Source organism: Puccinia triticina, chromosome 2A (assembly GCF_026914185.1).
Source record: "Puccinia triticina chromosome 2A, complete sequence".
NCBI lineage: Eukaryota > Fungi > Basidiomycota > Pucciniomycetes > Pucciniales > Pucciniaceae > Puccinia > Puccinia triticina.
Window position 1 is genome coordinate 6,992,003 of NC_070559.1, and position 70,545 is coordinate 7,062,547.

At 45.7% G+C, this 70,545-nt stretch overlaps 11 protein-coding genes across 11 annotated transcripts; 6 read left to right on the plus strand and 5 right to left on the minus strand.

Moving 5' to 3' along the window:
* Positions 1 to 6,096: 6,096 nt before the first annotated feature.
* Positions 6,097 to 8,179, plus strand: PtA15_2A742 (uncharacterized protein; the record flags this gene model as incomplete). The annotated part of the gene is made up of 3 exons (XM_053166794.1): positions 6,097 to 6,960; positions 7,044 to 7,435; positions 7,519 to 8,179. 3 exons carry the CDS (start codon positions 6,097 to 6,099, stop codon positions 8,177 to 8,179), a joined length of 1,917 nt encoding a protein of 638 aa, XP_053017980.1.
* Positions 8,180 to 11,782: 3,603 nt separating this feature from the next.
* Positions 11,783 to 13,541, minus strand: PtA15_2A743 (uncharacterized protein; the record flags this gene model as incomplete). Its single annotated transcript, XM_053166795.1, has 9 exons — positions 11,783 to 11,860; positions 11,999 to 12,188; positions 12,275 to 12,351; positions 12,425 to 12,516; positions 12,635 to 12,704; positions 12,785 to 12,870; positions 12,984 to 13,054; positions 13,124 to 13,138; positions 13,234 to 13,541. 9 exons carry the CDS (start codon positions 13,539 to 13,541, stop codon positions 11,783 to 11,785), a joined length of 987 nt encoding a protein of 328 aa, XP_053017981.1.
* Positions 13,542 to 16,460: 2,919 nt separating this feature from the next.
* On the plus strand, positions 16,461 to 17,130 carry PtA15_2A744 (uncharacterized protein; the record flags this gene model as incomplete). The annotated part of the gene is made up of 4 exons (XM_053166796.1): positions 16,461 to 16,475; positions 16,555 to 16,614; positions 16,703 to 16,735; positions 17,065 to 17,130. 4 exons carry the CDS (start codon positions 16,461 to 16,463, stop codon positions 17,128 to 17,130), a joined length of 174 nt encoding a protein of 57 aa, XP_053017982.1.
* An 8,448-nt stretch (positions 17,131 to 25,578) lies between these two features.
* On the plus strand, positions 25,579 to 26,090 carry PtA15_2A745 (uncharacterized protein; the record flags this gene model as incomplete). Its single annotated transcript, XM_053166797.1, has 2 exons — positions 25,579 to 25,686; positions 25,752 to 26,090. The coding sequence occupies 2 exons, from the start codon at positions 25,579 to 25,581 to the stop codon at positions 26,088 to 26,090; spliced, it is 447 nt and encodes a 148-aa protein (XP_053017983.1).
* Positions 26,091 to 26,793: 703 nt separating this feature from the next.
* PtA15_2A746 (uncharacterized protein) lies at positions 26,794 to 27,830 on the minus strand (the record flags this gene model as incomplete). Its single annotated transcript, XM_053166798.1, has 4 exons — positions 26,794 to 27,167; positions 27,230 to 27,419; positions 27,537 to 27,652; positions 27,734 to 27,830. 4 exons carry the CDS (start codon positions 27,828 to 27,830, stop codon positions 26,794 to 26,796), a joined length of 777 nt encoding a protein of 258 aa, XP_053017984.1.
* A 10,155-nt stretch (positions 27,831 to 37,985) lies between these two features.
* On the minus strand, positions 37,986 to 40,237 carry PtA15_2A747 (uncharacterized protein; the record flags this gene model as incomplete). Its single annotated transcript, XM_053166799.1, has 2 exons — positions 37,986 to 38,085; positions 40,167 to 40,237. The coding sequence occupies 2 exons, from the start codon at positions 40,235 to 40,237 to the stop codon at positions 37,986 to 37,988; spliced, it is 171 nt and encodes a 56-aa protein (XP_053017985.1).
* A 5,809-nt stretch (positions 40,238 to 46,046) lies between these two features.
* PtA15_2A748 (uncharacterized protein) lies at positions 46,047 to 47,610 on the plus strand (the record flags this gene model as incomplete). Its single annotated transcript, XM_053166800.1, has 3 exons — positions 46,047 to 46,271; positions 46,360 to 46,962; positions 47,167 to 47,610. The coding sequence occupies 3 exons, from the start codon at positions 46,047 to 46,049 to the stop codon at positions 47,608 to 47,610; spliced, it is 1,272 nt and encodes a 423-aa protein (XP_053017986.1).
* An 849-nt stretch (positions 47,611 to 48,459) lies between these two features.
* On the minus strand, positions 48,460 to 49,733 carry PtA15_2A749 (uncharacterized protein; the record flags this gene model as incomplete). Its single annotated transcript, XM_053166801.1, has 3 exons — positions 48,460 to 49,098; positions 49,147 to 49,515; positions 49,596 to 49,733. The coding sequence occupies 3 exons, from the start codon at positions 49,731 to 49,733 to the stop codon at positions 48,460 to 48,462; spliced, it is 1,146 nt and encodes a 381-aa protein (XP_053017987.1).
* A 2,060-nt stretch (positions 49,734 to 51,793) lies between these two features.
* PtA15_2A750 (uncharacterized protein) lies at positions 51,794 to 54,751 on the plus strand (the record flags this gene model as incomplete). Its single annotated transcript, XM_053166803.1, has 6 exons — positions 51,794 to 51,796; positions 52,937 to 53,132; positions 53,223 to 54,133; positions 54,195 to 54,330; positions 54,434 to 54,598; positions 54,687 to 54,751. The coding sequence occupies 6 exons, from the start codon at positions 51,794 to 51,796 to the stop codon at positions 54,749 to 54,751; spliced, it is 1,476 nt and encodes a 491-aa protein (XP_053017988.1).
* Positions 54,752 to 60,946: 6,195 nt separating this feature from the next.
* PtA15_2A751 (uncharacterized protein) lies at positions 60,947 to 62,297 on the minus strand (the record flags this gene model as incomplete). The annotated part of the gene is made up of 6 exons (XM_053166804.1): positions 60,947 to 61,025; positions 61,117 to 61,159; positions 61,260 to 61,612; positions 61,702 to 61,736; positions 61,812 to 62,181; positions 62,272 to 62,297. The coding sequence occupies 6 exons, from the start codon at positions 62,295 to 62,297 to the stop codon at positions 60,947 to 60,949; spliced, it is 906 nt and encodes a 301-aa protein (XP_053017989.1).
* A 6,294-nt stretch (positions 62,298 to 68,591) lies between these two features.
* On the plus strand, positions 68,592 to 69,825 carry PtA15_2A752 (uncharacterized protein; the record flags this gene model as incomplete). The annotated part of the gene is made up of 6 exons (XM_053166805.1): positions 68,592 to 68,747; positions 68,842 to 68,977; positions 69,059 to 69,171; positions 69,367 to 69,430; positions 69,502 to 69,587; positions 69,691 to 69,825. 6 exons carry the CDS (start codon positions 68,592 to 68,594, stop codon positions 69,823 to 69,825), a joined length of 690 nt encoding a protein of 229 aa, XP_053017990.1.
* Positions 69,826 to 70,545: the final 720 nt, after the last annotated feature.

The window sequence follows — 70,545 nt, forward strand, 5'->3', positions numbered from 1 at the left end:
GAGTCGCCGCTTACGTGGGCCGAGGCACCAGAGTCGAGGAGAACCCCATCAGAGACGTCAGGGATGTTGACTTGACGTAAACGGTTGCCTTCAGGGCGAGGGGGCGGGCGATATTTTGAGTTCTTCTCATTGTAGTCGGCGTCTGGCGGACTGATTTTTCCAGTGGCAACGTCTTTCCAGAAGTGACAGCAGTCGGCGTACCAATGGCCGTCTTCGCCGCAGTAAATACAATGACTGCCGTGCTTTTTCACAAGAGATTCCAACTGCCCTTTTCCTTTGAAGTGAGTCGCTTTTTCAAGGGAGAGGGTTGTCGGTTGGCGGGCTGGCTGTGCTACTGCTCTTCGTTGAGGGGCCACATAGCGCGGTTGGTGTTGAAGCGCCTGGATACGGTCCAGATCCATGGCCATCGGGTCGGGAACACTAGGCAGCAAAGTTGGCATCGGACCGCCCGTCTTGTTACGCAGCTTGTTGGAGGCGAACTGCAATATCGTCATCACATCATCGAAGGGCGGGGCCTCCTTCTCATTGAGCTGTTGGCTGATAGTGAATTCGAAGGTCATCGGTTCAACGCCGATCGGTGGTTTGAAGTGGGATTGAAGGAAGATTCCGAGAGCTTCATCCCAGGTGATTTTGAGTTCACTGAGTTTGGAATTGAGTTTTGCCCAGACCGACAACGTCGCATCCGAAGCAGGCAAGGGATCGTTGACCAGTTGGACAAGCTGGTTCAGGAGTTCGATCTTGCGGCTTTGGTCAGATCGAGAACATTTGGTTCGAAGCAACTCAAAGATTTCTTTTGGGGACGACATCTTCGAGGCATCAATAATGTCGCCAAGGGTGTCGACAATAGTGTTGCGCATCAGACTTGCGACTGTCGACGCTTCCTCCACAGATAAGAGGGCGAAGTTGTCCAGCTTGGTAGTAAAAGGCTCTTGGCGGACAAGGATGTGACAGAGAGTTCGATCAATTGCGGCTTCCCACGATGGGAAGTTCGTTCCTTCATAGGCCAGAACGGGTTTGCGAGGATTGAGTTGATGATGAACCTGCATTGGCTTGTTCAAGAAATTGTCCATGATCATTTCTTGACGAGTTCGAGAGCGGGTGACGACCGGAACTTGGGCTGGTTGAGCTTGCGCTTGGTTGAGGCGCAGGCTGGCGATTTCTTCACGAAGCTCTTGGAAGAGCTGTTTCGCCTGGGCCGGGGTGATGTCTTGGTCCATGTCGTCGCTGGATGAAGGGGATGAGGGGAAATTAAAAGAGTTGGACAGGGGGTTTTGTGATGTGGAGGGTTGGTTGAGGAGGGTTGATCTTCGTTTTTCAATCTCAGATTCACGATTCTTCTTCTTCAATTCTTCGGTAACTTCTTTGTAACATTCCTTCTTCTTATCAATCCAATTCATCCAGGATCCGAACTTAGGAGCGGGGAGACGAACAGCGCAGCGAGCAGGCTTTTAACCTGTAAGATGCCTCAGGCAAATGGGAACTGGGCGGAACAGTCCCGTCGCGGTCAGTCTCGGCACTGACGAATCCGGCTCCAAATCTCGGTATGGTAATTGCATAGATAGATGTACTAACCTGGGCGGAACAGTCCTGTCGCGGTCAGTCTCGGCACTGACGAATCCGGCTCCAAATCTTGGTGAGGAAAAGAGACTGGAGCCGGGCGCGGGTCCGACCAGGTTATGTAGTCTAAACCTAACCGGTTGATGATGACTAAGCACCGGTTAGGTTTAGCTCTAAGTACATGATTATGCTACAATGTTGTTTATGTAATCTTGGCACCGTTGACTCCGCCAGAGGTACTCTAACAATTTTTTTTGTTGCTGCCAGCGACGTGGACGGCCATTGGTTAAGAACACATGAACGCGCCGGTGCAAAACCTGTTGAGCATGTGTATTCTGTACTTGGCCGCGGAAGTGGCCGCAGGCCGGACAAAACAAAGTGGGAATTGGGATAAACATGGTTCAATCTCCAAGGCCCACTCCTACGTCGGTCCAGAAGACCTAAGAGCATCTCCAGCAGAGCGGGGATTAGACCCGCTACCTATAGCCGGCCGGGACCACCTTTCACACACCTGTCTCAGCTGTTCAACAGCAGCTCCACAGCAGACTGGCGATCACGCCGGGGGTGGATAGCTAGATTGCCATGCTGGACGACACGACTGCGATGGAATTCGATATCTCCAGCATGGATTTGGTTGATTTACTCAACTTCATGGACAACAACGATGATCACATTGCCTACCAAACGTTTGACCGGATTATTTCAAGCAACTGTGATGAATCTCGAAGGGGAGGAGGATCTACCGTTGGCCAAAAAACTATCAATCGTGAACACCTTCAAGGTGAACTCCAGCTACGCAAGGACTACTTTTCCGAAAACTCGTCATATCCAGAGAAGCTGTTTCGTCGACGATTCCGAATGCACAAAAGTTTGTTTGTCCGAATTCTCAACGCGGTCGAGGCACACAATAACTATTTTGTCCAGAAGCGGAACGCCGCTGGGAAGCTTGGGCTGTCCCCATATCAAAAGATATCCTGCGCTCTGAGGATGCTCGCTTATGGCTGTAGTGCTGACTCTCTTGACGAGTATTTTAGAATGGGTGAGTTATTCTTTTCAAGTATGAATTGGAATGCATTTTTTTGACAAACCACAATTCAATAGGTGAATCAACAACCCTCAAAAGTCTCAAGTGATTCTGTCGAGCAGTGGTGAATGTCTTTTCGGAAGAATATCTACGGAGTCCAAACCACGAGGACCTTTTGCGCCTACTCCATGTTGCAAAGAAGCAAGGGTTTCCGGGAATGTTAGGCTTTCTAGACTGTATGCATTGGACGTGGAAAAACTGTCCAACAGCGCATGCGGGTCAATATAGCGGAAAAGAAAAAGAACCTACGATCATACTTGAAGCTGTCGCCTCCTACGATACGTGGATCTGGCATGCTTTTTTTGGCTTGCCTGGAACCTTAAACGATGTGAATGTTCTCGATCGATTGCCTCTATTCCAAAATCTTGAAGACGGAGTGGCACCGGAGGTCAATTTTAAAATTGGATCAAACAACTACTTGATGGGATACTATTTATCGGACGGAATATACCCCAAATGGGCGACTTTGATGCAAACGATTAGCTTCCCAAGGGGGAAGAAGGAAATTTTTTTTGCTAAACATCAAGAAGCTTATCGAAAAGATGTGGAACGGGCGTTTGGGATTTTGCAGGCTTGCTGGGGGATTGTCAAGCAACCTGGCCGACTTTGGAAGCACGAGGATCTCGCCTATATCATGAAGACATGCATAATTCTTCACAATATGATTGTCGAAGACGAACGAGATACTCCGGATGAAGATGATCAGGAGTATGAACAGCCAGAAAATGCCACCGAGGTGACTTTGACCGAAACCAGCGAATCAGACTTTTGTTGCTTCCTCGAGCGATATCAAGCGATACGAAACCAATCAAGACACAATCAGCTGAAGGACGACCTCATTGAGCTTCAATGGACTTTACATGAGAAGCGAGTCAGATTAAGAAGGGCGCTTGGAGATCTTCCGGTTGATTTAAGCTCCGACAGTTCTGATGACAACAATGAAGATTGAACTCGGCCTCTTTGAAAATTTTTCATTGATATTTACTTATTTACTTACTTCTGTTTCCAATATCTCTCACATGTGGCTCAATCAATCTCCGAGTGGCAATGAATCTCTTTGTTTTGTTTTTTGTTATCTTTGTTATATTTTCATTTATTCCCTCACTCACTCACAATCTCAATTTTCAGATTTCACAGTTAAATTTTCAGAGCACAAAAAAGTGAGTGAAAAGTGAGATGAATAAGCAAAAGCGAGTGAAATATGAGATAAATAAGCTTCACAATAGACAAAAGATCACGCGAGATTTTGATGAGCTTAAGAGTCGGAGGGAATCAAGCCAAGACGTTTGGCAACCTCTTCTTTTTTAGCGGTGTAGAAAGAACGAGAAATAGGATCCAAGTTCGAGAGATCTTTTGACATAACTACATGATCAGCAACAGTTTGCATGGCGGCCATCTTTTCACGAGAAATCTTGATGAGCTCTTTTTGTGCTTTGAGGGCCTCGCTTTCTTCATATTTTCTTTTTTTGGCCGCCTTTCGTCCTTCAGGTCGCAAAGATCCAATTGACTCAAATTCGTGTTCATTTCCTTTGTCATCTCCCTCGCCTCCTTTGACACTTGTGGGCTCAGAGGCTGCAATTGAACTGGGAGGTCGTTTTTCTTTCTTCAATCGCACCGTGATTTCGTCCATGGTGTCTTGCCACTTTGGTGAATGATGAAGAATGAGCCAGCAGTGATCGAGGGTGAACGCAAAGCCCATCTCGGCTTTGAACATCTCTTTCGCGTCGACGGCCTAATAATCAATCATAAAAAAATGTTAGAAACAATCAAATCAGTGAGGCAACCAAAAAAACACACAATTTCATCGCGGGTCTTGCCACTTCCGAGTCGGTGTTCGGCTTGTAAAAAGCATCCGCAATACTTGTTAACTTGATGGAGGATGATACCCCATCTACTTTCAAGGGCCCCTTGGAGTCGGGTTGGAAAAGGTTTGAAGTTCTTGTCGTTCTCATGTTCCTCAACATATTCTTTCATCATGTCGAGGAAGCATTGATGGATCCGTTCCCAAAAAGCCGAGAGTTTCTGACCCGTTCCAATATCGGCATCCTTGCTTGTGTTGAGCCAAGAGATGCATAAATGTTTATCTTCTTCAACTCTCCAATTTGGATTCTTTGTTTGTTTTTCTTTCTCTTTGTTTGTGTTGTTGTTTTTGTTTTTTTCAGATTCGCCAGTAGTGGTAGCAGTCGTAGCGGTAGCAGTTGTAGCAGCAGTAGAGGTAGCAGTCGTAGCGGTAGCGGTAGCAGTCGTAGCGGTAGCGGTAGCAGTCCCAGCAGCGGATTTTTTCGGCCTTGATGTTCTCTTTTTTGCAGGTCCGTTCCTTCCTTTGGTGGGTTGAAGCGGTTGAATTTCTGGAGAGGGTGTTCTCGGTGGCGGACTACGAGCAAGATCTTCCAGCATTGGGTCGATCATGTTTTTGGCGCGGTGGTGATGAGTGGCGAGTAGGTGATGGCGGAGTGGCGAGTAGGTGATGTGTGGTGTGTAGCAGCCTCTGTCGCGGGTGGCGATGGGATGGGGAAAGTAGCCGGCCGCGGTCTGGGATGGGATGGACTTGGATCAATCAAAGGTCGTTTAGGGGGTCTGCTGGACCCCGGAAATGTTGAGCGACCTGCCAAACGAGTCCAAAACTCGCGCGGTCCAAGCTCTGCTGGAGATGCTCTAAAGCCGCCTGGTGCAAAGAGCCCCCCTCCGGAATATTTATGTAAATACACACAACAGATACGTTGTAAAAACAGTTTTTCCCGGACTAAATGTGTTGCAGCCTGAAAAAGCTCTCGGGCCAGAAAAGTTCCCTGTTTGATGGGAGTGCCTTCCACCTTCGGAAGCTGGGGAGTTTCCAGTTCGACCCAGTGTACATATTTTCCGGTGGATGAGCGTCAGGGGTACTGCGGACGAGCGTTGAAAATGATACAAGATCCGAGTGGAGATCCGAGCCTGGTTCTTGGCTGGCAGTGGAGTTTGGCGAGCCCAAGTCTGCTTAGGACTTGCATCATCGGCAGATGGTTATGTATGTAGTTGAAATCTGAGATGGGTGGGGTGGGTGGGACTGGGTTTGTGACTGGGCGTGGGTGGATGGTGGGCAGTTTCACAGAAGGCGGCTGCAGTTGTACAGCCTGGCTGACAGCACTCGAACTGCGAATGAACTGGCGGGCGCTGAGTCCTGACAGTGACGCTGATTTTTTAGTGTTTTCTGTCTGGGCTGGACTCTTTCTGACTATACAACCAAGGCCCATCAGACTTGCGCTGACTGCACCCTCGCCTGATACATACTCTCGCTTGACGAACAGCCCTCCCTTGACCAGTCCACCCCCACCCGGCTCGACCAGCAGCCCAGCAAACATACATACACACACAGTACAACTACCCCTCCAAGCCTGAGGCTGCCGCAGAGTACGCTCCCCTTGTCAATAAGCAAAAAAAAAAATAGAAGCAAACCCCAGCAGCATCCCTCCGCAACGATGAGCCGCCATCACTCCGAACGCCAGCAGCCTCCCGCCGAGCCTGCCCTGGCACTCCCAAGCACCGACCCCAGCACAGCAAACGCCCCCGTCCCACCCTCCTTCGACCCCGCCCTCGCCAGCCCGCCCCCGCCCCCAGCATCCGCCGGCGATCCGGACAGTGCCAAGGCCGCCAAGAACGCTCCCGCCCCGGACCCCTCCAGCCCGCCCGTCGACCCCTTGAGTCCGCCGCCGCCCACGCCCACCGACCCGAACAACACCCCCAAGCCGCCTGCGGCCGACCCCCCGCCAAGCCCCCCGCCCGCCTCCACAGCGCTGCCCTCGCCCGAGCACAGCAAGCATCCCAGCGATCCGCCGACCAACCCGCACGACGGAGCGCTCCCAGCCGACGCCCCGCTGCCAGGCTCGCCGCCCAGCTCCAGCCCGTCCTCGGCCGGATCCCCAGCCCCTGAGAGCCCGTCCCCGCCACCCGCCACCCCGGGCCAGCCCAGCTCGAGCAGCCCCTCCGCTCCGCCCCCATCCACCCCCACCACCACCACTACCACCACCACCACCAACAAACATCCAAGCCAAGCCAGCCCGGCCCAGAGCGACCTGCCCGTGAGCCAGCCCGTCGCCGGTGCCGTCAACGCTACCGCGATCGACCAGAGCGTCGCCGCCAAATCGCCAGACTCCGCCGCCTCCCGCGCCGCCCATCCCCAGCAAAACTCCCGCTCCGATGACAGCACCGGCACACACGTCGGCACCATCATGGGCATCCTTCTCGCAGCCGTCGTCGGCGCACTCATCCTCGTCGGCGTCCTCGGGATGATCAAACGCAAGAGGAGAGCACGACAGAACCAAGCCGACTTCCACCAAGACATCGTCAGTCGTCCCTGCTTCCCACCACGCTGGCTCCCCTTTTCCTGTACTGACGCTGCTTGTACTGCCATGATGGGACGGTCCAGTTTCAGGAGAAGAATTCCTTCGAGCCTGACATGGACCGGAAGAGTCTAGGCTCGGCTTCGCTGGGGATCCCGATGAGTCCGGACGGGAACCGGAGCTTCAACCCGCGCTCCGACGGCATCTTTGCCCCCCGTCCGCCCTCGATAATCGAGCGCCACCAGGCCTCGCCGGCCATCCCCGGGCCCATGCCGAGCTACCAGCCCGGCCAGATGCTCAACTATTCCGCCTATCCCCCCCAGCAACAGCAGCAACAGTCTTTCAATCTCCATCGCCCTAAGCCGCCCACCTACCATTGCGGCTTCCCCGAAAAGTCTGGGCTCGCTTATGCTAATAACCCGCCCATCGAACGCTCTCTCAGCCCGCGAACGATCCCTCACGATCAGAACAATGTCACGTATGTCCCATTGCACACATATACACCCGCATATAACAGTCAATCCTGATTCTTCCTCATTTGATCGATCACCACCAAAGCAGCATTGAGATGTCTCACCAGGATCCATCCCAACCCAACCGATACGAGTACCACGGAACGGGCCAACACATCCCGATGCAAAACATGCTAGGGTATGGGAGCGGCGCGGGGTCAGGGTACGCAGGCACGGGGGGGCCGGTGAGCCCGACGCCGAACTACCAACAGCAGGTAGACCAGCTCGATTTCCTGGGGCAGCCGTCGCCGGCCCTGACGATGGTGGGGCCGCTGACGACGGACTGGGGCCAGGGCGGCGAGGCGGGGGAGAAGAAGACGGACGCGGCTGGTGGGGCGGCGGAGGTGGCGATGGACTCGGAGCGTTCGGGCACGCCGATGATCCCGAACCTCCAACAGAGCTATCTGGACTGCGACAGCCGGGTCTCCGAGCGTTCGTCGCCCAACGACGACCATCCCCCTCACCCGGCCCCCGCGCCAGCCGACGCCCCCGGCTTCGCTCATCCCGCGCCCATCTCGCTCGCCGACGACTGGAAACTGGCCTGCCCTAACCCCGCCAGCCCCTTGGGCGAGATCTTCGCCCATCACGACCCCTACCTCGCCCCCGCCCCCGTCGACCTCCACCAGCTTCCTGCTCAGCTCCACCAGCCTGCGGACATCGACGCCGACCGCCAGGCCTCTCATTCGCCTCTCAAAGTCATCAACCCTTGAAGATTGAACTCTTTTTGTTCGTTCTGTTCTGTGCGGATCTCTCCTAGATCGGATGAGCCCTCCCCACCTTTCTCTCTCTCTCTTTCCCTGGTACAACCCCCTATTTGCTTGGCTTACACCTTCTTCCTCTCATATATATATCTCCATCAATTTCTCTCAAATCGTCTGCCTCGCTTTCAGAACACCCCCACACCCCCACAAACACAGATATACATATTACACGTTCATTCAACTTCTCTCTTACCCCATATATATATATATATACACTCATATTTACTACTATTTATGCCGATGTCTCTTGCTTTGCGAGCCACTCGGCTCCACATTACTTTACACCCACCCAACCCAAAAAAAAAGTGTTTGAATGACTTTGAATTGCTTCACCTTGTTTTGCCCCATGGTTTCCCTTGACTATATACACGCTATACACGAACATGCAAAGCCTCCCAGATATAAATATATATATATATATATTTATTTATGCGGATCCGTGTGGACTTGTCTTTGCTTTCTTCCTTTGGTCTTAGTCTCTCTCTCTCTCTCTTTCTCTTGTATATTGTACATATTAAGCCAAAAGTATTCTTGGGCAATACTTCTTTCTTGTTCATCGCGAACATTCTCTACATATTCTTCTTCCTTTCATATTTACTCCAAACTCAATTTACTTTCCTTTTTCTTTTCCCCTGGCTTCTTTTGTGTGGTGATTTTTTTCTAATGAGAACAACAAGATGAAAAGAAACAGAGCAGAAGATCATGTTGGTGTATGACACATGTGTGTACCATTGGTTGCGGGGATAGCTTGTCAAACTGCTGAGAAACGTGGTGCTTTGATGTGAATACCCCACCATCTTGAATTATGACCAATTCAATTGATGGTAATGAAGATGGTCTTGTTCTTGATTACTTTCCTTCTCTGCAGTTAGGGTGTTCATAGTTGACTTGCATCAAATCATAACACCATAAAATCAAAAACTTCAAAAGTAAAACAAAATTTCTAAAATGGTATTTACATAAACATTAAATCATCACTTGAAAGTTTTATGATTTATGATTTCATGTATTAAAAATCTTATGATTTCAACTTTGGATGCCTCAAGTGTGAGAGGGCTCAAGTCTGGTCTCCTGTCTAGAAAATGTTGCAAATGCCACTCCAGTAGTAAACACTAACTTGGCTAAGTCCCTCCCCTGGGGAGCAAAGCAACCTCTCAAGGAGGGACTTATGACTTTGTCATACTTCTGCTATGAGCTGTAGCACAGACTCCGCAGCATGGGCTCTCATATGTACATAGCTTACGCGTAGATCGGGACCATGATAGAACTGAATATTCTCTTTAAAATGGTGCTGGTTTCATGGATTCAATGTCAATAACCAACTGGCCATAAATTTTTAAAATATGAATTTTTTGAAGAAGAAACCTGAGGGGATAAACATGCTTGTAGATCCATTATATTCACAATGACAGCTGAATCTTCAAGAAAAACATCTGAATATATTTACAGGAATTTGCTGCTTCAAGCATGCATTTCCCACCACCCTCTGATTTGCAGCTGATGGGCAAGATTGGAATATCCCTAGCCTAACTAAGCCTCTCGAACGGAGGAGGGGGGACCCCCACGTCCTGAAGGGACTCTCTGTAGGAGAGGCTTATGACTTATGTCATACTTTTTGCCTGAGAGTTTGGGGCTTTTGTGGCTTTTTATGCCCTTTTTTCCTTTCGACCTCCACACAGCAAAAACTGACAAGCCTCTGCTGAAGCCCTGAAGGGTCAATATAGCTGACCATCTTGGCTTCATATCCATGTCCTCATAATGAGGATTGGATGCATGAGCTGGATTGGCCAAGGCATATTGACCAGAGCTCGGAGAGCTTGGATCCTGTGGAATTGAATTGAATGAGCATACTGTTTTCCAATGCCAGTTCAATCCACACATGTCATACAGCCCAGAATACCCCAAAAACCAAAAGTTTGACGGAACATGGAAAGAGAAGGGTTGGGCCTTCAGGGATGGGGGTAGCAGCAAAAGATGGGGAGGATCCAGACAAATCTTTTGGTCCAAAAGGCATGTGTAGGGCTGTTTGGGAAGACAGTCAAAATTCGGATGGCACAAAACACCCACCAAAAGGCCTCAAACCCTCAGGCCAAAAAGTGGACATTAGTCCCACGTCCCTCCTTTGGAGGTCGCGCTTCGCGCGAGGGCGCTTCGCGCCAGCCCAGGCTGTACCAGGGCCCTCCGAAGTGGGGGACTTGTGTTAAGTTAGGGAATATCCTGTCACTCACAGAAAATCTTGCAGATGGATTTTCTGTGCCATCATAAAAAAAGTTCATTTTCATTATTCCATTATTGTTCAAAAAGTTTGATAAAATCAGTTCAACATGTTAGTGGGGTCATGATACATGTACAATGTGCACCATCATCTGCCCTGCAATCTGTAGGAAGCTAATTTCTCACAACGTCAACAGCTAATTTTTAATATTTTTTTTAGAATTAAATGGCATTTGAGAACTCAAACTGCTACCGCAAAGATTTCGGATATAACTCATAAGCCTCTCCTACGGAGAGTGTCCCGCAGGGATGTGGGGTCCCTTCAGGACCCTCCGTTCGAGAGGCTTAGTTAAGCTAGTCTATTTCTCTCCTCTGACTAGACCATAACACCTTCTTTCCTGATAGATTGGGGATTTTGTGGCTTTTCATGCCCTTTGTTCCTTCCACCACTCACAGGACGTACAACAAAAACTAGCCAACCTGCGCTGAATCCCTGAAGGGTCAAGATAGTGGAACATCTTGGCTTCATGTCCCTGTCCTCATAATGAGGATTGGATGCAGGAGCTGGAGTGGCCAAGGCATCTGAACCAGAGCTTGGAGAGCCTGGTTCTTGTGTCATTGAATCAAACAACCATGCTGTTTTCCGCGGTCAGTTCAATACACACAGGTCACACAGTTCAAGGAACCCTGAAAATCCATAACTTTGAAGGGTCAGGGGACAAGGATGATTGGACTTTGAGGAACATGTGTAGCTGCAAAAGATAAGGAAGAGTGAGACAAATCTCACGGTCCAAAGGGCATGGGCAGGGCCCTTCCGGAACAGGGTCAAAATTAGAAAGGCCCAAAATCTCCAGCAAAAACTTTTGGAAGATCAGAATCTCTCAGTTCAGTTTGGGGACATTAGTCCCAAGTCCCTCTTTTGTTTTCACTCGGTACAGGCACAAATTCATAGTTCACAGTACCACATCTATCATAGGCTATAAAATTCGCAAAAAGCGTTTTCACATGAGTTTCTTATTAGGTATCAACATACAAATCAACCACATGACCTCTTGGGATGTTATCAAAAGAGAGTAGGAAGGTTGGGATTCAAAAAAAAAAAAACGAGTTCTATATCAATCCCGCTTGTTGATGTGGACAATTGTACAAATGAGATAGGAAGAAAGAAAAGAGAAAACTGATTTTGCAAGGCGTGTGTATTTATCTATGTAAAGGAGAGTGCTGAGTCTAGTTATCCAAGTGTTCACGTAGAATGTCCATTATTAGCCGCCAGCCTTCTCTTGAGATTGTCGCATTTGATCAACGTCTCAGAGCCGTGTTAACATGGAAGTTGTGTGATCACCAGTCCGGATCATTGGCCACGTAATTGACGATTTTCAACACGCTTTCAGCTTTCTTTCTACCAACCTCTAAAACCTGAGTTTATGCGATTCAAGCGTGGCCGAGGTTGAGCCCGGACAATGAAAGATCCACGAAAAAATGACAGGCAGATCAGATTTTGTTTGTTCATGATTTACTGGATTACATTGAAGGGCGAAACGTCTTAAATCTTACCTCCGCATGATTGGCCGTCTCTTCTTTCCATTGAAGCCCCACAGAAGGAGCTACATCTTTCGAAGTCAGATCTTGCGAAACTGCTTCTGAAGCACTGCGTTGTGCGGTCAGAACGACGGAATTGGTAACTAGGGACAAAGTAAGAACTCGCAATCCCGCATGTCGAGCTGCAATCACTTCCGGTACCGTGCTATATCATGTTCATGTACTCAAGCGGGTGGGTTTCCCGTTAGGTAATGGTCTTTATCTCGGAAATTAAGGGATGAAATGACTGACGACATTCCGACCACGTCTGCGCCCATACTGCGTATAAATAAACCCTCTGCCTTGGTTTCATATGTTGGTCCTGTCACCTATCCAAGAAAAACAAAAAGACGTATGTTCAGTCCAAGTATTTATTTCTCAATTTTAACCCGTCGTCTTTACCCAAGCATATACCCCTTCTTGAACGTCTTGTGCTTTCAGGCCAATGTGAGGAATTGATCGAAAGACTGATTTTCTCATTTCAAAATCATAGGCTTATGTAGAGTGTGAGATGAATTGCAATCAATCACAGTCATCAGTGTATATATCCTTGTGGAGACAAGGAAATCAAGTCCGAAGTGAAAGAGTGAGTTCACGAAATAAGCAGCGTACCATTAGACAATGGTGTGAAGCGAGGACCGACGATGTCGGAATTTGGACCAATCAAGGGATTAAAACATGCCTAAAAAAATAACCCGAAGCTGTTCGTTGGCCTGGTCTCTCCTGATACATTCAACTCCACCTGGCAAATTGGAACCGTACCAGAGAAGGCAGCGAGACATGGTCGTTAAGTGCGATTACAGTTCCCACTGGAATGCTCGGGTTAACAGCTCCTGCGGCATTGGTTACTGTGTCACGAGTGAAAAGAAAAGATGCCGAGGTGCGATAGAAAATATATGGATTAATTTCTCTGAATCATGTTGCTAAATATACTTCACCATGAAGATTTTAGCCTACGAACTTATAACTGCTTGGCAGCCTAACAGTTTAAACAGCCGGACCGCAAAAACCACGTCTTTTATCTGGTAACCTCTGGATGAATATTCTCGACCTATTAACATCCTGATAATTGGTTTCCTGAGATATGGAACCATCGCTTACTCGTAAAAGTGGAGCCTTGTGTTGAAAAGGAAAGCGGACTAGTTAGCAGGATGTCATATTTTGGGTGAGCTGGACGTGTTCGAAAAAGATAAAAAAGATGAATTGATCACCTTCCAGATTGACAAACAACACGAGTCTGACCCAGTTTACCGAACACCAAGCCTTTAGCTTCGTGTCCTTGTACGACAGAGATCGTCCGAAGTCGGGGCCATTGATCGATCTGATCATAGCTGATCAATTCCGCTTCTTGAAGCTTCGTGGCAAGTTCACCCAGACCCGAGCCACATACAATTCCGACCTTTGGACACTCATCTGGGGTCTTGAGTAGTGCTCTGATTGAATTGTAAGCAGGTCTGAGTCGATCATCAATGGCATCGAACCCGGATAACAGAGCTTCGAAATCGGGCTTGGATATCATGGATTCGATTACGCCGATTGGTTGGAAGATACGATATGTAATAGAAGAAGCAAACGAGGAATCCTGTATTTAAATTTTTCGGTTCTGCGGATGCAACTCGAGTTAATAGAAACTCAGCAAGATCCGAAGAGTGAATGTAGTGATGTAGGAACCACGTACCTGCTCCTCCTGACGGGGTGATACTTATAGTTTATCTCAGCCTGGTTCGAGTTCTTTGTTGGAGGGAGGGGGCATCGTTGGCAAGCGTTCGTTGTTGCTGGGAACAATCAGTCGGAGTCCGCTGACGTCATCGCTTGATCGCCTGCCTTGGATGGATTGCCTTCAAAGGCCAGCAGGGCTCATGTCAGACACCTGGTCTGCCTCGATTGAAACTGTAACTGCTTCAAACAACCTTCACCTCCTCTTGCGAAGCCTTTCTTTTTCGACCATTCCTCGCTTGGCACAGTGCAACACACTCAACCCCCCTGCCTCACCTGGGTGGAGGACTTGAGCGGGCAATTCACATTCTGAGTACATCCGCCGTGGTCTCCTCCAAAGACCGAATTTGGTTATTTCGTTTGTCCAACGAAAGTATTGAACAATTGTGGGCGGGGGGCAGTATGCTTGATCGGGCATGGCTCTCACTCTTGGAAGTTGGGCCAAGAATTGGAAGCTACGATCGGCAGGGCAGTTCAAGTATGAATGTTTATCTTCCAGCCCGCACCAAGAAGTGCAAACAGTCTATCCATCTTTCCTAATTAGCAGTCTGAACAAAGCTTCAAGGGTTGTTTCTGTCATTGGAGGACTTCCCATCGCAATCTGGGAGCAATCTGAGAGCCTCCCAGAGTCTCAAAGCCTAAATTTCCCTGCGAAATTTGGCTCCGATCTGGGTCTGGAAGGGGTTCCCAGATTGACGGGAAGTCCTCCATTTTAATATTCCTAAATTACGGCGAGCGCGGAGTCATCCCGCACCACTTGTTATAGTGTTCAAAGTTGACTTGCATAAAATCATAACACCATAAAATCATAAAATCTAAGCTGAAAAAAATATGTACCACCCAAACACTCAAATTAGAGCACCATTTCTAAATGGTACATATAAAATCATCATTTGAAAATTTTATGATTTCAACTTTGAACACCTTAATTGGTAGCACCACAAATGGAAAAAACTTGACCAACAGCATGATTGAGAGCCAACAAACGCTGGGAGACATCTCTCCGAAAGATAGCTGCCAACATTGCACTGGCTCCATTGCGGTCATGTGGAGCCACCATGCCCACACAAAGATCCAAAGATTCTATGCACTGCAAAAACACCTGCCTTGAACTCATGACTGTCTGGGTAAGATTAATGACAACAGGCGGCAACCGGCCATTGTTTTGTTTGACTGCTTTCTTCTATCACACAGCACACTGGATGTTTGACTGCTTTCTTCTATCACGCAGCACACTGGATGTTTGACTGCTTTCTTCTATCACGCAGCACACTGGATGCGCATTCAACCGCACCATTAATGCAGACCCAGCGGCTGAACCATTCCATGATCTTGAAGAGTGCCAAGTCTGTTGAACTTGAAAATATATTGTGACTCCAATCCGAGGTGGAGAATTCCAAACCCAGAGATCAATCTTTGGGTGAATAATACCCTCAAGGAGGCAGTGAACAACAACAATTGACGTGGCGTGACCACTATTGGAGGAATGCCTCGATGAAGCATCCCAATTGAGAGCTAAGAAGCGCCGCCGTCAGCACTGCACCACAACATGCGGAATTAACCCAGTAGGAAGAAAGGATTGTTTTCGGATTTCAAGATGCCATGAAGGGCTGAAGCTTCCAAGACACAAGTACACTGTCACAGCGGGAAGAGCTGGACATTCCTATCTGATTCTGAGGCGTATCCGGGGCCCGGCCGAGGCAACGCGCCCCCATCTATGCGCTATGGTACGTTGCGGGGGCAAGGCCGCGAGAAACGGGACAACTTGCTTGAAAGCGTTGCCGGGTCGCACCCCAGAAGTGGGCCCGTTGTGGCTCACTGGGCTGCCGACACAGATTACACATGACATGGACGCCGGGCCAAGCCAGAATCAGACAGATTGATTCTGGCTTTGCGGGCTTCATGGTCGGCCCAACGCACAGTGCCCAGCCGGGCTTGCGACACCATATTACAGCTTCGGTATTGCCCGAGTTGCCCGGGTGGATGTGTGATTCCGGGATAATTTGGACTGATCAGCTTGTGTTTGGCGCATGGACATTCATCTCCGGTTCAGTTGGACACCATCCAGTTGTACAGTCATTGTACTCACAAAGCATGATACAGTCATTGTACTCACAAAGCATGAGTTTGAAAAGACATTTTGTACACCTCCACCGTCACCCGGGGCAACAAGTTAACAAATTCAAGTCAACACCCTTATTTCCGGATGTGTCGACTATTGGTTGGCATTGAGAGTTGCGTCCTGGGTACCGCCTCCGGGTGCACTCCAATGGACTACATGTGCACATACTACTTGTGGCGAGTCTTGAGCGTTCAGCACTGCGGCCAGAAAATGTCTTCATGGAGGTATCAGGTTGCATGTACATATGTCTAGGACGGTACGCGCACGAAATCACCCTTTCTCTTCAGCGCGCCTGGCCTGGGAGTTTGTTGGGCATAAATAGAAGAGAACTGGCGGCCACCACGAGTCTCCATCCCCCACAGTACCAAGCTTCCAAAGAATCCTATCTATTCAAGCCGCGGAAGCTATTGAAACCACATAGCTATTTCAACCTCAATATCTTTATATTGAACCATGTTCATTCAAACCTCTTCAAGACTCCTGCTGGTGTTAGGAGTTGCTTTATGCATCTATGAGAGCTTGGCGGCAACTGGCAGCTTGAGCTCAAAAGGGACTGTTTGTCACAATTGGTGGAAATCATTACCGGCTGGTTCGCGTCAAATGACAGTCAAGTTGGTAAGTACCCAAACAGGAGATTTATTCATCTGATGCGAAAATGGAGGGGGTCTTGACGATTTCACCCTGCCTTTGCCAGATGAAACGGGGTGACAATCCCGCAGGTAAAATTAAAAGTCGCAAATTTACGAAGCAGGGGGTAAGCATCCTTCGGGCTAGATAAAAAATCACCAAACGTTTCAAACCTTGGAAAAGCTACTAATCCTTGATCAATTTCCAACTTGTAGGCCAGGATCATAGGTCCGTCCTTGACAGGCGGCGTGAGTTTTCCATCTTCTGATTTAGTTTCATAACCTCGGAATTTCCAAGGAGATCCAAATCAGTATTGCTTAGCTAGCAGCCCCTTCGTTATAGGCTTGCGGGAAACCATACAACGAGAACAAAAATGGGGGCATGTTTGTGGGCTGGACAGAATTCAAAGGAGTCAGTGGCTGCAGGGTATGCAACTGGTTGGGTTACCGGGTGGGTCACTTATAAGAATCTGTTGAGTAGATTAAGTCTTTATCTGCAGAGGAACTAACATTTTTTCTCTGTCCTTAGAGCTTACACCAAAAACTGTGGAGCTGACATGTCGGTCTTTTATTGATAGGTTTTCTTGCACGTAAACCCAATCCACGCAGCTGATATAGAGTCTGGTCTCGCCCAAAATCCGTAGTTTTGCCAACAAGGGTAATGTCCGTGTCACAGGCACAGTTGTAGAAGCTTGTACTTTTGCCAAAGGTGGCCGCAAGCTCAGCACCGAAGAAGGTTGCTCCACAATGTATGTCACACGACCTGTAAGTGAATTTTGATATTTCCTCACCATTTCCATCCTTTCTACCCTTCATTCTGATTTATCCTGACAATCTTCATCCACCTTAACCTCATTAAAATAGATGTTTCTTGCGCTTGGCGGTAATTTAAATCAACCCACCGTCACCATTGATAACTGGGATTTGTGAGTGATTGTTTCCGCGAGACTTTTTCACCTTTTATTGCGTTTCTGCAGAACAGAAGTGCTGATTGAGCGGGGTTACGTAGCGTCAACAAACCTCACTGACACCAGGAAAAAAAATAGTCACTTGATGGCAAGTGACATGATGCAGCTTTGGTTTCTGCTCCAGAGCTACTCCAGCGCTGCTCCAAGTCTGCTCCACCAGCACTTGTAGAGCTTGCAGGACTGCACCAGAGCACTCAATGTGGCACAGTCAGCTGATCCTAATTTTTTCCCAGGAACAGCTGAGCAGTAGGCATTGACTGAGCCTGGACCAAAGCTGAGCATTGGCTGAGCCTGGGCCACAGATGAGCATTGGATATTCCAGGCCTGAAACAAATCCAAGTGTCAGCTGGACCAAGAATATTCCAAATCTGAGCATCAGCTTAGCCAACAATGGTCCAAAGCTGAGCATCATCTTGGAAAAGGCTTGTGCAGAGCTTAGGATCAGCGGGGACAATACTGTTCCAAAGATTAACACCAGCTGGGCCAAAACTTTTCAAAAGCTGCGCATCAGCTGAGCCAATGCTGGTACAAAGCTGAGCATTGGCTGAGCCAAGGCTGTTCTAAAGCTGAGTATCAGATGTTTTGAGACTATTCAAAAGATTAATATCACCTGAGCCAAGGCTTTTCCACAGCTGAGCATCAGCTGAGCCAAGGCTGGTCCACAGCTGAGCATCAGCTGAGCCAAGGCTGGTCCACAGCTGAGCATCAGCTGAGCATCAGCTGAGCCAAGGCTGGTCCACAGCTGAGCATCAGCTGAGCATCAGCTGAGCCAAGGCTGGTCCACAGCTGAGCATAAGGTGAGCCAAGGCTGGTCCACAGATGAGCATAAGCTGTTACAGGAGTGGTCAGACTCAGAATCTGAGCATTGGCTGGGCCGAGATTTAGCCAAAGCTGAAAATCAGCTGAGCCAATACTGGTCCAAAGCTGAGCATTGGCTGGGCCAATGATAGTCCTAATCTGAGTCTAAGCTGAGCCATGACTGGAATAAAGCTGAAAATAATCTGGGCCAGGACTGGTTCTGATCTGGGCAACAAAGCTGAGCATGAGCTGGGCACCAAAGCTGAGCATAAGCTGGGAGCTAAAGCTGAGTATCAGCTGACCAGAAATGGGGATCAGTGGTGCCCATCAAAAACTGAGGATCTCCTGTGGAAATTCTTAAACTGGTTAGATGGTGGGTAGATGGTGGGTAGATGGTGGGTAGATGGTGGGTAGCCTGCTGGAGCTGGCATGATGTCACTTGTCATCAAGTGACTATTTTTTTTTTCCTGGTGTGAGGGGCAATCTTCTCTCAGATATCAGAAACCCACCAATTTTCAAATCAGTAACTATCAAATCAGTTGGACAATAAAAACAACAAGAAAAAGGGCAGATTCTACTGTCTTTGCCCTCTTCAACTTGATTCTATATGTTATCTATCAGATCTTTATATCAAAGGACATAGTGTTTTTGTATCAATTTCCTATGCATTTATTCATTGCAGTCAAACATGAACTTCCAATAGGAGCATTATGTTGAACAAGTTTGTACCTCAAGTCCCAAGCAATCCAATCGCAAGACTCATGAGTTGATCTTGAAATTCAAGAATAAATTCCATTCTGTTTAAGGAAGTATCCAAGTAAGGATTGGCGCTGCTCCACAGTAGAAAGTCAAAGAAAACTTATTCTTCATGACCTTACGAGTTGTGACCAGCTTCCAGTCCTAGCACCCATCACAACATCATAGAAAAACTTTACAGTGAGGTGAAAATCTGCTTGCGCATGAACTCCAACCTGAAAACACGGACATGCTCAATCCAAACTTATGTAGCTAAAAATAAATAAAATGAAAATCAGGGAATTGGGGTTCTCAAAGTTGCGACATAGCGGCATATGTGTGGAGGCTCTGGAGCGACAAACTGGCCAGAATATCCAAAATTATGGTGAAATTGCACCAAATAGGACAGCTCACTTGTCAAACTAGCCATTGTGGCGCCAGCTGGCTGGGCATATCCAGCCATTTACGATTAGCGCAACCCATTGCCAAAATAGACAGAACAACTGAAACCGACAAACCTGGCATGGAGATGCCAATATAGCCAAATTCTGCCTTGTTCCGCGTTTGATCACACATTGCCTGTATCAGCCACGATAGAAGGATGAAATCTGCAAAGGAAAACCACGTCACTATAGAAAACACATGATAGAATGGAAGAAGCGTCATTTATAGTGACAATTACCTAGGAAACTTGTGTATAGTTCTTTTTTAAATTGTGTCACGCAATGTTGTTTTTTTAAATTGTGTAACACAATGGAAAAAAATTATCCAAGTTTATTAAAGACACAGTTTTTCTACAATTGAAAAAAAAAAGATCAAGGGTTCCCCCTATCAATACATCAAATCACAAAAAAAAATCATGGGTTTCCCCAAGATACAAAAATGAAAAAGAAAAATACTGCAATTTAGCCTATCAACAAACATACAAAAAAATGCACAAAAATTTAACCACACTCAACCTAGCCTTCCAACAGCGGCAAAGCCGTGCCCCCAGGCTCAACACCCAGCCCGCATCAAGCGCACAGGTCAAAAGTGATGGACGTGAAGGCCCCCGGCCCGCAGCAAAGGCTGCAGACCCGTGGGGGGCCCACTCTTTGCCCCTCAGACTGTGCATGTGCAACAGCGGAGGGGTTGAGGACAATGGAAAGCTGGAAGTGCAGCATCTCCAATTGCCTGGGGATTAATTGCAACAACAGGCCCCCCTCTTTATAAGCTCTTAAACTCGGCAGGCCAGGACACTCGCTCACGTCTACGCAGACGCCACACCGCGGCCCTCATTAACGTAATCAATTCCAAGGCGACCGTGCCAGCCACTACAATTGGATGCGAGACCGTTGTGTACCCTTGCACCAAAAGCCACGCCGTGGTCCAGTTGCTATGTCCAGCGTTGACCAGCAACCCTCACCCAACCATATTTTGAACTTGACCTTCTCACCCTTTACCAATTGCGACCATGAAAGGATCCCAAACTTGCCCCGCACGCCGATGATGTGAGAGGCTGAGTTGAAGCTTGGAGAAAGTCAGTCAACCAGTCCTGATCACCATGTACAAAAAGTGGCTGTTCAATTGCCGGGTGGACGGGCTCGTGGCCCATGACCTCAGCTTTGCCATCGACGAGCTCGTTAGCTTCCTGGTCCACACTCTGCTTGCCCTTCAACTTCATCGCGACTTTCTGCAAAGCGCGTTTGAGGATGGGCAGTAGGAAAGGTGTTGTTGCCCACCTCAATACCATCCCCCACTCCCTTGTCGGCCGCTCCAACAGACAGATCCTTGGCTTCTTTAAACAGAAATGGGCCTGAGCATCCACACATACGTCTCCTTCTCCCTCTTCGCCCCCTCCAAAAAAAACTGGAGACTCAAGAGAAGCAATGGGTGAGCAAGCAGCCTCCGATGCACATATTTCAAACGGACCACAATCTCTTTCCATGGCTCCGTTCAGCTCCCAATACTACCTGAATTATCTGGTCGGATCACTGATCAGCAGGTCCAACGAGTCCTTGGACTGGCCTTTCCAAGGAGCTCTCGCACATGGCCGTCCGACAAGTTGTCAAACAGGCTTTTCCGAGCAGTCAGAAGGCGGGTCTATTTGATTGGGCAAGCAAGTCCTCATGTCGGATCGACATGTCCAAAAACTGCTCGGAGAAGCCGGTCAGTGGAGTTGTCGGACCTGCCCGTCCAAGCTTTTAATCGTTGCAGTGAAACAGACCTAGCCCACCACTCCTCCACGCATGAGACGATTGTCCTGGACGCCGAGCCTCCCCACGTCGTCCTCAGGCTCGCGCCCACCCTCCCGGCGTCGTCCTCAGGCTCGCGCCCACCCTCTTTGAATTCTTTGCCCCCAAGGCTTTGCTCGCTTCCTCACGGTCTTTGCGGCGCCGTGGCCACTAAACTCAGCCCGTTGAGCGTTGACGATCTCTCAGCTCTGTCTCCCTCCAAAGAGTATATATTTTTTTGGAAAGCCACCATCTCCCCATGGATTCCTCTACTTGCCCTCATTTCAAAACTCTGAAAGATTATCTCTGTTTTTGTCTATCCACTAATAAACACATATATATTAATCAACAACCTGTCATTTTAACTTAATACATCTCAACTCCCTTCTTAATTCCAAACATGCTTTCCAATTTCTTCTTGTTAGCTTGTTGATTGTTTCAATCCTGGTGCCTCCCCCCAAAGCTGATTAATGGAATGGAAGGTAGTAGCAGTATGTAGAAGAAAGTCAGAGTTGATGATAGATTACATGATAGTTATTCATATTCATATCAAGTGCATCCATTCTCATTGTGATTTGGAGCACATCTCACATCTCATTACACAAACTTATTTTTAGACAACTGAATTCACATCAAGGCACATCAAATAATCATATTAGGATATTACAGGTAAACAAAACAGCTACATGTGACCTCATTTTCCACATATATTGGAGTTACCACTCTCAAATGATAAGATATAAATGGGTAGGCTGGTTTCAAGTGAGACTTAAGTGGAGGTAATATTTTGCAATAAGTTAATCACAATATGAAAGTTGATGTTAAAAATACTGGAGCTGGATATTTACAAATTCAGGGCTGCAGAGAGAACCCTCAATCTTCAATAAAAAGCTTTGATATGAGATGCCCTGTTTGGATGAACCCATGTGCACTATAAAGGGGCAAATTTATAACATGTGCCCCAAATTTTGACCCCCATCCCACCAAATTTTAGAATCCCTGGGTGTCACATATCATCAATATGCCCATTAAACAATTGTTAACACAGGTGTAGCATGTTAACATCAAGTGGTTGATCTTTTTTTGAACCCTGTTAAAGCAATCTCACTGAGAGAGTGAAATTGAAATTTGATGATCTAGGCAGCTTGCACAAGAAAACAAGTCTGGCTAGCCTGCAAATGGGGGATAATACATTTTGGGTTTGCAGCGGCGGAGCCGCTTTGGTCTCTAGTTGACAATAAAAAAGAAGGGCGTATGAGAATCATATGATCATACAAGCTGTTACGCTTTGATTTCCTTCAGATTGACCAAAAGACTTACGTTGCACTATCCCTTGATAGTAAGCCACTTACTTCTACTCCAAATTGCACCCCAATTCCGTACATTGAGCTTAGAAAAAGGAATAAGTAAGTACGTTCCTCACAAATAATTGAGATATGTTTGATTATAAATTTTGACTTGAACTGGATTTCAGAATGCAGTGCATTAGTTGTTGTAAAAACCCGTCCATCTTGGGGCAATTGTGCCAGGATTGTATCAACACTGCTTTCGCCGGTATCAATACAGTCCCAATTGCAAGAAATTCCATTACGAGCGCAAAGCAGGGAAGTGCATTGTTGCGTGCCAAAGAGCGACTCCGTCAAGGTATAAGAGACGATCAACCCACTTTAAACAGTGTAAGACTCCAAAGTGGTTGTGAAACCCTTTTGCTGAATGGAGAAGGGGATGATGGAGGTGCAAACTCTGCCCTTCTATACTATCAGATAACAAGACCCACCAAGCTAAGCTTGGCAAGTTTTAATCAAGTGATAGGTCTGGTCTAGTTCCAGATGAAGTTGTTCGATGACAGGTATGTGAGAGTTGAGAGGGTTTGTGATGACGGAAAGGGTGAAAGTTGACTTGATGTTTCCGGTGGGGGTTGAACACAGGTCCTCGAGAGGGTGATATAAGAAGTTGAGAAGAGTGTCTGGACTGAGAAGGGTATATGTCTTAGTTGGGAGTTGAACCAGGAACCGGGTAACTCGTGACAGGTGCGTGATATGCAACCAGTGATATGAGAGTATGAGAATATGAGAGTGAGCTCAGTGGTTATTGCAGATAAGAGGGATGATATGGTATGCTATAAAAGTGTAAGGGTGATGATAATGGCTAATGGGTGATATCTGTATAACTGGTGGGTACTGAACTAAGGAAAAAACAACTGGGGGGGAGAGAGCTCCTTATATAGACAAATGTGAGGGATTTTAGCTACAAGGGGGACCCTGGATGAGGGATTTTAGCTACAAGGGGGACCCTGGATGAGGGATTTTAGCTGGTGGGCTGCGTACAAGTGGTGTCAGAAGATACTAAATACAGGCAGAAAGTAGGGTGAGAAATGAAAGATGAGGTCATACTATGCAAGGAGTGCATAAACAAAGCAGGGAAATGTCAAATACAGGGTTACCTCATGCAAGGGGTGCATGAGTGGTGTCAGACTAATGCAAGGAGTGCAGAAATGGGGTCAGAAGACTGCATGCAGCTGCAAGGGGTGCATAAATGAGGCGGGGACATGTCAAATACAGAAGAAATGGGGTTGGTCCCCTGCATATGCAGTGGAGATAAGAGGGATAGAAAAGAGTATGTGTTTGGCTGGGGCTGAGTATGCGTATACCTGGGAAAGGTGACTTGAGGGGTGTGACAAATTAATGACTGAGGCTGGCCGTGTCCATGAGGGTCCAAGAGGGTGTAACTTCCAATCCTGCGGGGTTCCAGTGACACTTCCAGTGGTGACTAGGGGTAAAATTGGCCGTATAATCCATTTATGAGGTCTATCTGGTGGTATCTTGAGGCCTAGGGTGAGTAAATATATGTATGAGGAAAAACTTTTGATTTTTCACTTTTCCGTCTACCACACCGGCCTTTCCCCATCAAATAACAATGAAGTCAAAGCAATGCCTCCTTCTGGAAATCCATATGATATCCACTGCAAAAATAACTTGGTCAACTGCTTGCAGTTGACATGCAGGATACTCAAGCCAAGCTGCCATTGTAACTCCACATGAATGCAGAAGTGCCTTTCTTGGCACAGTCACTGTGCAAGGTGCACAGTGACTGTGCATTGAAGCTTGGGTTGAGTTAAACCTTGAGTAAGGCTGGTGTAACACCACAAGCTTCCTCAGAGTTGCCGCATGTCAACTGCTCACAGTTGACACAGTTTTTTTTGCAGTGATCGCTAGATCCAAAAGAGTTTCTGCCGCCCCTTATCCAACCAGCTCCTCTAGACACCCACGATCATCAAAACCCAAACCTGCCGCACCCAACAAAGGTGCTATTTCGTCCTTAAATTCACCGGATAAGGTACTTGTTCAGTGTGGCTTTGAGATAAGGGTTGGCGGTAAATTTCAGCCTAAGCTTTCCAAGCTCTGATCACCACACTGGATTGATATACGTAGCTTGAACTCTCACAATACCTTACTCTCTGATCTTTGCAAAAAATATGTTGGTCTAAACCTCGGTAAATGGGGAAAATTTTCTTCAGATCACTTTCAATTTTCTAAATTGGGCTCAAAGACATCTGGTGTTGAAAACCAGTTATTGTTCATCTCTCACCTTGAACAGAACAAATCTATTGATCTCATCTTCAATTAAAACTCTTATGAGAAGCATCACTTGAAAGAAGAAGATGAAGAAGATTGCCTTAGTGTCAGTAAAGATGGATCCGAACTAGGGACTCTTGATTCTATCACTTTTCTTGACCCCAAACCAAATTCCAGCTCTACCTGTCCTCCAAAAAATCCAACTAGCTCAATTGAAAACGTTAATGGAACCAAAACTCTAGCTGATAACAGCAGTAGTTTAATCACAAATCAGTCCAACAGTCTCAATTCGTATAGCGGGCAAGCAAACCCAGCTTTCTTGTCATTGGCAACATCTGCTTCTAATCAGTCTCATGAAATCCAACCAATTGTGATTCCAACAGCTGTCACACAAAGGTGCCCACCATGTGAGATTCAAATATTCATCATAACAAAAATTGGCACAAATAACTTATCAACACTCTTTTTACACTTAATTAGGGGTTTTAAAACCAATAATTGATCCATACAATCTCTCTTGGGATCACTTTGGTACACCAGATTTGTCAACACCTTTTACCAATCACAATGCAGAAGGTTGGATGGAGGGGATACGGCTTGAGCTTGATCCAAATGGTTTAGATACCTTTCGTCGACTAGTACATTATCAGGTTGATAATTTTGATGTTGTATCTCAAAGCGAACACAGAAGAATTATAATGGCCAAGCTTCTCGATACTCCAGAAATTCACTCTATGGTGGCAAAGTGCCGTACTAAGCGCGAACATCCTACTACAAGCTACCTGCCTTTTCCAATTTACCGAATGAGATCCTACGCTGCAGCCCGTCAATTCATGTATTTATTTACCAAATTGATCTTGACGTCTATCACTGCTACATCTGACCTCAAAAATATTGCAAGGGACTTACATGTATGCATTATTTTCCACTTGTTTATTTATGAATCAAGCTGATTGTTTCTTTCTGATTGCGGCAGATTGTGCAAGCCTTTCCAAAGTATCCAGATCCTCAAAACTCTGGCCAACCCTTCCAGAATTATCCGTTGATAGAAACTGAAGCAATTGCCAATTTTGAAGACAAACCCAAGAAGATCTTCTTTGTCAAGGAATACATTCCAGGACAATGGGAAACCTTCTTGGCTCCAGAAACCTTTGACACTAATTTGAACAATTATTCACCAGCAATCAATCATTTAATGGCGGCTTTTCAGCATTGGACGTACAACCACACCCATGGACAACTAACTGTTACCAACCTGAAGGGAGTTGTCCCACTTATGAGCAAGCCCAAAATAGTGGACTTAAACCCAGTGTAAGTTGACTTATTATTATACATTGTGATAAATTATTTACATCGAAACACTTTGCACCATTTTTTATAGTACTCATTGGTCTCAGTGGTCTCAAATTGAGCCAAATGTGTTCATGAATGATTTTCTTTTCAACCATGTCTGTTTGAGAGCATGCCGAGCACTAGATCTGCCAAGCTTGAAGCAAATCCCTTGGACTCCAGCCTCCAATCAAATCACATCCAAGTATCTGCTAAGCGCCGATGCATCTCCTGCAAATCAGGAAACTATGAACCCTTACTTAATTAACACTCAATAGACATAGAGTATTTGACACAGTTTTTCAATTATTTCACTCCAGTAGATTGCTATGTAAGTAGAAAGGAAACAAGTAATTCAGGATGACAAGTAGTTCAGAAATCATGATGGTTATAGAAAGAAAGTTGCTAGTAGTTTAACCAGTTTTCTTCTGGATCTTGTTTTGGTACCATTCCTCTTGGTTTGTTGTTTGCTTTTTCTTTTCCTCAGGAGACATCTTTTGAATTCCAACAGCTCTGGAAACAAGGGTATGAGAAATCTGCCACGAACAGCCTAGATGAGTTGTTGTCTTTGTTGTCTTGAGTTCAGCTGGTGGGCTGATGGTGTGATGAGAAATTTCGTTACTCTTCCATAAGACTTTGAGTATCCCAGGAGTCTTTCCAAAGACTATATTGCAGTCGTACTCAGGAAATCAGAGTGCATGACCACGTGCGTCAGCAGGGGGTAGGATGGGAGTACCAGTAGAAAAATTGATGTAGCTAAATAGGCCATAGGTGAAAAGATTTTTGTCCTTGTCACAGTGTGGTTTATTTGAAAAATCATTTGTTGTAACTATGACATTGGAAGCAAGGGGAGTTGGATCTTTATTGTAGCTATCCCAAGATTCATCTGACCAACTGGGTATACCAAACGCCTCCAAGGACTTCTTGTTCTGCTCAAAAGCTGCTTCGGAGAAATGGCGAAATTGATGAGCAATAAACTGGTTGTGCGCCAGTAGCTTTTTCAAGAGGGCCTTGTCCAATTCAATATGAGAAGGTTTGAGGGTCTTGCGGACTTTGTAAGTACCTGGAAAGAAATTCAAATCAGTACAACCACGTCATTCATTTATCAGAGTGTTGGTCATTTACCGGCACTTTTTCCTTTCTTGTATCCGCCACGGAAGCCAATCCCTGCCATTCTTCCGGAGAGCTTTTTGTTGTTCTTCAGGTTGGATTGATGGCCACTCAGGATATGGACGTCTTCGACTAGTTCACAAAGCTGATTATAGATTGAATCGGAGTGGTCTTGAGGATGATATTGAACGAGGAACAGAATCTTCTTAGCGCATCCACCAGCAGTAACAATCAAGTTTTTGGATTACGCAAAGGTTTGCAGCTCAATAGAGAAGGGTAATTTTTTGGGTTTGACACTCATTTGCAATACAAAGGGCTCAACAGAGCAAAAAAACGATTGGTTGAGCTGGAAGGTCTGCTTGAGGGTTTTCTTGGCTTGCTCAGAAAGTATTTGAGTTATTTCATCGGAGTAATCTAATTGATAAGAATCTACTTCATCTATCACAGTCTAATCATCAGAATCATGATCATTTGAGCTCCAGTTATTATTGCTATTACTTCCCTGGGCACCAAACTGACTCCCAGTTCCAGAAGTCATAGTACGAGTGTTATTACTCCACTGGGCACCAAACTGACCCCCAGGTTTGTAATTTATGAGCTTTTGAGTTTGAGTCATGAAGTATCAAGTAAAAATAGACTAAAGGAAAATAGAGGTTGATGGTCAATGGTTTTGATGCTAAAAGAAATTCAAGTTGAGTAAAGCAAAGACTTCTGGGTTGATGGGGGGAACAAAGAGAAAGACAAGAACTAATAGGAAAAGTCTTGCCTTTTAACATGCTCTCTGAGTGGCGAAGCAGGCATACAGCAAAATAAACCCTGTTTCAAGTCGCCTGAATACACCTTCTCCATCCGGCCAATGTTTATCAGTGCTGGTGCCATGGGCAGGAGACCAAAATGAACCCTGTTTCAAGTCGCCTGAATGAGTATCCATCAGGTGACTTGAAACATCATCTCCATCAGGCATATATATGGTTGTCAGCATCGGTGCGCACCCAAGTGCGCCACCAAAACAACCCCGTTTCAAGCCGCCTGAATCACCAGGAAAAAACAATGATCACTGGTCTGCGCAAGTGACATAATAAAGTACAAAGGCCCCTTTGTACTTTGCTATGTCACTTGTTGACAAGTGATAATTGTTTTTTCCTGGTGAATGGGTATCCATCAGTTGAATTGAGATACCATCTCCATCAGGCATGTGGTTGTTGGCATTGGTGCGCACCAAAGCGTGCAACCAAAACAACCCTGTTTCAAGTCGCCTGAATGGGTTATTTATCCATCAGTTGACTTGAGACACCATCTCCATCAGCATATGGTTGTTGGTGTTGGTGCGCACCCAAGTGCGCAACCAAAATACACCCTGTTTCAAGTCGCCTGAATGGGTCTCCATCAGGCTCTCCCTCAGGAGTATGGTTTTCCGCGCGAGTGCGCACCCAATCAGGCAACCAAAACAACCCTGTTTCAAGTTGCCTGAATGGGTTATATATCCATTCCGCATACCTCCCGCAACTTAGGCCCCTCCTGGGTCCAGGTTGTGGTGATATCACGGGAACTTCTCCCTACTAGGGTTTGGGAGAGGTTCTTTTCTCTTTCCTCACTTTTATTCTTACAAGCTCGGGGAGGCGTGATGGTTTTGCCATCGCGCTCCCCTAGGCCGGCCTGAACCCCTTTGGGGGGTTCCCAGTTGGCCGTGTGTGGTTCAGGGGGGGCTTTCAGGTCCCTTGAGCTCCCGACAACTCTTCAGATTCATCTCTGTGTCTCGGTGGCACGAGAGGGGTGAAAACCCCCAGGAGCAGAAGAAAAGGAGCACGCTCTTGGGGGATCGGTGCTAGACCCTTTCTGGTCTGGCGCACTTCCCTCGGTGTGCGATCTGTTGGGTGGGTGGGTGGTGTCGAAAAGAAAAGGCGTAGGAAACGTGAAGTGATGCTCGGTGCGATGGGATAGGTGAAAGGAGCTGGTGACCATAAGAGGCGAGTAGAAGATGTCTATCCACTCCTTCCTCCCATCGGGGCTCATCCCTGGGCCGCTCTCCAGCCCACGCGTCTCAGAGGCGTAAACACCTCCCACTGCTACCGTATCAACGGCTGTCTGGGTGTTGAGAAGAAGCTTGGGGCGCTTCTCCACGCCGACTGAGGCTTCCTTCCTGAGGGGGACTACGAAGGAGTTGGAGTCGCATCTCAAGGATAGTTGCTATGGGTTCCAGCCCATGGACAACGGGACCTCACTGCGCTCCGGTTCCCTCCCATCCATCAGTTGACTTGAAACACTGTTCATCAGGTAGATGGATGTTGATGCTGGTGAGCACCCAATCGGGCGTGCACCAAAATAAAACCTTTTTCAAGTTGCCTGCATGGGTCTACAACAGGTGACTTGGAAGACAGTATCTATCAGGCCGTTTTGCGTAGAAAGAATATGACGAGTCAAGCTATGGAGAAGGTTTGTATATCATCCAGTTTGGAAGTCATTAAATGCTGGAGAAAAAACATTCACTCCCCCAACCTCTGCCCCAAAATTAGCTTAAAACTGCCTTCCAACTGAGAATTATATTGACTGGTGTTTTGGATTCCTGAAAGCTACACATGTTTAAATTCTAAGGAGTAGAAACTAAATCATATAATAAGTTTGCATGTGCTGCAATTGTTTCTGAAGGATCATTGGTGGGATCTTCAATCCAAGCTGAGTCATAAAGATTTATGGAAGTTCTTAACAAAGAAAGTGTACTCCAGTCATTCTGAGTGTCTATTTTGGGAAAATCAAGTTCCATTTTGGTAATTAGAAGGTCCATCATTTCCCGGAACCACTCGGGGCAAGTCCAAAGAAGATCCTCTGCATCTGGATAAAATTCATTTTCTAGTTCGAGCACAGCAGAGAGTTCCACAGGTACAAGTCCATCCTCCGCATCGTAGTCTTCAGGATTTTTGTAACACACATTTGCACTACATCCACTGGGGAGCATGCTTTTTTTGTCGATACGCCTCTTGTATGAATTATAGTTATGGATCCATTTGTCCAGACTATCCTGCAAAAGAGGTACCCATAGGTAAACAAAAAGGAGACTTTTGCAGTGCAAAAAAATGATCAAACTCAGTTTCATAAAATATGAATAAAATAGTATAAGAGGTATACCGTATGAATACTTACTAATCAACAGGGTCTTGGGGGTCATATTTTCCACTTTCATCCGCTTCGTACAACTGATTTATAAGTTCAACGTTGTAATGTCGCATCAACTGAGACCAGAAGCATTCAATTTTTTGATTGTGTACACTTTTTGTATATTGGTGAGATTGATCGGGGTCCAGCTCATCAAGATTTCCGAATTGGCGCATAAGATTACTTTGGTGCCCGGTGTGGTGATCCAGATCTGTTGCGCGCAACAAAACTGCCAAAACCTTAACTCACAGCCTAAAATACTTGCATATGATAGAATATTATTAGAGAAATAGATTCTACATACAAACTTAACCCTAGTCACTCACTTCAACTACCCAGCTAGCTCTTTTAGTTTAGAAGTTAGTTACGATTATAGGTTTAGTACAGGCCATACCCAGGTGGAAAGTCATATAAATCATAAAAGGCATGCATATATATAGAAGAGTATAGTTAGATTTACTAGTTAGGCAGGCCTCCACTATTAGCTACAGATCACCTCACGCAACCTGCGCGTTGGAAACTGCATTGACTAGGCCTCCACTCAACAACTCAACAGATTTGCGCGGACCTTACATTGATGCATGCGGTCAGAAAGCCTCCACTTTGGCAGTGCAACCAACCTAGGCGGCCTTTGCCTTAAAAAGTACAAATCACACATTGTCATGCGGAACATCAGTTTAAGTTATGCACCCCTTGCAGAAGGCAGTGCAATCCACAGGGTCACCACCAGCAGAAATGCCTTGAGTGCAGCCCTCACCAGCAAAAATAACTCAGAAAGGAATATATAAGGAGGCCCTCCTCCCACCATTTTTCCAGGATCACCCAGGCACCCCAGCTCAGTGGTCACCAGTCATCATTTTTCCATCATCACGGAAGACATAGTCATCATACATTAACATAGAAATCTCATACCACACTCCATCACCATTTCCCTCTGCTAAAACCATTAAAAACCCAACAAAACATATTCTCACTTGATCTAGGGTGTTCAAAGTTGACTTGCATAAAATCATAAAACCATAAAATCATAAAATTCTAAGCTGAAAAAAATATGTTGCACCCAAGCACTCAAATTAGAGCAACATTTCTAGAATGGTACATATGAAATCATCACTTGAAAGTTTTATGATTTTATGATTTTATGCATTGAAAATTTTATGATTTCAACTTTGAACACCCTTATTATATTCTTTTCCCATCTTGCCATATAGAGGTTGTATAGGCATCTTGTACTTGTTAAAACTGATCTAGGTCTGATAGAGACTACTACATACAAGTTTTCTCCGTCATAAAAGTCACGCCACAACAATAAATAAATTTGTTGTCAGAATTCTGTAGTATAATAGAGGGGCAGGTCTTTCAAACCACCTGTAACAGTAGTATTACTTAGCTGGAATATCATATTGTTATTTCCCCCTCAAAGGACTGCCAACCCATCCCAAAGGAGTTCTCACATCTGGTGTCCCAACAGTGGCCACAACCTTCAAGAAGATCAGTAAATCATCATCAAGATCAACAACAAAGAACCTATAACGTACCGCGGCTAACCTCAAGAGGACGGTCGTGACAGGAGCACCCTAGGACTTCAATTTGGAAAAATCTGAAAATCACTTTCTGCGGATCAGATACAGCACAGGCCTCCCAGACAAGAGGTTAAACTGTCTAGAATTCTGTACAAAAGTACTATCAAAATCATCCAGAGTGCTTCTCATTCAGGTTTCCAAGAGTTCACATTACATTCATCCAATTTCAATACATTGTGGCAGGAAACAAGCTCTCTCTTTGGCTGGTTCAATCACATTTTTTAAAACAGTGAACTATCTTGCGCTTGTAAAACTCAACTTTTGTTCATAATTAGTAAACATTAGAATTAATACACAAAGTAGAGAAGAATACATACAAAGGATAATTATGGTAGATGTCACTTGCGATAAAACAGCAGATAGAATTGGGAAAGTTTCATGTATTAGCAGGGTTTTTTTTGCGGCTTCTTTTGGCCAGGACCTAGCGGACAAGATCTTACGACTGCAAGGGTTTTTATGTACAACAGTGTTGGTGCCGATAGCGGGGAAGAACAGTCATCAATGGATTCAATCACGGGGAAAAGAATAGCCAACTATGGTGCTATTTGTTTATATATTCAAGGATAAACGGGGGATCGTGGAATCAAATGATTGGCCTACGCGCAAATGCTTGACAACACAACCTTGGATATTCAGTAGCAGAAAGCTTACACAAGAAACAAGGACATAGGGGGGAAGAGACCGGCAACGATGGAGCTGCTTTTTTATATTCAAAGATCAGCTGAGGACAGCTTGGATAGATTGTTGATGACGCAGGCTAGGATAGGCTAACAACAATGCAGAGTGTATAATCGGCCTATGCACGAATGGCTGACAACGCAGGGGAGAAGTTTTGGCATCGAGCAAATAGAGCAGATTTGTCTTGAGGGAGCTGAGAATGGATGCGCGCGGAGGATTGGTGCTTCGGCGGACAACGGTTTTTTTGGTATTCAATATCTTTTAGTTTGATTCTGCAAGGGTGGAGGTCAATCAATCGCGGAGTACTTGGCCATACGGGCGGTTGAAGCAAGCTGAGACGTTTGGCAATAAGCAAGCGTGGCCGCGGTTACGAGGTGGAGGCACTGCTTGTACATAACCATCAATTCAAAAAGTTCAAAATTAGTAAGACGGCAGGAACAAGAACAAAGGAAAAAGGAAAAAGGGAGAATAAAAGGGACGATCATCGGCGGAGCCGTTGGGCGTACCGGTGGCTGTCGGGCGAGGTGCAGCATCCTTGGCATCGATCGGGACTTGACGAAGATCGGAGGGCCAGCAAGGGCATCACAGGCCCGTATCAGCAAGTCATGAGGGGGTTTCACAAGTGTTGTGACACTCGGAACAGCAAACAGAAGCGCGCCCGGCTTTTGCGAAAAGATGCTAGCTCAGCGCAGTGTCTATCAGAAGAACAAAGTGGACAATTGAGGGGTCCTGCATGACCATAAACTGCAATTTTCAAGCAAAACCCAGGGTCCTGCAAGACCATAAACTGCAAATTTTCAAGCAAAACCCAGGGTCCTGCAAGACCATAAACTGCAATTTCAAGCAAAACCCAAGGTCCTGCAAGACTATAAACTGCAAATTTTCAAGCAAAACCCAGGGTCCTGCAAGACCATAAACTGCAATTTCAAGCAAAACCCAAGGTCCTGAAAGACCATAAACTGCAACATTCAACAAAAACCCAAGGTCCTGCAAGACCATAAACTGCAAAATTTCAAGCAAAACCCAGGGTCCTGCATGACCATAAACTGCAACTTGAAAGAATCCCTAGGTCCTGCATGACCCTAAGCTGCAGTGTCAAGAGGAAGACAGATCAGCAGCTCACCTATATCACGTGATTTCAAAACTTAACATCAATTTTGGTTGGAAATATCAATAAGTCACGGTGCAGGAATCATACATGAAGATACAATGGACAACAAGAGGTACTGAATCACTTCTTTTGGATAAAATATGTATAACAAGCAAGAAATTCAGATAAGATCACTGGAAGATCAAATAAAATGAGGAAGGCACACAAGAAAATACAAGAGTAGTACTAGCACAAGCAATAACAACAAGGAATATGAAGAAGAGTTTTGCCAAGAAAGCAAGTTCAGGACTGGATAGGAAATTTTTAGGAAGTGGATGAAGAAGGAAGAAATTACTGTTTAGACAGGGTATCCTAGCTTTATTTTCTGGACTATGTGGATTATCAAATGGAAGGAGGTGGAAACATAGGAAAGAATTTAAATGGGTGTAATATTGGATGACATCACCCTTTCGTTAGTAGAGAAAATAGAGGTATAGTTAGGCCTTAAAAGGAGTACAATGTGACGGAAGGAAAGAGTTATTTAGAAATACATAGGAATACAGGAAGCCAGTTGGAGGGAAGTTAATCAAGAGGGTTTAACTCATCAACTGGGGGACATATGTTATACTTTTGTCGGGAATCATCAACCACATCCCTTTTCTTTGGGTCAACGACAGGAGTACAGAGTATACTCGGAGGGCGTTAAAATCCTTTGATTTGGGAGTGGCAGGGGGGAATAGGTTTACATAGGACATACATATACTAGATTTTGAGATAAAGAAAGGATGTTTAGATCAGAAGATACAATACCGATTTGGAGTTGACTCAATGCAACACAAATAGCCAATCGGAAAAACACAAGGAACAGGAAAGAAGGCACGGAAACTTGTACAAAATTGTCAAGGACTTACAACAACATCAGTGGACTAGAAATTTCTTAGCGGGAAGGACTCAACAGTTTTGTTGCTTGCTTAGGAATGCTGTGGACAGCATTAATTTGGGGGGGGGATGTGGTGATCCAGATCTGTTGCGCGCAACAAAACTGCCAAAAACTCAACTCACAGCCTAAAATACTTGCATGTGATAGAATATTATTAGAGAAATAGATTCTACATACAAACTTAACCCTAGTCACTCACTTCAACTACCCAGCTAGCTCTTTTAGTTTAGAAGTTAGTTACGATTATAGGTTTAGTACAGGCCATACCCAGGTGGAAAGTCATATAAATCATAAAAGGCATGCATATATATAGAAGAGTATAGTTAGATTTACTAGTTAGGCAGGCCTCCACTATTAGCTACAGATCACCTCACGCAACCTGCGCATTGGAAACTGCATTGACTAGGCTTCCACTCAACAACTCAACAGATTTGCGCGGACCTTACATTGATGCATGCGGTCAGAAAGCCTCCACTTTGGCAGTGCAACCAACCTAGGCGGCCTTTGCCTTAAAAAGTACAAATCACACATTGTCATGCGGAATAAGGTTGCGACCCGGGCCTCCGGGTTTGGTATAATTTTTGGAGGGATCTTGACAAGGACCTGAAATGAGTTTTAGTGTGCGGGTTAGATCTGCCCAACAATGATGAAGCTTATGTGAAAAGAACTCTAACCTGAAATGAGTTTTAGTGTGCGGGTTAGATCTGCCCAACAATGATGAAGCTTATGTGAAAAGAACCTAATAAGATTCAATGATGTTCAGAGTGAAGTGGGAACGGCACGACAATAATATGAGTCAAAACAAGTAAAGGGTTTTTCCCTTTCTTTAGTTGATGAATTGATTGATTGATTGACTAAAGAAAGGGAAAAACCGCGCGAGGGACTTGGCTTCGAGTTTTGACTGAGATGCTGACGTGGCTTCATATTGAATACATGTATGCATAGTTGCGCTGATTGAATCTTGAATTTGCAGAATTCAATAGCCTCCCTCAATCAGAGCAACTATCATTAAGACCTATCAGCTTTTTGAGTTTGTTGAATGGTTTCTTGCCAAGGTTTTTGGTGAATATGTCGGCTATCATTTCAGTGGTTTTGCAGTGTTCTAGTTTGATAAATCCTTGATTGACTTTCTCTCGAATCCAATGGAACTCAATTTCAATGTGCTTCGATCTTCCATGAAAAATCGGGTTACTAGCCAAATAGATTGAACTCAGATTGTCGCTCTTGAGTGTGATTGGAAGGTCAACAATGAGATGTAACTCTTTCATCAATTTACATAGCCACATGATTCCTTGTCCCGCTGTGGGGACTACTCCGTGGGATAGAGATAGCTGTGGAGGGGATGAGTGCGTGAAAAGGCTGCCCTCCGGGTAAAATGCTAAAGAGTAGAGGACACCAATAGAGTAATGAAACTCAAGAAAAGGTGTGGCGCAGAAGATCAAGAAGATATCAGGGTAAGGTGATGAAATGGTGAAGTAAGTAATGCTCTCCCACAGAATGGTTACTGGATGTTGAGCAGGCAAGATGATATAATTGTCAAGGCAGAATGGCTACTGTAATTGACTATAAGGTAACTATGAGACTATATAACTATTGATCAACTACTGTCTGATGAGCTGATGGCGGACAAAAGTGTGGACAAAGGGGCAGTTTATATAGACAATCTGGGGGGCGGTTGACTTGTGGTTGTGGGAAAACTGAAACAGTGAAAAACTTCAATCAAGGAGAAGTGTAAGAGAAATGAACAAAAGGGATGAGGCGCATGAAGATGAGACAAGTACTAATCCCAAAGTAGGTGCATTAGTGTGAAACCAAGAGACAAGGAAAGGGCTGTTGAGTTGATTACCAATGTGGATTGATGTTTGATGCATGTCTGGATTTGGCGATGATGGAGTGTTTGATGTTGAGGCGCCTGGGTCCTGTGTCTGGTGTTCCGTGTTGTTGTCCTGAGTGGTTGGTTGCCCTGATAGTTGATTCCTGGAGCCTGCGGAGAGTGAAGGTGCTTTTGATGAGGCTCACCACACCGCTTCAGTGGTTGCGCGGTATTCTGCTTCTGTTGAAGATAGGGCAACTGTTTGTTGAAGACAACTTCTCCAGCTAATTGCGCCGCCGAGGTACTTGAAGATATATCCGGTGGTTGATCTTCGACTAGAAAAATCTCCTGCCCAGTCGGCGTCACTTGCGCAATCCAGTTTATTCCAGTCTTGCTGTCCGGTGAGATTTTCAATGTTTTTCGCGTTGTAGGTGATAACTTGATGTTTTGTGGCCTTGAGGTACCTTAGGACATGCATGAATGCGTCACAGTGTTTCTGATTGGGCTTCTATAAATGCCGAGAGAGTGCGCCTACTGCAAAGCTGATGTCGGGTCGAGTACACAGTGAAAGGTACATAATGGATCCAACAGCGCTTCGATAGCGTGTGTTGTACTTGAGGAACTCTTCGGATTCTTCGTTGGTAGATTTGATAAGGTGGGTGTTTGGTGAAAAGGGGGTGCTGGCAGGTTTGCAACCGGACATATTGAATCTTTCTAGGACAGCAGTGATCATTGCTTGTTGATGTATTTCGTATCCACCATCATTTGTCTTGTTGATTTCAATTCCAACGACCCGTCGCGCTATCCCGAGATCTTCCATAGCCCATCTTGCCTTGATTTCTAGCTTGACCTTTTCGATTTCATTTCCAGTGATTAACATGTCATCGACATGCAAATATATGACTGATGTGAATTCTTCTCCTTTCCTAATGAACACACATTCATCTCCATAAGTCTTCTCAAAACCAATTTCCTTGAGATACTTTTCCACTTCAATATTCCACAGTCTTGCCAATTGTGTTAGTCCATATATTGATTTATTCAGCTTCCAAACTCTTCCACTTCCGTCATTGAAGCCTTTGGGTTGATCCAGATAAATTTCCTCATCTAGATTGCTATTCAAGAATGCCGCCACTGCGTCCATCTGTTCAATCTCCCATCCGAATTTGGCGGCCATAGCAATAATTAAACGTGGTGATGCCAGTTTCCCAGTTGGCGAAAATGTATCTCCGTAATCTTCCCCTTCTACTTGTGTGTATCCCTTAGCGACGTATCTGGCCTTATATTTCTTGATTTCTCCATCTGTTTTAAACTTGATCTTAAACACCCAACGTCCCTTGATCAATTTCTTGTCCAACGGCCGAAAATCTAACTCATAGACACCCTTATCCTCCATGTTCTGGATTTCCTTCTCACACACACGTACCCACATCATTTTCACCGGTGAGTTCTCGACGTCTTTGAATTTCTTTGGCTCAAACTTGGGATCTAGACTTGTGACATTCATGCTTATCGGACTAGTTAGTGTTGTCCAGCGAGTAGATAGATATGATCAATGAGGCATAGCTCCAATCCGTGTTGATCTTCTGATTGGAAGTCTGGTCGTTCTTCTGCTTTCTGGGTGAGCACTGAGTGGCGTTTCAGTTTGAGGGGTAGTTGTTTCTTCTCCCGAGGGATCCTGATCGTTTTCTGGAGTGTCTTCAATAAGCGTTTCTTCTTGAAACGGGTTTTCATGTTGTTCATCACCTTTCTCGGGAAAACTTTCTTCATTGAAGGTTACGTCATGGGTGACGGTGATCCGTTCGTTATTGTAATCAAAAATCTTGTAGTTCTTGTTAAAATCATTGAATCCAACAAGGAAACCCCTGCGAGCCGTTGGACTAATTTTGCTGTCTCTGATCTCCTTACGGTTGTGTATGTAAGACATGCAACCAAAAGTTCTGATATAGTAAATGTTGGGTTTGTGACCATACCATAGCTCATACGGTGTCTCATTGGTGCTCTTTTGGGATTTGGTGTATATGCGATTTTGAATGAATACCGCTGATTGGCATGCTAGACTCCAGAAACGTGAAGGTGTGCCGCTATGAATCATCAGAGACCGAGCCTTGGTGACTATTGTCCTCATACTTCGCTCAACTATTGAGTTCTGTTGTGGTGTGTACGGCGCAGTAGTATTTTTGACAATCCCTAGCTCATCACAGTACGGCCCCAGCAACGAGTTGATGAACTCACTTCCACCATCAGTTGTAATCATCTTGACTTTTCTATCCCAGTGTCTCTCGGCTCTTGTTATGAACAAGTTGATTGCTTCAAAAACTTCTTCCTTGGTTTTAGTCTTAAGAAAGTAAATAAAAGTCATTTGGGTGGATTCATCGATTGCAAGCATAAAATAGTTGTAGTTGTATATACAAGGTATTTGGATGATGCCGCTGAGATCAATGTGAACGTTATCTAGCGGTTTACAACCTTTTGGACTAGTGCCTGAGAACGGGAGTCGAGTTGATTTTGAGACCTTACATGTGTCACAGTTGGATATTTTATCATGCTTGATGCCCGTGGTTTTGGTCAGATAATCGTCATTTAGATGGCCTAGTCGATTGTGCAGAGTTTCAGATTCAGTTAGATTAGTTTCATTTCTTGATGTTGAGTCTTGAATGGGAGTACTGACCGGTTCAATCTTGACAATCATCAAGAAATTTTCAAAACGTCCTCTGAGAAAAACTTCGTCATCAATGACCACCTTGAAACGTTCGGAGTTCTTCGGGTCCAGTTTGATCGTGGCTCCTTGTTTTTGCAAAGCTCCGGCGGCAATAAGATTGTGACGTAGACCAGGAACAAATAACGAGTTCATCAATTTAAAACTGGGAAAATTTTGTCCCTTCAAGAAGACAGTTCCCACTCCTTCGATAGGGAGCTCCTGAGATCCAGCTGTTCCAACGGATGCTTGATCGAGTTCGGGTTTCTTCATTTCAGATTGGTCAAAAAATTGATTCAATTGGAACATGTGCTGAGACGCGCCTGAGTCCCATATAGCCTCCCTGATTGATTTGACGAAGTTAGCTTCTGAACCAAAAGTAATGAAGGCCCAGAGCTTCTTCTTCTCAGTGTTACTAGCAGTTGGAGTCGAACTAGAGGTTTGAACATCCTTTTCTTGATCATTTTGACTAGGGCCTTCAACATGATTAGCGGACTTCTTTGCTCGTAGCTTGTCGAACCAAGCTTTCTTTGCGGCTGCGTTCTCGGGTCTACAGAAACATTTTGAGGCATTATGTGGACCTTGACACACCTCGAGGGTACATTTCTTCCTGATCTCGGTGTTGTTTGCAGAGTTGAGGTTGCTTGATCTGTCAATAGGCCCGGATGTTTCTTTGAATTGTGAGCTGTCTTGTTCGTATTGTCGTAACTCAGCAATAATTTTCCTAGTGGTGAGGGGGACAACAGTCCTGATCAGGTGTCTGACTTCATTGTAGTGAGATACATGAATGGAGCTAAGCAATCTTTGGGCCATAGTGGAATTGTCGATTTGCCCGCCCCGATTGACGATGTCGCTCTTGAGTCTCATGAAGGCGTCAACATGGTCTGAAATGCTTGTGTTTGATTTTTGTTTAAGCTGATTGATTTTAGTTTGAATAAGGAATATCGCTGCTTGGTTTTTGCTTTGGTGATAATCCTTGATCAAAATCCATAGTATGTACGGACTCGATTGAGGGTATTGAACGTCTTCCTCGTACGCTACTCTGAATCTTTGAGAGTTTTCTTCATCCATTCTTCCAAATAGGAACTCAACCACGCATCATTTTTTGACGAGTTCAAAATCACCCTGTACTTCAGCTTCTTCATTGTTTAGAATCAACTCAGCTAGACCTAACAATCTCAGATTGCCAACGATTTGAGTTGACCAATTAGGAAAATTTGAGTCGTTAAGAGGGCTTGTTATTTTTATTCGAGAAAGTGCGTTTGAAATGGCAAGAGCGTGATCTTGGGCTTCTTTGAAATTCTTTTGGGATTGAATTTTCTCTTGCTTCTCAGCAAGCGCTGCTCGGGCTTTTTCGGTCTTATTGATCGCAGTAGTAGGTCGAGTTGATTTCTCTTGGGGCTCGGCATTTGGGGATTTTTGGATGTGGCTTTCCAATGGGTCACTCATTTTCAGAATTTATCAATATTAACCTTGAACGACTCTCGCTACCATATAACTTTTGGAGGGATCTTGACAAGGACCTGAAATGAGTTTTGGTGTGCGGGTGAGATCTGCCCAACAATGATGAAGCTTGTGTGAAAAGAACTCTAACCTGAAATGAGTTTTAGTGTGCGGGTTGGATCTGCCCGACGATGATGAAGCTTATGTGAAAAGAACCTAATAAGATTCGATGATGTTCGGAGTGAAGTGGGAACGGCACAACAATAATATGAGTCAAAACAAGTAAAGGGTTTTTCCCTTTCTTTAGTTGATGAATTGATTGATTGATTGACTAAAGAAAGGGAAAAACCGCGCGAGGGACTTGGCTTTGAGTTTTGACTGAGATGCTGACGTGGCTTCATATTGAATACATGTATGTATAGTTGCGCTGATTGAATCTTGAATTTGCAGAATTCAATATTTGGGTACGGCTCTCCCAAGATCCGAACCCAACATATCCGGCTCTGATGCCGGGTATCCGTCGGATCTCTTGCTTTTTTTGGAATTTGCGCTACTTGACGTGAATGTGGGATCCCTGATCATCCCTGGACCACCCATCGCGCAATTTCTCTTTTCCAATGCCTGCAAAACGCCCCGTTGAAGAAGTGGAAACCAGCTCTGACTCAGATATCGAACAAATCACGGCTCCTGCAAAGACTCAAGACACCAGCAAGAAAAGCTGGGTCTGGCAGTATTTCAATACAACAACAAGTGAAGGTGTTTGTCACAATGTTTGTCAGGTCAACAAGAATCCTGGTGGCGGTAATGTGTGCCTTGTAAAGCTTGTGGTTGACAGGAAAGGATCAACAAAGAGTATGGCGAATCACTTGGACTGCGTTCATCATATATACGAAGGAAAGTCAAATGCGGGTGTGATCACCAAGTTCTTACAGAAGGGGAAAGGACCCAAAAAGCTTGATTGTGAATCCTTGACCTCTGCTGTTGCTCGCTTTTTTATTAACTGCAACATCCCATTCCACGACATTGACAATGAAGACTTTAGAGAACTTCTTCAACTTGCCAATCCAGAAACAACCCAATTTCTATGCGGAAAAGATATTCTTGCTGCCTTCATACGGAAATCTTTTGCACAAGGACAACAAGTTATCCAACAGCAATTCCACAAACTCGACTCTAGAATAAGTCTGACATGTGACACTTGGACGTCTCCTAGCAACTTATCTATACTTGGAGTTACTGCGCACTGGATCACCAAAGACTTTTTACTCAAGTCAATGGTCTTAGCTGCGGTACCAATCAAAGGCAGCCACGCTTGGATTAACCTTGGAAGTCACCTAGTCAATGTACTTGAGGCTTTTGGCATATCTGATAAGATCTTCTGTATCACGGCCGATAACGCGTTGAACAACGGGACGATGGGGACCCATTTGGACACAGCAATCTCTTTCAACTCAAAGGAACACATGCTTGGTTGTATGGCCCATGTGATCAATCTTGCCGCTCAAGCTGGAATAAAAGCTTTTTCCAAACCACCACCAGCGCCACCTGCAAGTATGTCGGGGATTCTAAACAATTGACCATCTCCAGATGAAGTCTCTAGTATTGTCTCACGCATCGGTGGCTTTGCAACCTTTCTAAAGCGCTCGCCACAAAAGTCAGCAGCCTTTGACGGAATTGTCAAAGGTATCATCGGAAAAAAACTCTTGATGATTCAAGATGTTTCCACTCGATGGAATTCAACTTTTTCCATGCTTGAAAGGGCATTGAAACTTTGCGCTTGCATAAAAATCTTTTGCAAAACAAACAACTTGAACAAAAAATACGGCCTCTCTTCTAGCGAATGGAAGACAGTCCAACAGATTTGCAATTTCTTGGAACCTCTCAATGAAGCGACAGAAACGGTCTTGCCCGATAAAACCACCTCACTTGTCTTTGGAGCACCGGTATACATCTGTTTAATACAAAGGCTTGATGAGGTAAGCCTTTTCACAGTTCATTTCAAGTTTCAACTTCATTGCTCTTTCTTTTACTAACTTGGTGTTTTGGTCTAATTGCAAAACAGGCGCGTACACAGTATGACGCTGAGGGACTCATTCCAGCAGCCCAAGACATGCTCAATAAGCTGATGGGTTATTTCTACGCTGCAATGGAAAAACCGGTCTATCTCTGCTTGATCCGCGTATTAAAACACACACACTCACTCCTGAAGCCCTCGAGTTGCTGAAGCTGAGCAAGCAATTCATTCTTTGGCAGTTTAAGCAAGAAGCCGAGAAATTTACTCTTGATAACTACAACAAAGACAAGGACCAGCATAACGACGAGAAGATCCCTAGAAACACCTTGAAAGCTAGTATTTTCAAAAAAAACAAAAAAAACAAGTCTCTTCACTTGATGAAGAGATCAAAGTCTATCTTAACTTGGAATGCAAGGATGAATCGTGTGATCCCCTCAATTATTGGAAGGCAAATAGCGAGCAGTTCCCCACTCTTGGGAACATGGCAAGGACGTAGCTCGCGGCACCTGCTTCGAGCGCTCCGACCAAGTGAGCTTTCTCTTTAGGTTGCTACATACAAGACTATACACGCAATCGACTCACTGCCAGCAATCTGGAGGCACTGATCTGCTTGAAAAGCTGGCTTGCTCGGGATGTTACCTACTTTTTTGTCTACCTCGTGCCTCCACCTGCGTACCCAGGTATCTGATCGGATACCGGATGGCTAAAAATGCATCCGTGACCCGACCCGACCCGGTATCCGATTGGGTAGCGCCGAATTATCGGGGTTTGGGTCGCAACCTTAATGCGGAACATCAGTTTAAGTTATGCACCCCTTACAGAAGGCAGTGCAATCCACAGGGTCACCACCAGCAGAAATGCCTCGAGTGCAGCCCTCACCAGCAAAAATAACTCAGAAAAGAATATATAAGGAGGCCCTCCTCCTACCATTTTTCCAGGATCACCCAGGCACCCCAGCTCAGTGGTCACCAGTCATCATTTTGCCATCATCACGGAAGACACAGTCATCATACATTAACATAGAAATCTCATACCACACTCCATCATCATTTCCCTCTGCTGAAACCATTAAAAACCCAACAAAACATATTCTCACTTGATTATATTCTTTTCCCATCTCGCCATATAGAGGTTGTATACGCATCTTGTACTTGTTAAAACTGATCTAGGTCTGATAGAGACTACTACATACAAGTTTTCTTCGTCATAAAAGTCAAGCCAAAACAATAAATAAATTTGTTGTCAGAATTCTGTAGTATAATAGAGGGGCAGGTCTTTCAAACCACCCGTAACAGTAGTATTACTTAGCTGGAATATCATATTGTTATTTCCCCCTCAAAGGACTGCCAACCCATCCCAAAGGAGTTCTCACACCGGCAAGATGAATCGTCTCACCACCCCAATCAGTGGTTGTCAGTTGAGGGATACCCTCTTTTTTTACTATTTGAAGAAAGTAATATCTGATGTGTCAAGGATTGTTATTTGTAGTGTGGACAAAGAGTCCCAAGATCTTACGACTCCAGGCATTGATAAAGCCATACAAGGTGATTCCAAACTTCTTCAATTTGTCGTGACCGTCCGAAGACCACATAAAATTTGGACCGACAACCTTGAAAACACGCCGCTTGAGAACCCTCTTTGACCTCTGTTTGACTCCTTCTGGATCCAATAAGCGATTTATGGCGGCAACTGTTCCACTACAGGGTGTATAAATATTATTCTTGTCAGATTGGTTCATGAGACAAGTTGTATCAAAACATTCATATGTGACACTCTTACTAATGGATGTTAATTTCATACTTTGTCTGAAGCAGTTGCTTCAGCTTCCTATAACCAGCATTACGTCCTTCAGGTGTTTAATGAATTCTTTTGATGCATTCAATTACAACATCAATTCCTTTGTCATTGTCACTTCCTACATCCTCCTTCCAACGCGTAAGATCCATTTCCCAAATTTTTGTTCCATTGTTTTTTGACCATGGACGTAACCGTGCTTTGTGCTGAGAAGGTGATGAATTTGAGAATATGGCAGTCCCTGATGGAAGTATCGCCGAATTTCTCCTTTGAGCTGGGTTGTCTGTTGAAGTGCATGGCGGGTTGACCCCCATTCAGCTTTGTGTCGGGTCAAGGTGCGTTCATGGACAGTTATAGAGTAAACATCTTTCAAGTGGTTAATTATTTGATTAGTAGTGCTTCCTGAATTAATTAAATCCTCAACAATGGGTTTGAATTCTTCCCCAAAATCAGCCATGGTTGTACTAGTAGCTACAAATCTCTGTTTCAAACGTAAAAAATAAGGGTTCAGTGATATGTAATCTTTTGTGAAGAGTATAACATTTGCTAGACAAATATCACCGACCAAACCATTTACATAGCAACTTTTCTTCATACAACACATATTCCCAAGACTTTGATGCTACCCAAAGCAAAGGTTCTATTACCGGCCTGTGTATTCCTTCCACTGTTGCAGCGCTATTTCTTCTATGTACAGGGCTATGCATCTGTTGCGTCACCTAGCCTCTGTTACAGGCATGTATGTGCCATGTGACTACCTTGGAATCATTCTCTCCGGCCTTTGGCTACCCATGTGTCACTAGCGCCCAGGCAGATTCATTTGGCCGGTATGACTGGGGAATCACATGCCATTTCTGTTGAATATGGCCTTTTCGGCAGTGGAATCAACATTTGACTGCTGGATTCCAGCTTCAGAGAGCGGCAATCAAAATTATAAAAAAGAAAACTAAATTTGGAAAATCACCTGATGTTGGCCGTCAAGTCGGTCCAGTGCCTCCATACATATATCATGCAAACATGCAACTTTATTTGCAGGGGCTGTCAAACGCTTCCCTGTAAAAAAGGTGTGTATGGCAGTATGTCACATTGAAGATGTCTGTCCCTGCAAAATTTGGCTCAGCTCTAGGTCTGGAAGGCTTTCCCAGATTGACGGGAAGTCCTTCTGCTGATTTGAATGAAAAGTTTCAAATGTGAACGGATATTTACATATTGTGTTTTCACAAATGCTTGGACGGATCTGCATTTTTTTTGAAATTTTGGATCCATCAAAATATCACACAAGCAGTTTTGGACTCCAGTTTTGTCTCCCAACTTAAGATGATCCACCTGCATGGGATTTCCCATCATGCAGCATCTGACTCCTGTGGATTTTCAAGACACATCAAACAAGCACGAAAGGACTAGTGCGGATTTTCAAGCCACAATCAAACAAGCCCAAATCCACACGATCATGTCAGGCCCCACGACCATGTCCCATTGCCCCATCCGTCCACATTGACTAACCGGGCCACACCGTATTGACCAACCGACCAGGTTGACACCGATACCGGTATATAATAGACTCCGCCCGTTTTCCTTCTCACGAACCACTCTCCAGCGCGATTCCCAACATTCAATCACCAACCAACCATGTCAACAACAAATATTGATCAATTGATTGACCCTCTCCTTGGTGATGATGCTTCAGTCCATGGTTCTCTCCCCACCTATACGCAAGTGATAACTGACCACCCCGCGGCTACTAAGCAAAAAAGTCTTGTCAAGAAACCCGCCGCAGCCAGCAAGAAAAGAAAAATCTCCAAACCAAAAGAGGCGGAGCGCACCCCAGCCAGTGAACATGATGCAAAAGACGAGGTGGGCAATTTTTTTTGTTGTTTTTCTTTGGGACTTGATTGGGGAAAATGATCTGACCAGATGCAATGCCATGCCACTGAGATTATAGGTTCAAATTGTCAATTGTGACACGGGTTTCAGATTCTATGTGTTGGACCGATTGAAGAAAGGCAAAAAGACATGGGTCGTAATCGCCTCTGAAGAATCTTTCAACATTCCGATCACTGCGAGTCCAAAAGACCAGGCAACCACTTATGCTGACTTTTTCGCTACACTCTCAGCCCACTGCGAAGCGGTCGAGCCAAACACCGGTCGGATTGTCTCCGAATATGTGGAGAAAAAAAAAGATGATATTGTTTGGACGGTCTTGATCCCCCGGGTTCCTGGTTTTATGAAGGGCAAGCCGTTTGTTCTTAAAAACAAGGAGGGCTACAACAAGTGGATCGAGTCGCTTGAAGAGAACAAGAGTGATGTGACGAGTTTATTCCTCAAAATGAAGAACCCTACTTCGCAGGCGAAGCGAGCACACAACGCTGAGGTCCTAGCTAAGGAAGCAATCCGTACCAAGACAAAGAGGATGGTGATCGAGGCCAAGGAAGCCAAGCGAGCGGATGACCTGAAGTCGGGCAAGCGCGATCTTGACGAGGACAACGATGATCTTGATGATCTCGATGATAACGAAGATACAGATTGTGATGCGGTGAAACTGATGGTGCGGAAACTGTATGCAACTCACCCTGCAAACACCCAGTACGACCAAGGACTTCCAGTCTACGTCAACCCCGCCGATCCCACTTTATTCATTCCCTTGACCCACGGGAATACTCAGATATGGGCCAAAGCCATTGTGAGCCATATCATTATTATTTTGTCTTTGATTGATTGGTTCAACAAGCGCTCATTTATTTGCATTTAGATACAATCTAAAAGAGGTGTTTCGCTTCAATCTCCGCCAAACGAACTACGGTATGAAAAAGTCTCCGCCAAACGGAACTCGTCCAAGGCAAATGCTGCAGCAATTCGAGGCGGAGCTCAATCAAACTGCGGTGGCTGCTGCAATTCATTGCAACACCAGCATCAAACTCTCGCGCACAATCCAGTTAGCTCTGACGGTCCTTGTCCTCAACCAGGCCCCAACGCGGGGATTGATAAATATGTCAAGTTTATTGGTTTGCGACAACCGGCTAGGATTTCGGAAATCCTGGTGGAGAACGATATGACCAACTATAAGACCTTCCGATCTCAAAACTTGGATAAAAATTTGCTAAAAGACATTGGATTGACTGTTGGTGTAGTCACTCAGCTTGTTGATAATGTCCCTAAGTTTGAAAGGCACCTAGCCAGACAAGAACAACACTGACTCAAAACCTGTGTGCGAACTGCTCTCATTTTTCCTCCCTCGATCTCTTGCTGTTTCCTATCTTGTGTCCGCGTCTTGCTGTTTCCTATCTTGTGTCCGCGGCCCCACACCTGCCTCATTGTTGCGCATGTCCAAGCCTGCTTTTCTTCCCTCAGTACCTCAGTCTTTCTGCCTGATCCTTGAGTCCGAGCTGCCTGTGTTTTCCTCCCGCACCACCTGAGTCTGTCTGTGTCCGAGCAACCTGCCTTTTGTGACTAGAAATTGAATGACTGCCGTTTCCACCGATTCCGCGCAAGCTGAAAACATTACAGACCATGCGCATTTGGTTTGGCCCATTGGCCGTAAATAATTTGAACTTGCTGTCTTTGATAAGGTGCGCAGACCACATGGGTTGTTTATGAATTCCCACATGCTACAGCGCAAGTCTTTGCAAGCATTTGTTTTGCTTGCTCGTTAATTCTGAAGGGGTATGTGTACTCCCAAGCGTGCGGATGGCTTTAGCTTAGCTAATACGCTAAAGTGCTGTTCGGGAAAGGGCAAATTTATTCCCCGGCTTAGGTGTTGTTTTCAGAATGGGGGAGTTGTGGCGTGCAAAGCTGACAAGTAATTTTGCAGACTCAGAGACAAGTAATTTTGCAGACACAGACAGATAGGCAGACCAACAAAGATATATTGAGATATAGGTTTGTTTTGAATTGAGTACTCGTCTCACAACTATTCAGGTAGACAGGCATAAATACAAACTCAGAATGACTGTGTAGGTTTGTTTCTAGTTGATTGGAGACTTTCCTGACGACTATTCGGATAGTTAGTTGGACAAACAAACTGACACGGGACAGAATGACTGTGTTAAAGGTGGGAGCTAGCTGGTGGGGAAAAAACGCAACGGTTATGATCGAGGTCATCGACATACTCCTCTAATCTGGGCACACCCTCCCAGAGTGAGCGTGCCGCCCCAATGGAGAAACCGAGGGCCATTAGATCGTCCTTGTCAGAGCTCCGGAAGAAAGACCAGTGAGTTATTTTGTGTTTCTTGAGGAGTTTGCAAGTGTCCATGTCGTTTGTATCGATGTGGGCAACCCACAAGTACGTCTCCATATTTATTTGTTCCATGGCGCGTCGCGCGGGGCCCATTGGAACTCTGGGCACTTTGGCAGAGCTTTGCGAAGTGGTTGTCTTTGCTTCGAAAGGAATTGGAGCAGTGATTTTAGGCAGAAAGAGGCGCTTTGGAAGGTCGACGATTTCAATGTCGCTACCGTAGTCGATGGGGGTGTGTGCATTTTTGCGTTGATGCTTGGCAATATGCCCTTCAGCGCGATGGCTGGCATCGGAAGTGTTGTCTGTGCTCGCCAACTCGTCCACGTCGGAAGAATCACGATTGTTGGCCACTGAGGCGAGGGTCCTCTGGTAGGTTTGGGTCAGCAGCATTTTTGGCGGCCCCCCAGGAATAACACTATTGTGGGCATCTTCAGTCAACGTCCACGTGTACTACCATCCAAACAAAGAGGTCAGTGCTTCAGTCAAGAGCTAGCTCACCTTCATTTCAGATGGATCATCACGTGGGTCCTCCATAATCAATTGAAACTTGACATCCTCCGGGTGCGCCTCATAAGCCGCCGCGCCAAAGCCCAAAAAGTCAAGGTGGCCTTGGAGAAGAAAACCATGAGGAGGCCCATATTTCGGATGGCCGGAAATCGACCCAAACCAGCTGATCTCCTTGCCCTGGTTGGCCTTTTGCATAGCGGGGAGGAGCGCCAAACACTTTTGAGATAAGAAATCTAAAGCACCGTTGTGGAATTCCTTCCAGTGCATTGATTGGATGTGAGCCAACCAGGGTAACATCCAAGCCTTGGAAGACACTTTGGTCCACTTGATAAGACTTTCTGGTGCACCAACCAGCTCGATCTTCAAGAATCAAATGCAGCTTATGTCAATAACAATTGGTCGTGTATTTATCTGTAACTATTGGTATATTGATGACTAACCGATTGCTCATTCTTCAAGAACAGAAGGCAGCAAATGTCAATTGGGACCATACGAGTAGGAAAGGTGGTGTCTACAACGTTGTTTTCATTCTGTTGAGTCTCTTCGCAGAGGATATAATCTGGATGGCCGGGGAACATGGTGTTTTGGTGGCGGAGGTAATGTACGTGAATCTTTGGTAGAATAATGCTTCTGATTGAGCGGTGGAGAATGTATCAGGCTGGCTGGCTGGCTAAGGGCAGGACGAGTGCCTACTCACACATATAAGGCAAAAAGCAAAGACAGCGACTAGCCGCTGTGGGTCAGGGCATTGGGCATATTGATGCCAAGTTAACTTTGTCAGTCGTCTGACGACTGTCATGTCGTAACATCTGTGGTGGAGATTGAGATTGTGTGCTTGCTGGTTGGTTGTTTTTTAGACCGACCAGCCCACGGTGTCATCATATTTATCCCACATATCGGGACAGTGGGCTTTGCATTGGTGATGCCCATAAAATCTTAAAAGTAGATAGACCAACCAGCCCTCAGTGTTGTCATATCTCACATATCGGGACAGTGGGCTTGGCTCCACATTGTTGACGAGAGAAGCTTCCAAGCACGCGGGTGCAAGGTCGGTACCCGGGTGTTTTTTGACCCTAGCAATCCGCTACCACATCCGGAACCTCCTGTGTGTTCCGGCAGGCAGCCTTTTGCACCATTGGGACTGTTTGGTTTGTCTCTTAGGAGGGGGGGGGCAACAAGACTCGGGCTCACAACAGAAATGTGGCCCAACGGATTGTACGTGTGGTTTGAAATAGAGCTTGGTTGCATGGGTTGGTTGTTCAGAAGCACGATGAGCTCTAGCTAGCTAAAATCGGACGGATAAAAGAGGACGGTAGCAGGGATGAACCCCCAAAAACGATGACCTAGATCAAAGAGGACGGTACCAGGAAATAAGAGTGGAGTAAAAGGGAAGCAGAGTGGCCTTTCAGATTTCTTCGTCTTCTTCCTCAGGTACCACGTACCCACAATGCCTGAAATTATTGTAGCATAACTCGGGGGTGACAACAGATTCAACAGTAACACAAATATCCCACTCCGGATCTAAACTATCCATGAGTATTTTAGAGCGGCGCAGTCTGTACTTGAGGGCTGAGAAGCAGAGCTCAATCGGATTGAGCTCTGGAGTATAGGTTGGAAGATATTTGATCATGATGCCAGCATCAATGCAGATTTTCTCGACTCAACTGCCCTTGTGAATTTTGGCGTTATCGCAACCAAGAATAGAGTTGGGGCCAGGATACGGATTCATCCAAGGGATCTAGTGCCCGAGCGAAGCAGAGAAACAGTTGGATTAGTGATGATCCATTGATTTTCCGAGGAGCTCTGACAGGCAAGCACTTACCAAGTCCCACTCGAGGAAATCTTCCCACTTTTTCCCATTGAATGTGTTATCAGTCAGTGCCAACGCAATCACGCCTGAAATACTGATTGCAGGCAACACACTAATGCGCTCGGGATTTTGGTTGACAATGTATCGAGCCGAAGGAGTGCCTTTGGAAGAGCGGGCAAAGTTACGCAGCAAATCACGATCACATATAGCTGTTTCATCTAAGCAGAGCCCCATATTAGCCTTGTTGTCTGCCCTGCTATTGTTTGATTTGATTGATCGGAAAGAATATGAGACTCACCGGTGAAAACTAAGAATTCAGCTGGAACAAATCGCATATGCTTGATATACTGACATTTGGCAATAATGCATTTCCGTATGTTGACGGTACTCGGCTTCTTGAGGGTTATCGAAAGTTTCAACACCAGGTTTTGGTGAATTGCATTGATAGAGAGAAGGGGGGCTTTGTCATGAGAATCATACAAACGCTCGCGTATCTTGTCCAAGAAGAGGCCCGGTTCGTCTTTGACCAGCTTAATCATGAACTGGACATCTTCACCCGTGAGGAGGCCCGGCCGACCTAGTTGTTCATACTTGGACGGATTCCTAATGACACAGCGGGTCTGCTGGAACAATTCCAACCAGCGGCTGAAAGATTGTCTTGAAATTGACTCTCCTAGAGCGTTACAAATGAAGTCGGCCGAGTGACCCTGGATAACCATTTGAATTGCAGCCACCTTGATCGCCGGGGTATAACGAACAAAGCCCATCCTAGACATAAAGGCAAGCCACGTTAGCTTAGCTGCAAAACCGGGTTGGAAAATGAATGAGATGGTCAGTAAATAACTTGTGATGGATGGGATGGGGTTGACCAAAGGGCCAAAAACTTGCTGAGGGGTGGTACGATTAGAACCAGATGGGGAAAGGCTGCTAGGCTGCTCAGGAAATCTGGGGGAATGTCGGATGTGATGGCCGCGGCTGGATGGAACGCTGGACCCTGTAGCAGGCAGGCAGGGGCTGATGTCAACAGTCGAGAAAGTGCTGCTGTGTACACGAACTCCGATTACATGTGGGATATTTGGAGTTCAGAACTAACTTTCCAAAAGGTGGGAACGTAAGGAATTCCAGTGAAAAAAAGACGGTCTGAAACTGGAATAAAACTGATGTCTTGCTTGCATGGGAAGTGCATAATCAGTGCATGAAACAAAAAAAAACAAAAAAAGAGGATCTGTCCAAGCATTTGTGAAAACACAATAGGTGCCGTCGCGGCGCAGGTTCCAGTCGGGGTGCCGCCGCTCGGCCGGCGGCCCTAGGCGCACACCTTCCAAGAAGGTCCTGGGAAGTTGCCGATGGTGAACGAAGTCCAACAGGATGGCCCTGACTTAACTAAGCCTCCTGGGACTGGGGGTGCGGAGCACCCCGATGCGAAGCATCTCCCATTTGGAATGGGATTTGAAGGTTGCGCTTCGCGCGAGGGCGCTTTGCGCCAGCCAGGCTGTACCAGGGCCCTCTGAAGCGAGGGACTTGTGATACATAAGTCAGGGATGGCCAAGCTAACAGACTTGCCAGCCAATTTAGGCTTTGTTTGGAGCCAATATAAATATAGGTGATATAATCATTGGTTAATTCAATGAAAACTACAAAATTCAACATAAAGCCTCCAAATATTTTTTCTAGGCAACCTACAGTACTGGTCTCATCAATTATGAAGTCAGATTCAACTGATTCAGCCATATTCAGTACTGTAGTACCATTATATTGCTTTTAACCAAAACAAAGCAATATAATGGTATTATGGTGCTGAAGATGGCTGAATCAGTTAAATCTGACTTCATAGTTGATGAGACCAGTACTGTAGGTTTCCTACAAAAAAAATTGGATTCTTTATGTTGAGTTTTGTATTTTTTATTGAATTTACAAGTGATTATATCACCTATAGTTATATTGGCTCCAAACGGGGCCTTAGTTCACAAGATAATCGATTGCCTTGTCGAGCATCCAGACCCCACGAAAGAGCCTCATTACAACCTCGACCATGACGGAATCGGCTCTGGCCCAATCAAAATAAGGCCCCATCTAGCGCTCAAGGATACCTGTCAACGACACAACCATCGTCTTGATTATAGCGCTAAAATCCCCGAAAATCCGCTTGACGCTTCATGGCAGGAAGGTGAAAACCACGTTGTATTCAGCCCAAAGCGCACAGCCACAACGGAAACACTTTTAAACTAAACGTCTATCACTACCTCCAATCCAATAGGTCTGCCAACCAACCCACTATTACCCCTCACTTTGGTCAGCCGCACATTTCGACAATGTGCCCAGGAAACGCTCTTCAACAGCGTAGTTTTAGGCACTCAGTGGCAAGCCCTGTTATTCCTTCGAGCACTTCGCACACCCGCGCAGGCCGAATCTAACCTCTCGGGTACCGGCATAGACCCATCAACCGCAATCAATCATCCCTCAAAACCACTGGCCCAACTTGTTCGCTCGTTACAGTTCCGATGGCGTGGTCCAGCTTCGATGGGAAAGGGAGGTGGCTCTGTGATCTGCGATATCATCCGGAGCTGTCCGTCACTCGAAAACGTCGCTATCGGTATTACGCTCTTGAAACCGTGCCAAGAACCCTTATTGGAGGCCCTGGCAGGTCGAACATTTCTTAATGAATTCCTCGTCCTGAGGAACCCTTATCGTCATGGCGAGGTCCATCTTCAATGGAAGGCTGATGAAATGCTTGCTCGATTATGCTCTGGATGGAAACACCTCGAGACGATTGAGCTCCATAAACTCGCTGGTCAGTCGGACGAAATGATTCAGCACCTTCAGAAAACAATACCCATCCTCCCCGGCGCCCTGAAAACGATAATCCTGGAAAGGCCTAATTTAGACGACAGGGAAATCTCTTGGCTTTTGGCAAGCTCTCTCGAGAGTATGCAAACACTTAAGATTATCGAGCCAACTAAGAAGCTTACCCGACCGGGCTTATGCCGAATCCTGAAAGAGTGTACCGGCCCAAATTTGGAAATTCTGACGATCCGAGTTGCTACGGAATGGGAGATGATTTTCCCCGACGAGTACTCCGAACGTTCGGATGATCCAGCCACAAACCGGGGCTTGCTTGATGTCGTCTTCAAAACTTCTTCCGCCTTGAGGAAACTCAAGTCTTTGTCTGTCCACGGTTCTCTGATCAGCTTCGAGTTTTTTTACTCTACTGCCTGAATCGATCGTCAAGTTCGACTGGGATGATCATGACATGGATTGTACTGCGGTCCTGGAGGCACTCTCGAATTCGCAAGAGAACACGTCCGAGTCGCATGTCCAATGCTTGCCCAATTTAAAATGTTGCTCAATCCGCAGTTTTTATAGTTGTCAGTTTTTCTACTCATACAAAATTCTACTGATAGAAGACCAAACTGCAAGAAGATCCGGTCAAAACACTAATTTTAATTCAAATCTTGTATATGAATGTAGGGCCCAAGAAAGCTCGAGAAGTGATTAAGACAGCCATGGAAGCACGAGGGGTGTGTCTTCACGTTGAAGGCGGAAAAGACTTTCTCAAGAATGAACGTGGCTACCAGCGCGGCGGCTCCGCTGTCCCGCAAAGTTTGAGTGACTCAGAAGAGTATCCAGATTCCGGTATGTCACCCATAAGAAACCCTCACACCTGCCCAGGAGAAAATGTGCTGAGCCAAACTGGTCAATTACGTTACTCTCCGTTATCCAGCCTACCCCAATGACTTGGTCATGTCAATTTTTAACCAGCTAAATTATCAGTATGAGTACTACTGACCAGATTCTTTCCTGCACATGTAATTAAGGTGTTCAAAGTTGAAATCATAAAATTTTCTTTACATGAAATCATAAAATCATAAAGCTTTCAAATGATGATTTTATGTGTACCATTTTAGAAATGTTGCTCTAATTTGAGTGTTTGGGTGTACCAACAGTGGGTAGTTACGGTATGGTTATCGGTAATGTACTGATATTGTAACGGTTTTTCTCTTGTTACCCTTACTGTTAACTGTAACAGAAGTGCGTTACGATATCGCACACCCAGGATGTATGGCATTTAACATCCGTTACGATATCTGCCTGCACGGAGGGGCAGATATTGGACTGCATATGATCCAGAGGGGCCATTTGCCCCTCTTTATCTCGTTAACCAGTGGTTAATGTGTTACGCTACTAGTAACGCAAGTAACACACCAAAAAAATCAGGCCCGTTACAATACGGGCCCGGGGTTACAACTAGTTGTTACTAGTAGCGCTAACGCCTAAGCGCAGTAAAGGCAAGTGTTACACTACGCAGATAACGGCGGTTATCATAGTGTATCGTAACTACCCACCGCTGGGTGTACATATTTTTTTCAGCTTACAATTTTATGATTTCATGGTGTTATGATTTGATGAAAGTCAACTTTGAACACCCTAAATGTAATGTGAGTATTTTTTCATTTTCCCCCAGATGGGTAATGTATTGTGACCTGCACCTGCAGGATAATGTATTATGAAAAACAGATGTGGTAGATCAAGCCCGTCTGGGCACTTGCCCAAGTTCCAGGTGTAAATCAACAAGCAAATTTACCCAGGCCAAAGCCTGCTGGGCCAAGCCCCAATTGCACATGGCCTAGACATAAGTCCCACTTGGCACATAGCCAAGTTTGGGGGGTCCAGGGACAAGTCCTGCTGGGCTGATGCCCAAGAAAGGGTGCCACACACGCCAAGCAGTGCCCCACCATGGGCTGGCACACTGAGTGATGCACCCCACAGCTCAGGGGTGTATCACTCTGCATGAAATCTTCACCATGTCTGCCTGGATCTTCAGAGACCTAGTGACATGGGGATCCGCCTTTGCAGTGTTTTTGTGTGTATGCACGGGTTCCAGGGATGATTCAGTTGGATGGCAGCATCAAGGACCTCCGCAAGAAGATGTGGAAATTTTTCAAGTGGATTTTCAAGGTGATCTAGGAAGCCTGGGGTAGGTGATCTATCTCAAAGCAAAAACATCTATTGTGAAGAAGACCCTTGCTCAAAAATAAACAAATGCTCAACTTTCCAAAGGCAAGCAATATTGCTTGTGGTGGTAGACACTTTTGTTCCAGATAGAAAAACTCAAACATTTCTAGTTTACATATGTAGTGTTATATTCCACCCTCCTTTTTGTTAGACTATCAGTCTTGTTGTTGGGATGAGAAGATTAGGAGGAGGAAATTTTGACTGAGGAGTTCTGATAAATGACCAAAGATGGTGGTCAACAAACAAAATGGTTCCGGCTCAATGATTTAATTACAATGATGTCAGAGAAGACTAAGTACTAGACCAGAATGTCACACCTGTGACAGATAGATACAACCTGAGAAACTACACATCTCAGTAACATGACAAATGTTTTAGAGCTACACATTTAAAATAAAGAAACCTCTCTAGAACTACACCTCTAGAGTAATAGAATCAATAACTACATGTCTTAATTAACATGATAATGTTAAGACAATAAAAAGAATAAAGACTAGGTAAATATTTAAGACTGTTAGTGAAATAGAATTCCAACAATCTTTGATACACACACTACCTTCAGTTTACATATGCAGTTGTACACAACTGAAATTATATAGTTTACATACTAGCCTTTAAATATATCTGTGTGTATGTATGTGGCTGTGTATCAACCACTCAGCCTCAGATGCAGCTGCATAGCAACCACAAGCCACTCATTACAGTAACTTAGCAACCAAAAGCCACATCAATAAAGCCTCATCATAACCATGGGGTGTGCAAGTTACTCAAGCAGACTACACAGCAATACAGAAAGCTGTTCAGATCACGTGGGAGTTGAGAAGACTCCATAGCAACCTATATTAGCTACAGTTGTAAATAGATAACCAGCCAAATTTGCTCATGTCAACACTTCCCCACTGTAAATAGCTGTATTCTGCGCATCAGGCCAGTTAAACATCTCATTTGTAAAGGCACACCAGCCAAAAAACCTCATGTACATAGAAAACCAGCATAAATGCCTCACATTTTCCTATAAAAGGAAGGGCTGTCTCTCGGCTTGTTCCCCATCAGAGAAGATCAGACCAGTGGAGATCATTACCCCCACCCAAGGAAACAATTTTTCACACTTTTTGATATTCATGTGACATCCCTCTAGATCTTCTAGCAGCCCCAGTCTCAAGTGACATCATTCGGCTCTTGGTCCTCCCAAAACTCTCCCTGCAAGAACTCCGCTCAGACATCCCTACCTTTGATATATAACCTCCTTCCTTCTTTGACTACACTTCCTTCCCTCGGGGAACCTGCAGCTTTCATCATCTGCCATCAAGCTTTTACTTATCTTCAAAGTTGTTCCTCCACCTTGACATCATCATTGGTCAATTCCATCTTATTGTGATTCTGATCACTCCTATTTTATCTTTGCCATTGTTGTGTCTTATCCTTATCCCTTCCTCCAACAATCTGCTGACTTTTACCTGACCGTTGTGTCATATCCCTTCTTTCAACAACTTGCCGACTTTGACCTCAATCATCAACCTATCTCATACGACTCCTTGTTGTCCTTGTGTCCTGTGTCTTCTATTCTCTTGTGTGTCCATCATCATTGTTACTCTTGCCTTTAGGTATATTTTCTTTTCTTCTTTTCTTTATTTTATTGCATGTATTTCTTCAGAAGAGCTTATTAGAAATACAACCTTTAGCTTGTTGATTAACAACACTCACACTCTCCACCACATAATAAATACTAGCTTTATATTTTGCAATACACAGTCCATTTTGAGCCACTTTTCATAAAATTATTCAACTACACTAGACCACTTTCTTCTTTCTTCAAGCCTAGCTGGGGGTGTTGTCAGTCATTGCTGTTAAAAGAGGCAGGAGGTTCCCCACACATACTTCTCTGAATGCAGCCAGCAAATTGCTTTTGGAGTCTTACATTGTATAGTAGTGTGTCCTTGAAAAAACTCCTGGGCTCAATATATGGAAAAAAGATGGCAGAAGAAATTCACACCTCTTTTTGATCATTGTTGTGTTGAGGCCAACAACAACACAAGTTCCCTCGTGGGAGAAGCTAAGTCTTGCTTCCTTCTGTGTATTTAGGCCCCGTTTGGACACCACATTATACATTATAAATTGTCAGATTTATTTTGCACAACCCCTGGGGGGTCTAGAAATTTGATGGATACAGGGAAAAATTTGGGATCATACATCATAAATCTGAGCATTTATCACATGTAACACACCATCAAAACGGGCCTAAGGTCATTATAGCTTCAAAAACACGTGCAACTGAGTAAGCCTTGTGATACAATGTCAGCCACTTGTGGTTGCATTGGAAGAATGGGAGGACTGTTCCATGGATGGGGGGGGGGGGGGGGGGGGGGGTAGGCGGCTCAAGGAAAATTTGAGATATTTAGCCTGCTCACCCAGATGGGACCCAGATATTCTTGAAATAGAGTATTGAGGCCAAGATGAAGTGATTATGTGACCTTCAGGAAGAAATCTCAGAGGCTGAGAGCAAAACAAGGAAGCCCTCTTTGAGGGCTAAGGCTGCTAGCTTTTGAGGAGTAAAAAGGCTTCTCACCACAAGAGACTGGAAGATGGTCTCAGGGATCAGGTGCAGAGGACAGATGAGTTAATTTCTTGTCTTGGGGGGAAGATATTTGATCTACTATAAGAGGGCCAAGTTTTGGAACAGAAGTTGAAACAAATCTTGTTAATGTGGAGAGAAGAAATGGGTGAAAGGGAAAAGAAAGAGGAACATACAGAAGAGACTGGTGAAATACCAACAGATATTGAGCCCACCCAAAGGGTTCACAGGATTTTGAGCCTGCCTCACTAGGTGTCCCAGTTAGAATATTTTCAAGTATTTAACATGTGACTTGATATGTTGTTTGATTTTTCTCCAAATCTCATTCAAGGTCAAATTTGGAGAAAACTCCAATTCTCCTTTTGTTCAAATAATAATTGAAGTATGTTTGAAGGGACTTTGAGTTCCCACTTTGGATAAAGTACCACCGAGATCTGCAATGTCCAATCTTGCTGGCGGGGACTTGGAGATTATTTGGGGTATCTTTGGATATAATCCCAAGTTTTGCATCTGCAGTGTAATCTCATTCTCATCTCAGTACTAACTCATCACCAGAGTGACCAAAATCATTGCCAACAGAACACTAGGCTTGAGAGAAATATGCTTCAATTTGTGGATACCAAATCAATTGATCAAATACTTAACCACACCATTCTATGACTCTTATTTGCTTCATTGATGCTGACTTGCATGTGTGAAACATACCCTGATTTCTTCTAAGAATTTGGCTCCTTGGCATTCATGTGCATATACACATCTTTTTGGAATCACATTTTTCATGCCACATTTTATCCCATATTAATCTACATTTCATTGATATTAACCAACTTGCTACCAGTTTATTACAAGTATACCAAAATTCATATCCAGCATCATTACCCCCCCCCCCCCCCCAATTATGTTCACTCTTGGCCACTAGACACTAATTAAGCCCACCAATTTTGCACTGGCAGGTGTAAAAGTGTGCAGCACAAAAGATACTGTGCTGTTAGCGGGGGGGAATGAGTGTTGTGTGAAATATGTAAGGTCCTGCCATTAATTTTACAAGTGAATCTCACTACAAGAAAAATTCATGCAACTGCCATCATTTGACATGCGCAAACTAGGGAGCAGGTGGTGTTTAGCTGACATTTTGTACTTCAACAAAGCTTCAATGCATAGTCACTGTGCATCATGCATATTCACTGTGCATGATGCACAGTGACTGTGCAAAGAAACATGATAAGCAAGACAGGAGGCACAAGGCAATGGTGAGTGAGAATGGTGTGGAAGGATAGATTTCACATCAGACATGGAGAGAACAGAAAAGACAAAGAGAAGAAAGAGAACAGAAAAAGAGAAATCAAAGACTATACCTAGAGACAGCGGGCAGGAGGAAATGGTGAGTGAGAATGGTGTGGAAGGATGAGGAGAGAGTCCTTCCACACCCGCTGCCTCAGGGAAACTAGCTACAAGCTGTGACATCTGAGTGAAATATGAAGAACATGTATGTAGCACACAAGACAAAGACAAACAAAGATGAAAGAGACATAACTGTAATCTAAACATTGTTATGTACTTAGGTGGAGTTTGAATGGGCATTATCCTGGAGCATCTTGCATGTCAACTGACAGCAGTTGCACAACCTTTTCTTGCAGTGTCTGAGGATAGTGTTAGAGTGGTAATTATATGAGACAACCAAGGTGAATTGTGGATTCAACTGGGGGAAAATTGGCTGAAGGGGCTCCTCAGGGAGAGGTCTTATGATGGTTATTAGACATGACTAGTGGGAGCTAGTGGGATTGTTTCATTTTTATTGGTGTGACATAATATGGATAATAACCAAATGACTTGAACTATAATCTCCTGTAATGTGGAAACCTCAGTGTAGTTAGTCTGCTTCAGCCCCATCCACTCTAAAAGAAAATCAATCAAGGTCCAGGGGCAGTTTGTTGCTATGCCAAAAATGTTCAACATTGGCTTTACCATGTTAACTTTTGAGAAGATGCTGGTTCACAATAAAGAAACCAAAGGTTGAACTTCAGAGATTATCTGTTCTGTTTATATTGTCCATGACAAACATGCGTAGATCAGACAGACAGGGGTTATTTTTAGTATGGTATGAGAGCATACAGTTCAGAAGATGAGAAGAGATGTAATGCAGTCAGGAGGCCAAAGCAGAAAACAGTGGAAATGGATATGATGATCGCAAACAATAGAGACAAACAAATGCTTCGGGTTTTTTTTTTCTTTATCTGGCCTGTTGATAGGTAGGTGGAACTGTCAACAGGCGTTAGCAGTAGGACAAGGATGGAAAGAAGATATCTGCATCAAGAGCAAGAAAGGGCGACCAAACAGAGGATGTGTATGTGTGCACATGTGAAACAATAGCCCGGGAAGAGGAGGTGCTCGGTATGTTAGTGGCATGCCATTCCTTTGTCGGGTTGGCCAAATGAAATCTCTCGATGAAAAACAAAATGTCCAACAAATGCTCCTCTACAACCAATCATGAGATTAAGATAGTCAACATCCCAAGTGTTTTTTTTTTTCATTTTTGGATGATATTGTTTAGGAGAAAGACACTCACGCTAACACGGCCAATATGATTTGGGCGTTGTAAGTCATAACAACTTTAACGAGCAGGGGGTCGTAGACAATAAAAGGTCAGGTTCACATGCAGACTTTCAAAACGGTTTCTCAAGAAAATGAAATTGATCAAGACAGGCTCACCCAGCATCAAGAAGAAAGATAGAGTGACATTGGAGACGTAGAATAAACTACGGGTCAACTGAAGTGAGCGAGGGACAGCGATCTGACCCCAACTAGCCAGTTTAGGGCTGATGAGACCGACGTTGGCTGTGTCTTGGATAGCCGCCGGATTGTCGATCAAGTTTTCGTTGGAAGAGACTCTTCGCGGGGGTGAAAGGGCTCGTTTGGAGACCCCACCGCTCAGTTTCACTTGGATCATCCGCTCGAATCGGTTGCTTGCTAATCTGAGATATTCGTACCCCACAGCTATTAAAAATAACATCGTTAAGTAAAATAGTAATGCCATCGTGCCTGAGACGTAAAACTGTCGAAACCTGTTCCAGAGATTGATTTGTGGTGCAGACACCGGTTATCAGCCCCGTCGGACTCATTGATGAATGCTTGCGTAGTCAGGATAACTTACACAATGCAGGTACCGATTGGTTGCGAGTTGAAGACCTAAACGAGATCGCATCAAGATGAATTATAAGCTATTACTCTCAAATTAGATGATCCAAAAAAGAGCGAACTGACCATATTCATCGAACAATGGTTCATATTCATACCTTCAGGTTCGAGGGTAGGAGCGGAGTGGCCCATGCTGTGATGGTGGTGGTGTTGATGATCGTCTGAGTTGAGAGCGCTGGAAGCCATTGCTAGACCGAGGCCGGCGAGATGGGGGAATGAGAAGGGCACCTGTGAAGAGGGTGGAGGGGACGGCGGATGTTTCTGGTCCTGGTCGGCGGGGGTGGGTTTGGTGGGTGTGCTGGTGAAGATGTTAGGTGAGAGGTTCTGGGGTCTGATGATCGACTCGGCAATCGAAGGTCTCAACCTGCTGGCAATGGGTGGTGCTGCTCGTCGAGTGGAGTCGGTTGGGCTGGGCATGGCTCTCGGCAGTGGGCTGCTGTGGTGGTAGCCAGGGCGAGGGAAACAGTTTTAAAGGGGTTTTAACCAAATTAAACTCAGTCGAAAAACCCAACCGCACCAAACTCACCTCCATTCAACCGTGCCCAAGTCCATCCCTCGTATCGGAGGGCCCAGATGGACCCTGGAAAAACAAACATGTATGAATGTTTTGGCTAGAACCCAAAATGGTACGCACCAAAAATGTATGAATGGCCTTCTTTCGAAGTAAACATCTGCACCTCAAATGCATTTGTCTTCCTGGAAAATTAGTGTTACAAAGTAATATGAAATTCCTGAGTATCCAAGAGGATCCCCCGTGTTAGAGTAGCCATGCACTTATGCACAAATTATGGCTTAGCAACTATGTACTTACTCACCATGTACATAGTTTCTAACCTAGTCGGTGACAGGTACCAAACCTAAACTGTCACCGACGCGCGCCTACAGTTCCGGTTCTCACCTGCCCGGGCTCTCCTCTTTTCCTCACCGAGATTGGAGACCCCGGGACCGACACGTGAGAGCTGACCCGCCGCCGGACTGTATCGCGCAGGTTAGTCAACTCATTAGCAATGTGACCGAGATTGGAGACCCTGGGACCGACACGTGAGAGCTGACCCGCCGCCGGACTGTATCGCGCAGATTCCGTGCCTTTATAGGTTAAAAGCCGGCTCACTCCTAGGCCACGTTTGTCGGAGGTCGTTTCTTTCCAAATCTACGGGAGGTCGATAAATGAATAGGGCACAACAGGACATTGAAATAGATAGGATCTGTTTACGGGACGAAGGAGTCCCTGAGGAAGAAATTGAAAGGATCTTACAGGAAAGATACCCCCAGAACCCCCCCATCCCGACCGATATGGCAGCAAATCCCAATGATGCGCTCGCTACCCTCCAACGCCAAATGGCCGATATGACGGCCGAGTTGAACCGTCTGAAAGCGGCCCCGCCCCACATCCACGACCCGGTAACTGCTGCTGTTCGTGCCCAAGAACACCGTCAGGAAGTCATCCTTAGCAGTTTCTTGAAGTCCCCACTTAAGCTACACCGCGAAGTAAACCCAGATCATGTCGTTCTATCTTACAACTCGGCTAACTATTCGCAATGGGTTGAATCAATCGAGGCGACACTTCAATATGCATTCTCTGTTACCGAGCCTATGATTGCGAAGACGAACACCTTCACTGATCTGGCGACCGAATATAACCATGCGATCGCCAGCTTGATGAAGAACACGATCGACAAGTCGCTGCTGGGAATCGTCAAAGCCGCGGGCCACAAAACCGCCAAGACAATCTTCGAGGCGTTGAAACTTAAGTGTGAACGATCAGACCGCCGACACAAAATCGATCTGATGACGACGCTTTTGGAGTTGGCTAACGATACCGGCCTAGCGAATGAGGTGACGATGTCGCGGTGGGCTAAAGTCATGAGCGAGCTGGAGCAATCAAAACTCACCCTTAATGAGGCCGTCGGGATCATGCTTCAAATGACCTTCAAACCTGTCACCGGTGCCGCATTGACAAAGTTCGAATTTACGGTCGACCAAAACCTCAATGACAAGAAGGATCCTTCCTTCGCCGATGTTGCCACGGTGATCCAGTCTGCGACCGGCAAAGTTAGCAAGAAAGATGTGGATAGCATGGCGATGGATATCGACCGGATTCAGGCTTTGCATCAGGGAAACAGAGGCAAATACGTTGCTCCTCAACGACGTACCTCGGATGATAAATCCTCGAAACTCAGTCACCCGCGCTTTGCGGTCGAACGGGCCGAGTACTACAAGGGAAAGGGCCAAACCGAGTTGCAAATACAACGTCACGGTTTCGATTGCGCGTACTGCTCAAAGTATGGACATTGGTTCGCCGATTGTTCTGAATATTGGAAGGCGGTTGCGATGAAGGAAATCAAACCTCCACCACCGGATTTTGACTCGAAAGATTCGAAATACATACCGCCGCGACGTTCAGAACACCACGTCCGCAAAGTGGCGTTCCCAAACCTGACCGAAGGCGTTCTTCTGGACTCTGGGGCTTCTGCTCATGTGAGTGGGAAATCCAGTCTCTTCGAGCCGACTCGCAAGCTGACGACTCCACGTACGTTTTATCTTGCTGTCACCAACTGCAACGTTACGGTATCCGACGTCGGTAGGGTAACGATTCCGACGCCAGCGGGGAAGATCACGATTGAGGATGTCTACTTCGTTCCTGGTGTAGACGGTGTCATCCTGTCGACGGGTAGATTGATTGCGTCAGGCTGGAAGCTAGAATACAGGGGAACAGAAGCAACTTTATTAGATCCGTGTAATAACCGCTACCCCACCATCTTTCACAACTACTGCTGGTCTTTAGAGACTGTTCCGGATTCCATTAAAGCCAATAAAATCTCGCAATTACCTTCTTTCAACCCGTATATATGGCATGTCCGCCTAGGCCATGCGTCCGATGAAGTCGTCAAACAATACCTGAGAAACAACTACCCTGAAGTTAAAATTAAGTGGTCAGCTTTTTTTTGTGACCGGTGCGCGAAGTCTAAAAGCACGAACCGAAAGTCGATGGGTGTTGAGTCAAAGATTGTCCGTGAGAAGCCCCTAGATCTCATGGTCTCGGATGTCGCAGGCCCATTTGAGACGGACCTACACGGTATGCGTTACAGTATTACTCTCCGGGATCACGCAAGTACGTTTTCGTTCGTCGGAGCAATCGAGAAAAAGTCGGACGTCCCGGACAAGATCATGTCGTGGATTGCGCATGTGAAGAACTACTTTGGAAGATACCCTGTTCATGTTTGTTGCGACAACGCCCCGGAATATGTTCAAAGTCTCCGTAAGCGTCTTGATGAAATCGGAGTGAAGACTGCCCCGAGTGCCCCGTATACGCCCCAACAGAATGGTGAAGCTGAGCGGCTCAACAGAACGATCGGCGATATGGCGAGAACCATGTTGCATGAGAGCGGGCTTCCTCGACGGTTCTGGAGCTATGCATGGTCGACCGCTGGGCATATACACAATAGGTTGCCCAACTCGAGGTCAGGAGGAAAATGCCCCGTAGAACTCTTCTATGGAATAAGGCCGAACCCGGATGTTCTGTACCCGTTCGGAGCGAAGGCCATCATTCACATCCCCAATGAGCGAAGAAAGAAGCTGGACGAGCGAGCCCAGGATGCCGTCTTGATTGGATACCCGGATGCTGGAGCGGGGTGGCTGTTTTTCTCGCCGAGGGAGCGTCGCGCAATCCATTCGACTGCAGCAGTGTTCCCAGATTTTCAGAATCTGCCGGTAAAGAAGGAAGTAAAGAAATCAGATCTTGATTTTGTACTGAACCAGATAATGCTGAAACTCGGTGAAGAAAGGACGGACCTCATTGCGGCAGAAGAATCAAAGCAACTGCAAGATTTGACTGTTGGACCGGAGATCGACTTACCGAAGACAATCAAGATGGCGTTAAGCGGCTTGGATGCGAATTCGTGGAGAAAGGCGGCGGACTACGAGATGGAGAAATTCGGGGAGCTGGACGTGTGGGAGGCTGTTGATCCGTTCAAGGGAATGAAGGTGCTGGGAGCTCGTTGGGTCTTCTCACTCAAGCGACGGCCGGATGGATCGATCGAGAAGTTTCGGGCGCGGTACGTGGCGAAGGGCTTCAATCAACAGATTGGGGTCGACTGTAATGAAACCTATGCGCCGACTGCTTCACTGAATACGTTGCGCTTGCTTATCTCCATGGCAAACAAGTTCGGATTACCATCGGCCACGTTCGATGTCAGTTCAGCGTATTTGTACAGCCCGATCGAGGAAGACGTTTACGTGCAGCCACCTGTCGAGATTTTGCCCGCCCTGAAAGGAAAAGTCATGAAACTCAAGAAAGCACTCTACGGGACCAAACAGGCCGCAAGGTGCTGGTGGAAATTTTTCAAACAAACCGTAGAAAAGTTGGGTTTCGAAGCGAGTGAAATAGAACCATCACTTTACCTTTTCCGGAAGGGTGCTGGTTTTGTCATCATATGGCTTCATGTTGACGACGGTTTCGCGCTGGCGTCGGACAATTTCCTCTTGAACCAGTTGCGGGACGGGATGACCAAAGACCTAGAAATAAAATGGTCTGCGAAAGTTGAGCGCCTGGTTGGAATCAACATCGAACAGAAGTCAAACGGCGTTTTCTTGGATCAGAGTTTGATGGCGCAGAAGATTGTTGAAAAATACAAACGGAATGCTCACCTGAAGACGAGTCCTTTACCCGATGACGCCCTGGAAATTTCAACGGCGGAACCTATCGACCCGACTGAGTTTCGCTCAGTCATTGGCTCCCTGGTGTATTTATCTAGTGGCACTCGCCCTGATATTTCGTATGCGGTCAACTTGCTGGCACGTTTTTGTTCGAATCCCGGAGAAATGCACTGGAAGGCGCTCGATTGTTTGATTGGATATGTGCGGAGGACGATCGGAAAGCGGCTGGCGTACAGAGGAAGTGGCGATGGACTCCAGTTGTGGACGGATGCGAATTGGGGGGGGGAACACGAGCGATCGACAACGGGGTATGCGTTGACTTTTTGTGGTGATGTCATCGCATGGGGTTCTCGGCGGCAAACAGTAGTGGCCTTATCTACGTGTGCCGCAGAGTATGTTGCTCTCTCAGAAGGATCACAGCAGCTTGCGCATCTGATGAATATCCTTGAAGATCTCGATCAACACCCGCAGATTTCAATACATGTCGACAATGAAGCGGCTATATTGATTGCAACGGATAATACATCGAAGAAGAAGACGAAATATCTACAACGAGCCTTTTATTTCGTGAATGATCTTATCAGAGCAAATGACATCAAACTCGAATGGACCAGCACAGTAAACCAGTTGGCAGACGTATTCACAAAAAAACTTGGCGCGACGAAGATGGTGGATGCGGGCAACAAATTGGGTTTGGTCGGGTAATTTGTGCAGGCGTGGGAGGGGGTGTTAGAGTAGCCATGCACTTATGCACAAATTATGGCTTAGCAACTATGTACTTACTCACCATGTACATAGTTTCTAACCTAGTCGGTGACAGGTACCAAACCTAAACTGTCACCGACGCGCGCCTACAGTTCCGGTTCTCACCTGCCCGGGCTCTCCTCTTTTCCTCACCGAGATTGGAGACCCCGGGACCGACACGTGAGAGCTGACCCGCCGCCGGACTGTATCGCGCAGGTTAGTCAACTCATTAGCAATGTGACCGAGATTGGAGACCCTGGGACCGACACGTGAGAGCTGACCCGCCGCCGGACTGTATCGCGCAGATTCCGTGCCTTTATACCCCGGCAGCCGGCTGGATTCTATACACGGTTTGGATTTTGGCAGATTTTGGCGCAACTTGAAATAGTCTATCTTCACTAGGGAACACGCGGCTGCGCCGCGGCCCGACCCGCCCAAACAGGTAGCACCAGTGCCCACAAGCCACCAGAACGCTCCCACTGATAGATACAAAAAACCACCAGTGAATACCCAACCAGTTAAGAGTCACTCCCTGAGCTGTCCCGATCATGACGTACAGTCCGCAATCGACATAACCTGTTGCATGCACAGTGACTGTGCAGAGGGTTTCAAAAGGTTGCCAAGGCCTACACACGTTACATATTTATGTACAGACATGCGGCCGTGAGTGGTGTGTGACGCAGGGTGCCGTGTGTGACGCAGGGTGCCGTAACTTTTATGTATGTAGGTGGCGGGACCGGGTCGGGGTACATATGTATCTGTATGCTTCTCATGATCTGGATTTGTCCAGGGCGAGTTGAGGAACCTGCACCAGCAGGGCGGCGGGACACACACGCGGATGCAGCACAACAGAGGCCGCCGCTTGCCTTCCACCGAGCGCCCCTACGGAGGCTGAGTGGATGCCACCGCAACTCTGACCACAAGAGCTACGGCGAACTGACCCTCGCGTCACCCCAGCGGTGAGGTGATCACCATTGGCTCGGCAACTCGGTCACTCGGTCAGGTCGACCTTTGTCGTCGGGATGTCAGCCCGAAGGAGCTGGAGGTGATCCCGTGGTGTATTTGATCAATGACTCAATTCTCATGGTCCTTTAAGTAGTTGTCCTCTTCTGACCTTTCTATGTACTCTTTTTCTATTGTGATAAATAACCTTTATTTCTCAAGGTCTCGGACTCAACGGTGTCTGACGCGTTTCTAGCGAGTTATCTTTCTTCTTTACGTCGTGAGCTGGTTAGATGAGTTCACCGGCCCGGCGGACACCTCGTGGAGTGGGGATATATGATCGGGCAATAAGAGTAGGACGCTAGCCATCAACACATCTGGCCGGCTTTGATCCCCGCAAGAATTCTCCTAAGAAAAGTTGCTAGTCACGTTGCCATAATTAGACGACTATTGTCAATCCCCAGTCGCTGAATTAACTTTGTAGACCTTCGCCGCACTATTTCAATGAGACATCAAATATCCAAATTAACGCTATTTAATGGAACCAAGGCGAGTGATACTTTGGAAACAGTCGATTCCTGGTATGATCCTCCAGTCGACAAGGGTAGGCGTGCGTGTCAATATTTGGTAGCTATGCTCACTATCGAAACGTTTCTGTGTGTAAGCGACGCGTTGAGATCATTTATAATTCTAAATGAGAGTGAAGAAACCAAGGCCGAATTGATAAAAAGATATTTGATGACTTTATATTCAGGGATTTGCCACGTCGTTCGGAGTGTTACTAGATTTTTACCAAGATGATCCACGTAGCCCAATAAAGCAGGATCCACATGCCAAGCTCATACTTACCCTTGTTGGAACAATCAACACCGGTATCATGGGTATCACAGGTAAGTTGCATTAACCTGATCTGGACCGAGAGATTTAAAATTCAGATTTACTACACAATGCTGAAGCCTTTCTTCTTCTAGCCCCATTCATCTCGTTCTGGATTACCAAGAGGCCAGGCATAAGACGTCCATTAATGTTTTCTGGTCTACTTGTATGCACGCTGAGTTTATACTCGTCTGCTTATTCTACTTCTGTGAGACCGGGGTTTTTTTTAATTGTTCTGAGCCAGGGTTAGCTAATTCTAATTGCAACAGGCCTTTCACGTTCTCTTGAGCCAAGGGATCGCATACGGTATTAGCGGATGCGCGTTATATCTTTCGGCAGTGAGCTACTGTTGAACTCTCAAAATGTTTTTCCAAGGCATCGACGGTATTGATGCATTACGCAGCTCTCTCATCTTCCGGAATGGTTTGAACAAAAAAGGGGGTTCGCAAACGGAGTGGTTTTCACGGGTGTGCTCAGCTTGGTTTCACCATTTCTGTTCTAACCATTTTGCTTGACTGACCCTCTGAAATTGTCATAGGAACTGGCTTAGGAGGAATGGTCTTTCCACTCATGTTAGACTATCTTCTTGAGAAGTATGACGCAAAATTTGCCATAAAAGTTATCGTGAGTGGCTGTTCGTACTTTGAGCGACGTATGTTTGTTGAAAGTTCTCATACCAACGAGCGTTCTCAGACGGCGCTGGTTGCGATTCCGATTTTGTTGGCAGTTTTCTTCATCCACCCGAGAATTGCGAATGGCCGCCGGCGTCACGATAGCTCGGATCGATCTGTTTCCAGCTCATGTGAAAAGCAGGTCACCCCAAGCTCGCAGAACTTGTTCCGCAATTTTTCTCGTTGTTTAACGAAGATATTTTGGACTTATATATTTTTAAACACAATCCAATCAACCGCATATCACCTTCCAGCATTGTACCTTCCAAGTATGTCTGTTGGTCAACTGTTCATCCTGGAAGAAAAAAGCTCGAATATTTTTAGGTATTAAAATAATTCAAAAATTGCACCCTGCAGCCTACAGTCACTGTCTCGGCCTTGGCAGCGTAACGGGAAGTTATCTGCTGTCCATTCTAAATGGTAAGAGTTTCTAACTACTACAAAGCATTTTGACGAAGAATTGAAAATAGTTTCCATGAATCCCAGCCGGAACAATATTCTCGCAACTCGCAGCTGGTTACCTATCAGACCATTATTCGCCCTTCCTCATTGGTGTGTCAGCCAATGTCTTAGGCGCTGCAAGTGTTCTTGTCATATGGGGTGCTTTGAGCCACAATGGAATCATGTGGCTATTTGTTTTCGCGGCTATTTATGGTTGCACGGCTGGTGCATGGACCAGCTTATATTTTCGGGTCTTGAAATATTTCATCTGTTGGTGACAATTCCTGGTATTTTAACACGACAAAAGATCAAGCTGACAAATGAAATGCGCCTCCACATTTCCTTAACATTTTATCCTACTACCATTATCCATGAAACTCCTGAAAGCGGATCCGGAGATATTGTTTTGCGCCTACGGAACCCTTTTCATGACCCGAGGAATGGGCAACATCCTGGGAGGCCCGATTTCT